Source organism: Erpetoichthys calabaricus, chromosome 4 (genome assembly GCF_900747795.2).
Source record: "Erpetoichthys calabaricus chromosome 4, fErpCal1.3, whole genome shotgun sequence".
Taxonomy (NCBI): domain Eukaryota; kingdom Metazoa; phylum Chordata; class Cladistia; order Polypteriformes; family Polypteridae; genus Erpetoichthys; species Erpetoichthys calabaricus.
Window position 1 is genome coordinate 128,586,918 of NC_041397.2, and position 72,089 is coordinate 128,659,006.

Genomic DNA, 72,089 nt, shown 5'->3' on the forward strand with positions numbered 1-72,089 from the left:
CAAGTGTTTATATTTTGAGTCCATTTAATTAAATATGACAAGGCACATATAAAGTTCCTTTGTTTTCTAAACAGTGGTGGTTTGGCACAATCCAGGGATGAGTCCTGCTTAGATGCTGCCAGCACAGGCTCCAGATGTTCATGAGCCTACAACCAGATTAGGCAAGTTTATACAATGGAGGGTGGTCTGAATTCTTATTATTCTGGTTCTGGATGGCATGCTAGGAGGATTCCTTTGAGATAACTGCAAAAATCTGTACTTGTCAGTAATAAAAGAGAGAGAAAAAACGTAGTTAATGGCCATTAGTTTATTTAACATAAAAATTTTACAGGAATTTTGCAGCACATCCTAAACATGGCCAAAACACAAGTTTAAAGTTGATCAATTTGGCATCCCCCCAGTATGAGTTTTAAGAGACCATCGGAACAGACTCACCCATGTGATGTACACATCCATTGCTTACAGTTACTTCAAGGACAAAGAAATGAGCCCAGTGGTATCTTAATGGACTCTATGATCAAACTGGGATGAATAATATCAGAGTGTAAGGAGGCGAACACAAGTCCATATTAGCCTCATGGCTATTTATATATATATATATATATATATATATATATTGCAATATATACAAAGTTTTGAATTCTTAAATTAAAATTAGACAATTACACTATTTTGTTTGTGAACAAACATTTACAACACCAGAGGAATTGTCCACTTCTCTCACAAAGCTTCAGAAACAAACTGGACAAACTAAACTGCACCTGTCTTTTTCAGTGCAAAAAGCATTAAAAAATAAAGATTTTTGAAGGGAAAAAACAAAAATAGTTACATCACCTCATGTAAGAACCACCAAAACACTTAAAAATAATCTAACAAGATGCCTCCCCGAAACCTCACCATGGAATTATTCAAAACCCGTACTTAAGGTGGGACCTTTTATTTAGACCAAAAGTACTCAAGAAAACTTGCACCTGTAGCAAAGTAATTCAATCACAATAATCTTAATTCAAATGAATACTGCAGCCCCCAGATTTGCCTCTTTAATAACGGAAACTCGTGTTCATTTTTTTGCACTATAAAAATTATGGCTTTTGTCTTTTTTGAAACACCTGTGTAGTTTTTATGTTTTTGAATGAGTCAACATTAAAAGAATTGAAAACATTTTTTTCTTAAATACAGTAAATTAAGAATTTCCTGGATTCCAGGGAACTTAAAATTTTATTTTCCAGCTCTATATTCTGAACCCAAGAAATACAGAGGATCTGCACTGTTCTTGGAAGACACATTACTGCACTCCCCCCCACCCAGACTTAAGCACATGAGAAACAAAACAGGAATAAAAGGCCCCACCGTACTGCCAACGTAACTGACAAGACCGCCTTATTTTGTTGTATGTGGAAATGTGAAGAATGCTGAAAGCTAATCCATGCGGATCTTCTGATTGGTCATCCGGTAAATTATGCTGTCATAACCAGGATCCATATTCCACAGGTTATAAGAGATGACTATGACAGCCAGAGCAAGAGCAATCATGATCCAGAGGATGATGTTAAAGATGACTGAATACTCAAAATTGTAACTGTAGGCAAGGTTATACGGGCTTCCGGGGTTACTCTGAAATAAAAATGTAAGATGGGTTATATTCTTAAATTTACACATTATTACAAATACCCCAAAACAGCTTTAACTTTTACAACTTAAGCAAAGAGCAAGAAAACTCAAACAATAAACACCACAATCAAATTCCAGTTCCTCAATCACTACATACACTGTCCGATGCAAATGAACCCACCAAATGTCCTCCAGAAATACCATAAAGCTGGTCAGACTTAATGTGAAAACACTTAAAATCTGACTTCCAGACAGCAAACTAGATTCACCTGTATTTATCTATACAACGTGCAAATCACACTACTGTTCTTTCCATGTTTCTTCATTTTGAGAGCTGGAAGGTTAAGTGATTTGCTCAGGGCTCCATAAGTCAGTGGCAAAGACTGAATTGGCAATCTTGTGACTTACCATCTGACAATATGGCCTCAGGGCTGCATGGCTATAACTAAAAATTCAGTGAGAGAAGTTCTAAGAAAATGCCATGTTAGAAATATTAACAATAACTTCACAGAGAAGAGGATATTCATGCAGACAAGGTTTCCTTAACTGAATTTGGCCTCAGTGTTCAGCAAACTACAGGATATCCTCCATTTCTTCACTCAGATCAGTTGCACAGGTTTTTGATCAGCCACATGAAATGGAAGCTGGTTCTCACGGTTACTGAGCATGCTTGTTGATTTTGGAAGTCTATCATGTATAGACTTCAAAGCAGCTTAAAATTATGAAAATATTAGACAGACTTGAGTGTATTAAATATTAGAGATGGGTTTACCACTGCTGTCTTAGATATCAGTTTTGGGCACTGTCCACTCCATGACTGGTCAGAAGAGGCATGGTGGCTGGCAAGCACATAGCTTAATCTTTTCAAAGGGAATGTACAGCCTGGTGACAAGCAGAAAGGCAGTACATTTTAAAATGCTAAGTGCAACCAATTCTTTAGTTTAGAACTTGTACTTTTAATTTCCTCCCTCATTGTACAACTCAATAGTTAATGTTTACATATTTAAAAAAAAACCTCATTTGGTTAAAGTTGCTCTCAAAGTAGTAATGGGAACACCTTATTTTTAATTAATTGGTTCAGAAAACAAAAACAAATGCACTAAAGTAATCTAAAAATAAGATTGTGGCCATAACACACATTTTTGAATTCATAGAGAAGTAAAACCAGCATCATTAGCATTTTCTGAGACTGCAGCAAGCCAAAGCACCAATCCGCTTAAATGAACTCCATTAACAGCCAGAATTTGCTTCTAAGAAAATGCAGCTGCTGTGCCCCTCCAAGACCTGGACTGCCACTCTTTGCTGCCGGACTTCGAATGTTATATTCTACCCACAGATAAATCAGCAACTGAACTTTTACATCTGGAGTACTCACGATCTGTACTGATTCCAGAATTGACCGTGTTTTTCTAACAAAAGGCGTTTCAAATGTCTTCACAGTCAGAACCTCCACCACCGAATTGTTATTGTAAATGCTGAAGATGTTATCTGCAAACTGATCAAAGAACAAAGCAATTACATTATAAGAAAAATAATAATTAAATCTCAAGAAGAAACTGAACAATAAATTGTTTACATACTCAAATGACAAGACCATCACTTGCATTCTTCATATAAAAAATACCCCATAAACCCATTCAATTTTTCAGCCCCAAATATTTAACTATGCTTTTGCCCCGATGAGACTATGTTAATAGTCCTCTCAACCCCCAGAAAAACAGCAAAATGACCAAGGGTAAAAAAATAAACAAACAAAAAACAAACAAAAAAAAATAATAAGCAAACACCAAGAAGACCTCACCACTTAAAATAACAACTGGGTCCCTGCCTAGGACTATGTGTTGCCCACTGCCAGCCCTCTATGGCCTTGCTCTCTGACTATTAGGAGGGATGGGTGTTACCTGGTGAATGCCATGTTTTCTGCTACTGTCCTGGCACCTAACTCACACTCTAGCATCAGAGTACTCCTGTCTTTAGCCATTCCAGGCATCCCATACATATAAATGGCATATCATCCTCTAGTGGTAGCCTTTATTCTGTATGATCTCTGCTGGTATACGTTTCCTACTATGATGCTGTTCCTGTCCTGTGTCACCAGTCTGCCATGTAAAAAATGTAAATGCACAACAATGAAGTGTGAAAATGCACATGTTCTTTCTGAAATGTATATTAATTCTGAATTACTGAAGCAACCTGAAGAGAAACGTCAATGAACCAAAAAAAAACCTGTTTTAAGAGATAAATATGCTCAAAGTGCTAGTGTAATAAATGTGCCAAAAACAACCCTAGGTTGGGTATTAACACTGCCACACACATGCGTCGGTGGACTCCCTCACAGGCTCTGTTGCGGTATGTAATAACCTGCCGGGGCAATGAGGGGGCATTGCCACTAATTCTGTCTTCTCTTTCTTCCCTCAGAGTGCTGAGAACCTGCCCGGTGAGGGAAAGTAGCACCACCCCTTCTGATCCCGTCGACATAAATCCCAGACGTCCTAGCAGAAGCTGCAGGACAGAACTCAGTTGAAACCAAACCACCCTAAACCTTTTTGTAAGCCTAAGAAGAGGAAAGTGCCAAGAAGCGCTGTTTACGTTATCTTTTTTCCATTTTTGTTTGACAACCTGGTTAACATTTCACTGCCTTTGAGTCTGTCATTACCGCACCTGACCACGAAACGTATATACGTATGCAGTCAAACGTTATACTGTATATAATAAAACACCAAGGTCTGTGTGTCCAGTCTCTCAGATCAATCTGACTGCTTAGTTTGGCTTTGGTGATGCGAAGAAACAGGAAGTGAGAGTGTGAGATACAAAGAGGATGTGTAAAGGCATAGGAGGCACACTGAAAGTCGACTTTAAAGATGGAAAGTATAAAACCAGACAGGAAGTGGAGGCACCTCGAAAATAATGACAGAGTTAGAGAAGCAGGTTTTATAGGAACGTGCTTGAGAAAGGAAGCACCGGTGAAAAGAGATTCACACATGTGAATACCAAGGAAAGATGCTGAAAGTATATATAGGGTAACAGATAACAAACGGTTTTGAATTCTTCTGTTACCTGTCCTCGATAGGTACTGTGGCTAGTTATTAATAAAACACAAAAATACACATCTACAACACATACCTTTTGCAGTTGACTAGCAAGTATCTGAGTAGCTTCCTTAAACTGATCCGATTCAGGGCCATAATGCTTGGCAATCTCCTCCAAACCAGCCATTTCCAGGAAATATAGATCTGGGGAATGATCCTTTGCCAAATGCTTATGCCGGGACAGCTAAAAAAACAAATCAAAAATGCAAATGATTACAACTGTTATCTACTGTAGAGGAGTAAGGCCTTCAGTGTAATAGCTTGTTTTTTTATTAGAAAAGAAAATGAAAACAATGTATTTAGTGTTTACTCAGTTTAGTGTGTGTTAATTTATATCTAATGTGTAAATAATTAAAACAATTATTAGCTCAACTCCAGTATTTAATGACGTCACCCTGCAAAATAGACATACATAATGCAAATACACCTTACTGCTTTATTTACTTAAGAAACATTTATTTAATAGAAACTCAGCGAGTACAAAAATATACAAAACTCTTTTAGTTCCACCAATAGTGTTGCATTCTTTCAGCTGGGAAACAGCATCTAAACACTTCTTATAATATCAATCAGTCTCTAATGTATGATATGAGAATTTACATTGTTTTTTCTAAAATGTCTCCCACTCCAAAGTTGTTCCTAACATTGTTATTTTTGCCATAAAAGTTTGTTTGGCTTGGCTTTCAATAACCACCAAAATTCAGTGCCATAAACTGCTTGCCTCTTTCTAGATTTGCTCTAGTTCTGACACAAAATGTTTCAAAGTCTTCATGTAAAAATCTAATATGCAACATAGGCACTTGTTTATTGTATTTTTTTTTTAAATCTGTTATTTATTAATTCATGAAATTACCTAACACCAATAGGCGCCATGTGAAAAAGCAATCTCTTACTTACACTTTTTTTTTTTTTAGCCATATTTAAATGCAGTGATGGCCACCAAATACTTATTATAAATTCAGTCATACTCTTTCTCAATGTCAGTGTTTCACATAACTACAGAAATTTTTGATGGCTCTTGTTGTAAAACTGTTTAATTCGTAAATGGTGGTTGGTACTTCAGCATGAACTGCTTAATTGAGTTCTTTCCACAACATCTCTATTGTGGTGATTATAGTATGGACTTTGACCAATAAGATGCATTAACTAAGATACTTACAATGTATGGCTCCTTAAGCCTTTCCTCCATCTTTCCATTATCCAACCTGCTAGATCTTAACACAGGGTCACGGGGGTCTGCTGGAGCCAATCCAAGCCAACACAGGGCGCAAGGCAGGAACAAATCCCGGGCAGGGCGCCAGCCCACCGCAGGGCACACACACACACACCCACACACCAAGTGGCATCTTTCTTCCAAATGTAGAGAACTTCTCTAATGTTCTCCTCATTCCAGCTATGACTGTCCAGATGTAATCTGTCTGGATCTATGTACACATGTTTGTTAAGACTAATCACAAACTTGACCACTATTCTTCTCCTTGTTGGGTGAGCCATTACGGTGACTTCTTTATCTTGACCTTGATTAGGCTCCTCGAGTTACCTGACCAACTGGTTACTCAAGCATGACTCCAGTGTGGATTATAACATCCCTTTTCAGGGGAAGTTTTTTCTTTTGTTGTTTTTGAACCAACATGAGTGTCAAATATTTGGACTGCTTTGTCCGACCAATCCACTCAAAAGTTTATATGGGTGACCTGATGGGTCAAGGGACAATAAACCTCTAATGAACATTGAAGCCTGCAAGCCCTTACACCACAGCAAAGTATAGATTTTAAAAATAGCAGTTATTTTCTTTTAGACTTTGAAATTTCTCTCTTATAAAAATAGTTCTTGAACAGACTATGGATCTCCATGGCCTTGCATATTATAAAGAAGGCTGAAAAGCTCGACTAATGAGAATTTCCAAGTGAAATCTCATTGAAGGACATAAAATAGGATAAAATATTTGCAAGATAAAAACGGGGACACACAATGATAAATATCAAAAAAATAATACAATGTCAGCATTACTGTGTGTACAGCAACCTCTACGAAATTATGCCTTTAAAATCAAATGCCACATGAAATCAACCACAAAAAAAAGCTGAGATTTAAGTCTTTACAGATTGTCACACATGCGTGTTGGAGGATCTCCTCACAGGCTGAATTGAGGTATATGACAACCAGCTGGGGGTGAGAGGAGACACTGTTGCAAACATTCGGTTCTTCTGTACCTGCAGCACTGAGAAACCTCCCAGTGAGGTCACTTAGCTCCACCCCTTCTGGTTTCCACACTATAAGAAGCCCAACTGCCCAGAAGGAGGTGTCATTTCCCAGCAACAACCCTTGCTTTTTGATAGCCCAAGACAGCTTATTGTTTTTTGTCATTGTGCTCAAGTAGCCACTTGCTTTGCTGCCTAAAGACATGATTTTTTTGTTTGGACATTCATATTAAACATGACGGCCCAGCTGGTGTCCCAACTTTTCATTCTTGCACCTGGCCACAAGATATATAAAAACAACACAGTAAAAATAAAGCATAAGCAGTGCAGTGATCTTGACAAAATTCTATAACTCAGACTGATTTTGACTATACTATTAAAAATAGCAGCCTTCCTCCATTTATAGTGTTCCACAACATGAGCTGAATTTGCTCAGTTGATAGACCCTGGCCTACAATACACAAAATCTACCAGGCTTACCAGAGTGGTCATATCATGTAGAACCTGGAGTTCAGACAGAAACAGCAGATCCACCTGGAAAGGGAGCAAAGAACATGCTTATTTGTCTGTTAAATTAAAAAAAACAGAAAGGCAACGGCACTGGCCTTCACTGGTGTTGCTGTTAATAACCAATGGACCAGTTGCTCACCTCACTATTTCGGCTCAATGAGTTTGGCATGAGAGAGTTGAACACAGAATTCTCTTGGAAAATTCGATTTCTGATCTGTCGTAATGTCACAGGCAAGTCTTCAAACACAGTATTGGCTTTCCCCACCATATAAATCCTCTGCAAAAAAAAAAGTACACAATTTATTTTATTCAATGCACGATATTCCAATGTGATACACTAAAATAACAACAAACTGCCAAAAAAAAAAAAAAAAAACTATTCTAGTTTTTGAATTCCATACTTTTAAAATGCATTTAGAATCGGGCAGATGACTTGTTCAGGAGTGATTATGCTGGACTTACCAAGGAAACCATGTGATTATCATCTTTACAACCTTGCTATGTAATGAGCACAGTAAAATGGAAAGAATCATTTACAGTTAGCAATGATTGGATAGAAAACCCAAATCATAGCTACTACGATGACTTCATATTAAAAATAACATAACGTTACTAAGTTCACTTAATCCAGTCCAGGGTTGTGTGTGGTTGAAGCCCTCCCTGGAAGCATCAACCGTGACACTAGCCTACCACAGGACTTGCAGGTAACCTAACATACATATCTGTGGGATGTGAAGGAACACAAGTTGCTGGGGGTTTGGGGAGACACATGCAGAATGTGCAAACTCCACAATAACAATGACTAGATACATAATTTAAACCCCAACAGCCAGATCTGTGAGGTATCAGTACTAATCACTGAGCCACCATCCAGCTCTCTGATTAGAAATGTGAAGCTCAAGTACATACTAAACAATTCTATTTATGGAATATCAAAAAGCACACCTCTTCACTTGGAGTCAGCTGTAACACAACAGGGGTGTCTTCAGAGAACATAGAATGCACAGTGTTTGCGACTCCATCAAGAGAAATGGGAACAGCCTGTAGAGCAGAGAAGGTAGTTATTAATCACAACTGAATATACTCAAGCCCTTCCGAATACATTTTTATTTTTTATAACTTAATTTGCATGTATTTAGTACCTCTACCTTTAACTTGTCAATTAAGCCTCTATTTCAACTTGGACATTTATTTATTTATTTGATGCAGTCAACTCAGTTAATCATTGAATTACCAATTAAAAATAAAAAATAAAAAAATGTATTGAATTAGGTATAACAGACTGTTATGCCTGTTGACATTATTGGGTGAGCTCAGAAGTGATGGACAATGGAACAAGAAATGAAAATGCTTATGAGAGTACATTACAATCTGTCTGGTAAATAAACAAAACATACACTCTAATTATGGTGCGGAAGATTATAAGTTGCTGTTGTAGTTCCATAATGTTTTTTCAGTATGTTACTGTGAACTGTAGGAATTCTTTGCGTTACTATATGAAGGATACTAGTACATAAAAAATAAGAATATTTTAATTAAGTTACACATACTTAATTTACTTAAATTTCCCTCTGGATCAATAAGGTATGTATGTGTGTGTGTGTGTATCTATCTATCTATGATATCCAATAATTTAAGTGTAAGTCAGCAGCAGACTTCACTATGCTTATTGTGTATCACTAAAATGATTTGGCACACTTCAGGAGATTTTAACTCTATATATAAACGAAAGCACCCATCAAGAAATGAAACCCATACAATTAATTCATGACCAAATGTGTTAAGCAGAGAAGAGAAAAAAACAATTGTTATTGCCAGGAAAACAAAAATAAAAAGTACAGCAAGAAACTGGTTACAATTTCTTTTACTGCCTGAAAATTGATTGGTTGGATTGTTTTGCTTAAAGGGAAATTTGCATGTCTAACATGAGGAGGCTTCATGCTTATTGCTTGAATTTACCCTTTGATTCTAAAAGAGCTTCAAGGGTTATATGACCACTAAAGAATTGCCTCGCTGCCCAAAAAAATATTTCAGATGTTCTTTATACTTTAATTTTCCACTAGGACAATTATGTTTTTTCCAAATGGTGGCATTAAGCTTGTTAACTTAAGGTATTTGCTCATATATTTGTCAAGGACACAATTTGAACATTGACTTTCTTTTTTATTTATAATATAACATATAGATATTCAGTAAACAATTTTCACTAATATTTTAGAGAATAAGACTGGTAATTGTGGTTAATCTGCTATAGGACAGGACTATACACCCTGTAATCCATTTAATCTAGTTCAGCATCATGGGGGCTAGTATTTATACCAGCAATATCAGGTGCAAAGCAGGAAACAAAAGGTGGCAGCCCATCAGAGGGCCCACACATGCACATATCCCCACTTGACAGAACAGGACTTATTAATTAATTCAAGACATGTCTTAGTAAGGTGGGTGGAAAACCAGAGTACCGAGAAAAAAACTGCATGCAGACACAGAAAGAATGTGCAAATTCTACCAAGTAAGAGGCACTGAATGAAGCTTTATGTAGCACTAATGCTGGTAGATGTATGATGTATGTGTGGGAGACATGGTGCTGGGTAAAAAAAGCCAACTGAAGTGTTCACACCCTCAGAACTACAGATGCTGGCCTACTGGCCCCAGATAGTGTTGTCTTATCTACATATTGTTACTTTCATACATCTGCATATGAACTAAACAAATACAAACGGCATAGGTTATGCACTTGATTTCTATAGTTATCTTTATATTTAAAACCTATGACTACAGTGCAATGTTAGTTTTGTACAATGAATACATGTTATATTCACAGTAGACACTGTGGGTTATGAAGTAACTCAATGCCTATTAAAAAGAATGGCAGCGAATTGCACCACGGGGTTGATGAAGAGGTGCACATACATGTGTGATTAAAAACTAAAGCTCCATGAACTCAAGCATGACACAGATATAGGAAACAGATTCTTACATTCTCAATAGGATATGAAGCTTCAGACTGGGCCAGCTCAAGTTCACTCACTCCCCTGACCACAATGACAATATTGGAACGAGGCCGATGGAACAGGCTTCCAACCTGCAAACCAGGCCATCCCAGGTCCTGCAGAAAAATAAAAAAAATATTTTTGTGAACCTGAATTTGATATAAAGTGCAAAATGCAGAAAAGCCAAAGAAAATTTAAAGGGATAGCGCTTCTAAGAAGCCTGTAATACATGGGACTTTTAGGGTACATTGGGGGAAGAGTTATGCAGCACATTTCTGTTTTATTTATGGACATAGTTAGTGCTTTTGTCGAGAACTAATACATCATATGCATCAGGCTTAGGAGAAAACATAAAAGAGATGTCAATGACAAAAGTTTAATTACAGTATTAACCTCCAATTCATTTTTGTTATGTCACTTGCAAGTCAAAGAGCATAGTGAAGAAGAGTGGAGAACTGGAAAGTCAGTGCGATCAAAGCTGCCAAGATTCCCCATTTAACAGCAGAAGTGGTGTCCACACATAAATCCATAGATGATACGGCACTCCTAGGACACAATAATAGTCTACTAATAAAAGCCCAGATGACACAAATTTAGAGACAGTTGATAAGTAGAGGAAATGACAGTGATCCTCTAAGGAAATGGCAGTGATCCTCTATGGCCCAACATGATAGTGATGATAGTGTAGATCCATAAGGGAAAGTGGGAGTATTTATGTACATTTTTTAGTGACACAATCTTATCATTTAACCAGAACACACTATCCACCTGAGGACTCCAATTCCCATAAACCACAGGATTGGACGGGATATCCCACCTCCATAAAGAAACTGGGAAAAACAGTACTGATAGTGTTGTTAGAAGCAGGCAGTTTCCTGAAGACATTCACTTGCCCAGCCTAGAAGACTTCCCAGAGGTAGCTGAGGCACACCTTAAGAATGTTGCCTTGACAAGGACAGATTTATCTACACTGAAGTGGGCTAGGCAGCAATGTCCAAAAGCTTAAGGAGCCTATGAAGCCACTAACGGATTACTTGAAAAAGTCCAGTTCCTCAAGGCTACCACATGTCAGATGGAAGCACAAAGTAAAGCTCCTTTACATGCCTTGGCAACTTATCTACAGGGTCTTGCATGAAACCCTGTGACAAAGGTAGGTGTAACGGTAGAGATAATAGAGATCTTTACCATACAGCACTCAAGGACACAATATGAAGGAATACATGCATATCCACCAATGAAGTTAAAGCAAAGTCAGTTCAGACATCTGACGTTGGAATGCATGAAGAATGTTGAGTTCAGGGTGAATGGGTTACTGGTTTACATGCAAAGGCCTAAGTAACCTATGCTTATACAATGGTAGAAAATGGCTCCAAGTCTTCTCAAAAAGTCCACAAATCTGTCATTGTACAAAACAAGTAGGAATTTGAAGAGGGGCAGGGACGAGAACTGATCTGGTATGGAGGTAAAATAATGCCAGTCTGTTGAGGAAGATGAAGCCAGACAAGGAGCACTTTGGTTTAATACTCTGATAAGACACCCCTAATGGAGTACTAGAAGGCCCAGTGGGGAACACTTTTGTTATTTTCTTTATCATTGGTATTGTGGCCACCTTGTTAAATTACATGAATAAAACCCCTTGCTGCCCATTACCTGGACTATACTGGTATCTTTCCAGGTATGGGGTCTGCTCCAGAGTGCCCAATCTATGGTATAAGAATATTCAAAAATGGTGGGACAGTTGGGAAAATGGTAATAAAACTGCTAATGCTAAATTTACTTTGATAAATTCTTAAACAAAAACAGTATAAAGACAATGTCCTTCATGTTTAACCTCATCAACTTTTTTTAAAGATATGTTTTATCATGGAATTGATGCCTGCAACACATTCCAAAACAGGTGAGGCAATTATGTTATGGTATACAGGTGCTGGTCATAAAATTAGAATATCATGACAAAGTTGATTTATTTCAGTAATTCCATTCAAAAAGTGAAACTTGTATATTAGATTCATTCATTACACACAGACTGATGTATTTCAAATGTTTATTTCTTTTAATTTTGATGATTATAACTGACAACTAATGAAAGTCTCAAATTCAGTATCTCGGAAAATTAGAATATTGTGAAAAGGTTCAATATTGAAGACACCTGGTGCCACACTCTAATCAGCTAATTAACTCAAAACACCTGCAAAAGCCTTTAAATGGTCTCTCAGTCTAGTTCTGTAGGCTACACAATCATGGGGAAGACTGCTGACTTGACAGTTGTCCAAAAGACCACCATTGACACCTTGCACAAGGAGGGCAAGACACAAAAGGTCATTGCTAAAGAGGCTGGCTGTTCACAGAGCTCTGTGTCCAAGCACATTAATAGAGAGGCGAAGGGAAGGACAAGATGTGGTAGAAAAAGTTTACAAGCAATAGGGATAACCGCACCCTGGAGAGGATTGTGAAACAAAACCCATTCAAAAATGTGGGGGAGATTCACAAAGAGTGGACTGCAGCTGGAGTCAGTGCTTCAAGAACCACCACGCATAGATGTATGCAAGACATGGGTTTCAGCTGTCTTATTCCTTGTGTGAAGCCACCCTTGAACAAGAGACAGCGTCAGAAGCGTCTCGCCTTTGGATTGCTTCTGAGTGGTCCAAAGTTATGTTCTCTGAGGTCCCAGAGTCTGGAGGAAGAGAGGAGAGGCACAGAATCCACACTGCGTGAGGTCCAGTGTAGTTTCCACAGTCAGTGATGGTTTGGGGTGCCATGTCATCTGCTGGTGTTGGTCCATTGTGTTTTCTGAGGTCCAAGGTCAACGCAGCCGTCTACCAGGAAGTTTTAGAGCACTTCATGCTTCCTGCTGCTGACGAACTTTATGGAGATGCACATTTCATTTTCCAACAGGACCTGGCACCTGTACACAGTGCCAAAGCTACCAGTACCTGGTTTAAGGTCCATGGTATCCCTGTTCTTGATTGGCCAGCAAACTTGCCTGACCTTAACCCCATAGAAAATATATGGGGTATTGTGAAGAGGAAGATGCAACACGCCAGACCCAACAATTCAGAAGAGCTGAAGGCCACTATCAGAGCATCATGGGCTCTCATAACACCTGAGCAGTGCCACAGACTGATCGACTCCATGCCACGCCGCATTGCTGCAGTAATCCAGGCCAAAGGAGCCCCAACTAAATATTGAGTGCTGTACATGCTCATACTTTTCATGTTCATACCTTTCAGTTGGCCAACATTTCTAAAAATCCTTTTTTTTTGCATTGGTCTAAATTTATATTCTAATTTTCTGAGATACTGAATTTGGGACTTTCATTAGTTGTCAGTTATAATCATCAACATTAAAAGAAATAAACATTTGAAATACATCAGTCTGTGTGTAATGAATGAATCTAATATACAAGTTTCACTTTTTGAATGGAATTACTGAAATAAATCAGCTTTGTCATGATATTCTAATTTTATGACCAGAACCTGTATTAGCAGCATCCAAAAATGGCCTAGTCCTTCAAGAGTATGGATGGGCCAAGGTTTGCCAATTTGCTAACAGATGTTTCACTGAATAATCAAGCACTTTAAACAATGTTTCCCAAAGTCAAATTGGTAGGATTTTGGGCATTTCACCCTGTACGGTGCACAATATAATTAAAAGATTCAAGGAATCAGGTCAAATTTCAGTGCATCAAGGGAGAGACCGAAAACCACTTTTAAATGTGCATGATCTCCATTTCCTCAGACGTCAATGGCTTAAAAACGGTTGTGCAGCTGTAATGGATATAATGACACAGGCATGGGAATGCTTTGGAAACCTTTGTGTGTCAACAATATTTACTGCTGCATTCACCAATGCAAGTTAAGGCTTTGCTGTGCAAAACAGAAGCCAGAAATACCCCCCCCCCCCCAAAAAAAAAGAAACCGTGTTCTCTGGGCCAAACAGGAAAAGGACCATCCAAGCTGTTCCCAGTGTTTTTTCCAAAAGCCACTGTCCTGTCTGTGATGGTATGGTGGTGTGTCGGTGCCCATGGCATAGATAATCTGTTTATCTGTGAGGACACCACAGAAAGACATGCACTGTACACATTTTTCAGCAACAGATGCTGCCATCCAGATGCCATCTTTTTCAGGTCCAGCAGGTCTATGCCAAACCACATTCTGCCTGGATTACAACTACACGACTACATAAACAGAAAGTGCGGGTAATAGATTAGCCTGCCCACAGTCCTGATCTGTCTTTGATTGATAATATGAGGTACATTATGAAGTGCAAAATACAACAGCGAAGTACAATTAACCAACTGAAGACCTTCATAATGGATGAATGAGGGAATACATATGATTGCTAAATGTAACCAACTTTTGTTTTCAGTATCCTATCACCCATGAAGTGTTTTGAAAAGAAATGGTGATGTTACACCATGGTAAACACTGGACTGTGCGAAGTTTTTTGGAGTGTATCGCAGTCAGATTTGACATAAGTGTATATTTTCAAAAAACAATTACATTCAAAAGGTAAAACTTTAAATAATGTGATGTAGTGTTTTTAATATAGTACAAGGTGAACCAAATTTATAAATCACTCCTTTATGTTTAAATTAAGTGTTATGTTTGCTTGGCTGTTTTGTGATTATTTAAAGTTTGTGGAAAGCTGTAAATTAAAATATACAAGGGACGTTCAAAATGTTTCCGCATTTTTTTTTTTTTTTTTTTTTAAACTCTAGTTATTAAGAATTTCAAAAACAAATGACATCACTTTTCTACATAGTCACCTTCCTTTGTGATGCAATTTTCCCAGCGTCATACCAACTTTTTAATGCCATCAGCAAAAAAATGTTTTTGGTTGAGCGTGTAGCCACTGATGCACTGCTACTTTCACATCAGGGTTCTCTTTCTTCAATCCTCGTGGTCATGGCTGTAGCTGGATGTCCAGAGCGCTCTGCATCCGTCGCACTAGTAAGGTCATTTTCGAACATTTCAATCCACTCATAAACGACTCTACATGAGAGAACTTTATCCCCATACTGACCATATATGCGGAGACAATTTTGTGCTCCAGGCACACCTTCTGCTCACAAAAAGCTTGTGACAGAACACTGTTCTTCCTTGGTGCAATTTATAAAAGTTTTGCAGCCATCTTCACCACAGGGTGACAACTCTTATAGTAAACTGCAAGGGCAGCTGCCTTGCCAGACAGAACTAGCCACATGACACGCTCAGACATGACCAATCACTACTCCTCCTGCCTTCATCGCTTCCAATGAAAATATAAAAGTGCGGAAAACTTTTTGAACGACCCTCATAAGTTTAAAATTAGCATGGATCTTATGCTACCTCAAAAGAAAAAGCACATCAATTCATGCTGTTTACAAGAAATAAATTAATCAATCAAACCAGTGGTTAAATGTATACACTTGTTTTCCTGAAAAAAAAAAACAAAACAATGTGCATCACAACCATCAAGTGTGTAGACATGGGCTTCAGAACACACCAACTGCCAAGCAGCCAGAAGGAAGGCAAAACATTTCCAAGGAAATGGAGGAGCAACAATATTTTCATTTTTTACTCAGTATCAGAAAAGATGCCACTAATTGTCAATTTAATATTAAATTAATCTTTATTTCAAATATTGGATTCCCATGTGTTCCAATTAAAGTGCTTCAGTAATTCTTTATATTTTGAAATCCTACATCCACTTCTTATCAAAAGCAATTTAAACCTTGCCTACAGGAGTGGTAATATAATCCTCCCTGGGGAGATTTTTTGCCAGAAAGAACCTGTAATCAATTTCTTTATTTTATGGATGTACAACAAAATCAGGCAACATAAAGTGTGGGGTACAGGTATAATATTTGTCAGATGATGGGCATGTTTGGGATGGAGACATATGGTCTAGATCTTGACAACAGAAACTCATATGACATGGAACATTACTGCAATGAACAGGAACTAGAGGTTATTCAGAAGGCTGAAAAGAAGGGGCTTAATATAGTTTGACCTTACCTAAAATATAACATTGGCTTGTGAACGACACATCTTGAGTGAGAGTAATTTCTCTATTGCTTTGAAGCCGAGATAGTCATCTTCAAATAAGTTTGTGTTTGGATGTGTGTACAATGTATTTGAAGATCACATAAATTACATCATTGAAAACAGTTTTGCAAGAGTACAGTTGGCAGGAAACTGAAGTATTGTTTCTTATAGAAAGGTTACTCAGTAGAGATCTGTGCAGAGCGGATTTTATCTTGCACCTATGTTATACAAAAAAGCTGTTTTCCTGGGCAGGAGATAAAGTGGTACATATGTTCACATGCAGACCCATACCATTCTACTTCTGTTTTACTTTACTGAAAATTGAAGGGGAAACCCGTAATATGGCAGAGGTTACAATAGATGTAATGGGTGTAAAATGGGACCATACCTTGGACAGGTGTCAGTTGATTGCAAGGCACACTCATACAAACTTGTATAATCACAAATACAAAGACAAACATGCACAAATAAATGATTTGGTCTTATAGAGTATTTCACCTTGGTACCATCAGAAAAGCTTACCTGGTCATTTTCATGTATGGAGAGCCTTTGGACATAGACTTGCCCTTGTAGCACAAATGCTATTTTCCATCATGCTGTATTAATCCAATATATTTTATTTATTATTAAAATTTTAAAACTTTGACCTAAATGGTTACGACCTGTTCAACCAGGTATGTTAGCTCTATGTAGTAGGTCTTCTATGCAATGTCAGGAGGACCATCTCCTGGTCTGAACAAATGGCCCTGGTAGTTCAATGACATGGCAGCAGATGAAGTGAAAGACTTTTGATAGGACATGAAGAATGGCTTTTTGAAAGTTCACTAAGACTCTGTCAAAACATTTAATGACTCAGGAAGGGTAACTGGGATGTTAACAAGAAGGAAAATGTCCTGAATATAAATGGTAATTATATACCGATTGAGTAGGTACATATACACATGGTGTGCATTTGCTTTTCAGTGGTTGTAGCACTGAATGCACCTGCTAGGTTTGGATATTTCTTATGGTGTTCAGAAATCTCAACAATGAATGCTCATGGCACTGGATATTCTTCAAGTTGCATAACATAAAGCTGACTTAGCAGACTAGGTGGTGATCCTCATTTTAAAGACAGAAAACCAGATGGTGTGATGCAGTTACAAAGGAAATACTCTCTTCAGCTTTCCAAAAAAACTTATGATGCTGAATTCCGATTATACAGATACTGGGACCAGTGGAAGTCATGCCTGCGTTTTAGACATCAAATTTGATTTAGGTAAACATCAATTCTGAAGTAAAGTACAATGCAAAACACTACAGAGGCTAAATAAGGACATACATGAACAAGCACATGACAGAACTGCAGGTTTTGTTAACCAGTCCTAGGTAACTTGGCTAAATTATTTCAATTAAGAGCACAAGCTGATCTCTTAATAGCTGCAATAACTTTACAGATGGCCTCGGTTACAATCAAAAGTTCCAAAGTATATTTTTGTCACATAAGGACTACATTTTAAAGTATGCCTATTTTTAAGTACTGTGCCACCATACTGTCAAATTAAACACTACTGTATTGCCCCCCCATGAGCTAAAAAAGTTATTAAACATTAAACATTCTGCAACTTTGTAAAGTATGTACATAGTTTAAAAAGATTCATTTAAATAAGTGATATTACATACTTCTTCCACAGAGAAGCCCAGTGTTAATGCAACCAGGTCTGGTATCCTTTCTCCTGAGATTGGCCACTTGCCATCCCGAAAGTGGACATATGGAGGGGCTTTGAGTACAATGAGGCTGTCTCCAAGCACACCTGAAACGTAAGGAGAAGGTTCAGATAAGGAGGCAAGTGCTTTACGTACTATCACCACTTCATGTAAACACTGCATATTGAACTTACAAATGTATAATTATTTTGTCAGACAAGAGATGCAACTTTGAAGATAAAATATGACACACAATTTACAACTCTTAAATCCACCATAAATACTATACTACTTGCATTGCAACATCAGCTGAACGGAAACAGTTAAAAAAATACAAGCATACAATATAAATGTCATCTATTCTTCAAAATCCCCTAAAAACAATTAAGAACAAACATATTCATCAGGTTGAAGATTAAAATGCTAAATGTTGACAACTTTTGGACCTGCTTTAACCATTAGAAGGGTGAGAGGAATAAGTGCATTTCAACAAACCAAACGTCTACTGACATGTTTTAGAAGTTTCAAGGTTCTCTTTGCAACAGTTCATTCCATTTGTATTTTGTATATAAAATCAGCATATATGTATAACAAGTTATATATAAAAGGAAAAAAACACACACACACACACAACACTTGCACTGCAGAAACTTGTACAGCAGTTTTTTTTGTTAACTTTTTAAACCATAAGATTTCATACAATTACCAGCTTCTAGTACGTTATATGGGACTCATTTAAACAATGAGCATACCTTACAGGCAAATGTATGAAAGAAATTTACGAATTTCACAATTCTACAACAGAAAGCTTGAGATGGGCAGTGCTATATACTACAACATATGCTGTTTAAATCCACTTCCTGTTTTGAAATTTCCACATGATTGATCAAATGGTGAAAGACACCACATTTACAATGTATGTATCCTCATAAGTGTGTGGTTTACTGACTAACATTTTGTCTACTATATATAACATATGTACAAATAAATTAATTCATTCCACTGGAAATATATGACAACAGCTTTGTGGCTTGCTTATTCACAGAAGGCTGATATGACACATTTAACCCTTAGATTGCAGCTGACAAAGGATTGTGCACATTTTTAATGGCTGCAATACGAAAATAAAATTTTCTATCTTTCTGCGTGCAAAACACAATAACTAAAACTCTGTCCATTGATGGGGACTTGTACTGGCCTAGAATCATTTAAAGAACCTCCTCAAAGATGTCTGAATTGCTTTACTAAGCTAACATATCCTTTCATGTGTTACAATTCAATCTAGAATTACAGCTTGCCATGGTTTTGTGCCTGTGTTCACAATTAATCTGTAAAGCTACACAGCTTGAACATTAAGTACATTTTCTGCTGATGCCTTTATGAGCTTGATCAACAATGCTGAATTATTGTTTAGTGCAAGAAATAGGTTTCACTTCATAAAACCACCCTGGCTGAGGTGTTTACATCTACATGCCCGCTGCTCTTCCATGCCACTAGATGCTCACAGGCATATAGTAGGCAGTAATTTGACTTTGCCCTACTGTCACCTCACAATGCCAGTTGTACCAACAACGTATCAAGTATTAGAAACCAAATCATTCATTTCTATGATGTTCAGAGTTCTGCTTGATGTTATCACTGTACATTTTGATTGCAAAAATGTGACAGTGGAAGAATACCAGTAGGGGCTGTTGCAGGAAAGGTCTCAGACATATCTGGGAGGCCTACAAGGTAAGGACTAGCCATCATGCAAAAGCACCAATATCAAATCTTTCCTCAAACGACTGAATTATCAGTTAGTGTACCTTAGACCATGGGCCAATGACGTACGGAGTAGCATTCCATTCACAGTGCCCATACAACACCTAATACTGATCACTAACCAATGTCAGCTAAATCTGGACTGGTACCAGGAATGAACAGCATTTACCTGGGTGATTGCAATCAAATTATTTTAGAGATGAGTCCTGCTTCTTTGAAGAGGCTGATGACCTCAAAATTTAAAGGATGGGTTTGGTATTTTTTCAAGTCAAAGTTACTTTTTCAAAAACACGGTATGTATGCATTTGCCACATGAGTTTGAGTTCTAAAGTTAAGTGTATTCTATAAATTTAAAAAAATATCTTGCCTTCCCTGGAGTTTTACAATACCTGTAACAATATAATGGTCCAGGGAATAGCCAAAGTATTCCAAATAGCATGGCTGCTTTAGCGTTGTTACTCTCACTGCACCTTCTTTTTCTTCTTTCAGCTGCTCCCATTAGGGGTTGCCACAGCGGATCATCTTTTTCCATATTACTCTCACTGCACCACTCGGAGTATTTATATCACTATATCTGAGTGGGGAATCACAGATCTACAGCAGAGAATTATCGGTATACAGCATCAAGCACACAATGCCTCAGCCATGCTGCCTATTTGAACTGCTCTCACTCGGCAAACGCTTCAAAGCCCTTCCTGTACGGACCTCGTGGTTCAGAAACAGTTTCATCCCAAGAACTATAAACACACTCAATCAGTCCATCAAGAACTATTTGTACTTATTAGTACAATTACCTCACTGTAAACTTGCGATGCAGTTATAATATTGCACAACCTGAACCACTTTATAAAGCACGTATTTACATATGATGATGATATCATTTTTAAGATGAAATGCAGCAAAATATGTTTATTATACAGATAAAATGTTAACATCATTTAAATAATCTATATTGTTAATAATTAAACATGTGAGGACACGGTGCCGCAGCACTAGCTAGTTCAGGGACTGTTCCTGCATTGCGTTTATTCTTGCTGGTGCTGACGCAACACTGGAAGGATAGATGGATAGAATAATTAAACATGTACTATGAAGATATTTCGATGTTCCTTAAATGTTTTGAAGAATCGGCATTCTAAGCTTACAGATGGCTTAACGTCTATTACAGAGCCGATTGTATGGCGATTGGGTATTTGGAGAAAAAAAAAGTAAGGACAGGAATTGGGAGTTAGTACGTTTGAAAGAGACAATACTGCTACAATAAATTATTTCATTGAAGGTCTCGCATGGCGCAGTGAGCATCTTGCATGAGACATAAACAATCACTGCACCATCATGTTCCCATGTTTAATAACATGCTTTAACTCCTATCATCATGAAAATTATATCACGTATACATCTCAGTATTTTAATTATTCAGAGAGCTGTAATATTACGAATGTAATGGATTCTGCGTCCTGTCGTTGGAAAAGAAAGCCCGGAAACATGTAGTGATTCACACACATAGAACACATAGAAGATCAAATACAAAACAAAGCATTTAACGTGCTACTTTAGTTACGATGGGATTTGAGAAACTAGTAAATTAAACGATTTTAAGATGAAGTTTATAATGTTCTACTTTAATGACAAAATAAACTACTTGATTAAAGTGGAAATTTCGAGATTAAAGTTGACATTTTCTGTGTGCACTGTGTGCCTTTTTTTTTTCTCTGTATCTTAATAACTTTTATATGACACTCAGACGGTGGGCTACAACTCGCCTTTTCACGGCGACTTTGATATGTGACAACTTCTTTTTTATTTCGGGCACTGTGCGACTTTGTGAATGTGAGCTTTCAAGTTTCTCCGACACGATATGTCACTCGATCAACTCCCTTTTGTTGTTTATACCACTGTTTAAACCAACAAATAGTAACTTTTTCCTTGCATCCACTTGGTATTCACTGAAATTCTTCTATTTTCCCTCTTGCTTTTGCCATTGCCTTTTCACAGAAGGCTGAGCTTAAGGGCTATTTATATTGATTTGCATATTCAAAGAGGCATAATTCTGGGAGGAGTTGGGGCGGGACAGAAGGCGCGTGCACGTGCGTTACTTTTCACGCTGACCGGGATTTATGGCACGGAAGAACGTGGAAGTTGGCGTTCTCACAGATTTATGCATCTGGATTTTTTTGTGCGTAAGCACATGTCCGCACGCCATGTTATAGTGCAAATTCTACACACGGTATTATGCATGAGGTCCCAGGTGTGCACTCCCATCTCAGTGTTTGCCTTCTTCTTTAATAATCTTTTAACCAGCCACTGGGGTGTGATTTCCATTTAAAATGCCAAATCACAGTAAACTTTTTGTGCAATGTGATTTGTTTTGTTTTTATTTACTTCTGTAAATATGTACTCACACAAGCAAATAAAACACATATCCTTACAATGAGAAAAACAGTACCAGTAATATGCAATAAAATTATTATTTCCAGATCCCTTTTGTTGTCACAAACATATGACAGAAACAAGGAGGAAATGTTTTCTTGCATCAAAACTTTTGCAGCTTCATTGGTAAGTTTTCAAGCTTTCATTTTCCTTTGCTGCTCCATTAGCCTCTACTATAAAGTGCCAGTGAGGTTAAGAGATTTTTAAACATTTGTAGAAAATGTTTAATTTTAGAACACAATTTTGCATGGCAAACACGTACATACAGTACAACGTGCCTGGGGTGGGGTGTGGTGTGGTCGGGGGGGAAAAGTTTGACTTGAAAAATACCGAACTTTTACTTTTAAACAAGGCAAATGACAAGGAAAAAAGATGCACCAAAAAAACACTGTTGAATTGCATACTGCCATAGAAACAGGTAACATGTTGCTATGAAATTTGCCTGCAACAGAGTGTCACCTCTGGTACTGGGTGTAGGCAGTTTAAACTGCAACAGTGCGTTGGCAAGATCCTGCCACTCATTGTACGACCTTAAGCAGCAAAACGGCCTCATGCCATCTGCCAGTAGGCCGGTACACAAGCATTTAAAGAGGTCTTCAAATTGATCCAGAGGTTTTACATTTGCCTATTTCAGAAAGGCAGATCAGATCAAAAGAACTTTAATTTGAAAGCTAGCCTTCTATCATATTCCAGTAGAATGATGTCCAAGCACAAACCAGGTTTATATCATGTATAGAGTAGTTATAGCTGTTATTTCTTTTAAATAGATTAGACAGACAGAACTTTATTTTATCCATAAGTGGACACTAACTTGGTCCAACAGGAAGACAGGGCATACTGTAACAGTGTAAAACTAGATAGACAGATAGACAGATAGATAGATACCTTAAACAGTTTGCTATTATATACTATATGTGCAAGACATACAGCTTCTACATACATTCAATAAACCAACACTACATAGAATGTAGGGTACCTACAGAAACTCCAATGTATTGGTCTCGCGCATCTAAGATAAAACAAAAAATGGGTGGAAGTAGTAAAGTCTAATGGCTATAGACAAAAAAGAGCTCCAGCAGCACACACAGTGGTGGAATGAGGTTATAGGTGTTCCAGGACAACTTGTCATGGGTCGCAGTAGTCATGATGGCCACCAATTCTGTCATCTTTCACCTTTTCAAAGCCATTTTGTTAGAGTGAGTCTACAGTAATTCCTCTAATGCAGCTGGCCAGTTTATTAATGTACAGTACTGTGGAAAGTAAGCCATTTCAGAAAATTATCTGTAAACTTAGTTATTGGTAGTTAAGTGTTTTTTGCTCCCAAAACTCTACATGACATTAGGATCTTGTAGGACAGTAAGACCTTTGCATAATACCATACAAGTATTCTAGGAAAATGAAAAAAAAAAAACCATATTCTGTTACTTGGGGGCAGCACGGTGGTGCAGTGGGCAGTGCTGCTGCCTTGAGGTAAGGAGGCCATGTTCACTTCCTGGGTCCTCCCTACGTGGAGTTTGCATGTTCTCCCCGTGTCTGCGTGGGTTTCCTCCGGGTGCCCCGGTTTCCTCCCACAGACATGCAGGTTAGGTGCATTGGTGATCCTAAATTGTCCCTAGTGCGTGCTTGGTGTGTGGGTGGGTGTGTATGTGCCCTGTGGTGGGCTGGCACCCTGCCCGGGGTTTGTTTCCTGCCTTGCGCCCTGTGTTGGCTGGGACTGGCTCCAGCAGACCCCCCGTGACCCTGTAATTAGGATATTATGGGTTGGATAATGGATGGATGGATGAATGTTACTTGGGAAACACTTAAACTTTTATCCAAGTGATCGCTCCTAGTAAAGGCATGTGGGTGGGTATTGTAATAGTTTCTTTCCGCACTTGGAATGTTTCTCATCATCTCGCAGACAATTCTGTCTGTGTATGGTCATTGTAGGTACCAGGTGCTTTGTGTTTGTGAAACACTCTCTTTACTAAACAATAATGGCTTTCCTGGCGTTGTTTCTTCAATAGCTTGTGCCATGCTGTATTTCTTGACTGCCTCTTGTCTTTGCCATTGGCATGTGCTGTATATTTGTACTTTAGCTAGCATTTAATATTATACATCAACTTATAGTTTTTTTCTTGGTGGTCTGTATCAGGTCACTGAGCCAGGTTAACATAGATATATTAAAAAAAGTTTACTTTCAGAAGAGGAAACAAAATGAGGAAACATTTCTAAATTTGAATTTCTGAGTTATTCTGCTCATACGGTTACAGAGTGGAATAGAAACTGAATAGGACTGTTACTACAAAGGTGACTAGAATTCATGTTTATTTCTTTGTGCAGCTTTAAGAATGTGTGTGCCAGTTTGTTGTATGTTCATGGAGCTAGGAGAATTTTACATGGGAAAAAGGAGAGGAAAGAAAATTAATACATTAGACGTGCTTGACTGTCAGGATATCTTTTACCTGCACACAACTAGCTTCTTCCTGAATTATTAATGGCACAGTTTGAAAGGTGTCTGTTCTCTGATATTTGGAAGCAAAAAAATATCAAATGATAGGGAAATAGATCCAGGTATTTATAAGAGAAGCACAGTATCCAACCCCCCCCCCCCCCCCCATAATAAAGTATCTGTTATTTTGCTTACTTAAAATCCTAAAGTTTATGTCAAATAATGTTGAATAGGGAAAATAAGCTGCACATGAGCACACCTCCAAGTGATGGGTACAATATTGCTTGAAGTGTCTATCCTGAGCATTGACTTGAAAGCCTCAACGCAATGGTTAGCTTGGTCAGTCAGCTAACTAATGAATATCTGTGTTACACCTTTTCTATACTTTCATTTTTTACAGCGAATTCACCCCACCAGACCACTTAAATGAATTCTGGATTACAAGACTCTGCAGCCTTGAAATATGTATGAGGAAGGAACCAACCCTGGACAGGTCAGGAGAATTCAGGGACACATACTTTCCTAGAAATGTTGCTGTCCCAGACAAGTTGTCTGTCCAAGGGCAACACGTAGATCATATGTAGTCAAAGGCAACCTTTCATGGCTTAAATTGTCAGAAGGACGTCTAGTCTTCACTCACTTCCACTCTGTTTAGAAACAGTAGGTTTGTTTCAGCTGTGTACACTGGGTATATTGCACATACGTCAGTCATAATACTGCTGTCTGCCAAGATCCTAGCTGGTGACACTGTTAGGTAACAATCCTTCTCTAATAAACATGATTCTGGCCGTCTAATCATTTTCACTTTTGAAACAACACATAATGATGGCTAAATAACAACATACATTTACAGACAATTACATTTAAATAAGATCAAATTTTCTTTCTCAGGAGGAAAATTCACCAGGTCATACACATTTAAAAATAAAAAAGAGAAAAATCCCAGACGATGAACCACATACACAAGGTGACCTCTTAAATAAGCAAGCCAGTTATTACAGTGTCAGTCAGACACAGCATCATACCATATATGCATACAATCGCATTAATCCAGGTAAAAACGCATTGCGTATTCAATACTGAGGACAAATGAGACAGCCAAAAAATTTCAGTGACTTTGAATGACGTGTGGCAGGCAGGTTGGCATGAATCACACCAAACTGGGTCAAGGGTCCACAGAAACTGGGTTAACACCTACTGTAAGCAACATCTAGCCATAACAGAGCTTTAGTGACAAACAGGCACTTGATGAAAGGGGGCTGAGGAGACCTGATGTTACTTTTGCAAAGTCAGCTACCCCAAGTGCAGGTGCATTCCTTCACTGCTTCAATGTGTCCCTCTGTACATTAGATATTCTTCTTAATAATGCCCCACTACACAGATTAAGATAGCTCTGGAATGGTTCCCAGAACCTAACAGTGAATTCAGGTTAAGGCAGTGACCAACAAAGTTATCAGATCTCACTCTGGCAAAGTGTCTATGGTACAGAATGAGTAAAGTAAGCTAGTGGGAGTAGAAAGGGTCACAGAAGAGATGGCATAAGCCAACATTCCTGTGAAGCATATACATCCCATGACATTATTATGCTGACAAAGGGGTATATCTAATAAGGCCACCACTTAACAACATCTGCCAACATGTTTATGCAAACAAAAAGCTAGTCACAAATTTTGAAAAAACATGTCTGAAAACTTTATGCTTTTGAATTCTCTTAGTCTTACAAACCTGTGTGTGCACCTCTATATTTTATTAAACAGTCTAACTACTGAGGACCAAAATTCTTTTACATACTGACATTTCTCTGCAGCATTACAAATTTTTAAGTCTTACTACAGAGTTAAATGGAAGTCATAGCTGACAGAATTAGTAGAGTATTGAAGATTTTGTCAGATATGTTTAATATAAATTTAGCAAACAGATGCTGCAAAGACAACTGACAGACCTCCATGTCTCTTTGCTCAGTTAGTGTTTTAAGTACATTTTTAGCTCTTTTTTTTTTTTTTAAATAGCTCAAAAGAAAGGACAGAGTACTAACACTAAAAATGATTTGCTATGCAAATGACTGTAGATATTATATATACACATATATTTTTAAGTCAAAGCTGACAAAAGACTACTAGTCTGTCCACTAGCAGTTGAAAATCAAAGTAGTACTGGAAGAAACATCAACAACTCACCAGCACTGTGGAATATTTTGAAGGAAAATAAAACTTAACAATGTTAGCATATACTATAAATGTATTGTATACATAAGAATTTTATATAACATATAATTTCTCTGCAAATGAGTTTTATGATAAAGCACAAGTAATTTCTGATCTGCTTACTTAAAACAGGGCTGCAGTGAAATCTACTACATGTTAATTATTTTTCTAAAATTTTTTACTATAAAGAACACTGTCACTTCATTAAGCAGTTAGAATGAGTATTGGCAAGTACTACAAAACAGTACAAACGTGCCATTTCTGATTAACATCTGAGGACAATCATGTCAAAAACCTGTTTGAAAACTTGATAGATCCTGAGCATAAACTACATCAGCCTGAGACAGTAGGAAAAACCAGACTGAAGTGACAGGACCCAGACCATGTTTGAGATATAAACAAAACACACCCAGAAAAAGTCAAGCTAAGACGCAATTACCCTTCAAGAAGGACAAATCATCGATACATGGAATAAGTTACCAGGTAGTGTGGCAGACATCAGAACTTGAGAGACCGTCACAAATGTAATCACTTTGGAGAAATTAGCTGAATTAATTTGCTTTGTTGGTCTAAATGGCCTGTTCTCGTCAAGATCTGTTCAAATGTTTAAAAGTCTGAAAGTACATTGACTAAAGACGGAATAAAAGCAAAAATTAAATGGCTTATTATTTTGACTATTCTGTGTGTGTAGGGTGTTTTCTAATTCTTACTGTGCTATTTGGTCAAAAACATTTTGTCAGAGACTCTATAGAACACAATCTAACAAAATATTATTGGTCTTTAAATCTAACTGGAGGACATTTACTGGCAGATATATTTTACTCAAAGTGAAACAACTGTGGCCAACAAAATTTAAAGAAATTGCACCACTGCACCAAACAAATTAGTATTCTAAAATTCAAAATTTCAGATTTTAATGTCACAATGTAAAGAAGCAAATTTACGGTTTTCATTATTTAGATGTTCTTTTAGCTGTGTTGCCATAACATATAACATCATGTTTTTCACAATATGACTGAAATGACACTTTCTCAAAACAGCACAATGCATTTTAATAACAAAACAAAATACTCTGACCAATCCAAATTTAAATCATAAATAGTTTTTAATCACAAAATCCAGACACTATAAACCGCTACTTACCCCATAGTGGTTACATGTTATATGTAAAGCTGGATATCTTTAAATTATTGGAAAAAAATTGAGGAAGCAGTTTCTGAGTTTGTGTGAAATAAACTGCATCACATGACTGAATGTCCTAATCATACCGCACTCATTTTCCTGGTTTTCAGTGCTTCACTCATACAGTAAATGGTCCCTAAAGGCGAACTCGTAACAATTAATTACTTGGTTTACGCGGTCCTATGCCGATCAACATCAACAAAAGGCGGTACTGAAGAGACGGCATCATTTTATTCTCAGATATGTCTTTAACAAAATAATAAAACGAAAAACTACAAGCATGATTTTGTACTGAACGGGTGTTAGCTGCTCGTTACTGCGTCGTATTCTTCCTATAGCACAATCGGTTTCAAACACAACATTTCTTTTGATAATACAGAGAATAAATTTACAAGAAAGTAAGTGTAGTTAAACAAACACTATGGAACGATTTAAATGTCGAGAAGGAGATTTCCATAAAACCATATCTATGGATGGATTAAAGGGCTGCCGATCAGCTGATTAACCATCTGACAGCAGAATGACCGGCCATTCATCTTGGATAGGCAAAATTACCTCTTTCGTCTGATTAAAACCAAACCTTGGGCATAAACATGGTTACATGGAAAACGTTTACCTGCTGATAAAGAGGCCAAAACGAACCAAATCGCTATGACGACGCTAAAGAACATATTCCTCGTTCCACCGCTCTCCATCTTCCCGATTTGTCTTCCCTCTCTCACTTGTCTCTCTGAGGCGAACCTTTTGCTTTGCGTCCTTGAGAGTTCCTGATAGTGGCCAATCAGAACTTTCTAGATGGGCGGTAACAGCATGAAAATAACCTATCGTACGCTAAATATTTACAATTGGCAGCTCGTTTAACCAATAGTCATGACGAATTGCACAAGACACGTGATTTTTCCGGGGCCGTCCTCTCTCAGGACGGAAGTATGCAGGTTGTTCGCGCGGAAATGTCATTCCCTTTAAAAGCTTCAACGAATGTGTTGAGGCGGTTACAGCTTTTACTTTATAATGGTCATTCTTTATTACTAAGTGCAAAAAAATATTTGATGACGCCTCAACTAGATTTATTACTTTGCACGGCACTAAACTGGCATTTGTAATTCTAACTAAAGTAAATGAAGAAAGGAAAATAATCAGGTCTGTTGGTATTTAAGCTGTTTGTTCAGATTACTTATGTCTGAATTAGTTATTTTGAAGGGCCCACTTTACCCCTTGTAGTTAAGGATTAGCAAACTCCTTCGGGTCACCATTCTTAAACATTAGTTTTAGCCAGTCGTTCGATCAGGTATCGCGTTGGACTGCAATTATATGAGGGTCTGTGTTACGAAATAAGAAAGTGCTTTCATGAAAAAAGTGGATTTATCCTGTACTGCAAGACTGTAGATGTTACCTTGTTACTCGAAATCATGCGTCTAATACTCTGTTTAGAGGACGAGTTTATTTTGTGCAAAACAGAGTCACAAGAACAATGGAATTTAAAGTGAAATCTGAAATGCAAGAACCTGCTGCAGTTTGAGTTTATAATAGTCCTCACACAAGGGCTTAAAAGTTTGTATCCACAGTGAGAAAATCTGAAGGTAGATTATTAAGTAAATTAGTATTGTACATAGTACAAAACGGTATTAATTACAAATAAAAATAACAAATTAAATAGGAGTAATTTCCTAAAAAATCTTTCAAACGGATACATATGGAAGGAGCACTTACTTTACAGTTTACGCTTCTGGAGGCAGCTATTAGCAGAAATTGAACTCTTGCTATTTTACACACCTTTTTGTGTGGTTTTTACTTTGGTCTTCAATGACACTGGTTCCCAAATTCAGTCCTGGGGAACACCAGTGACTGCAGGCTTTCATTCCAACCAGTTTCACAATAAGTAAGTTATTGCATCTTTTATTCTTTTATTTTTTTCTGCATTTAGAAAAGTGCAGTAGTATGAGATTTATATTTAATATTACAGTGTCTATAAAAATATTCACTCACTAGGAAGTTTTCCCATTTTATTTTTATAAACATTGAATCAAAGTGGATTTAAAAAAACACCTTAATGTCAACATGAAAACTGATCTCTGTGAAGTGATTTTAAAATTATAAAATTGATCACTTAAGTATTCACCTCCTTAAAATCCGTATTTACCTGATGTAACTTTGGCAGCAATTCCAGCATTGAGTCTATGTGTACATGTCTCTTTTTACCAGATTTGCACATCTGGACGCTGCAGTTTTCCCTCATTCCTCTTTGCAAAACTGCTCATGTTTTGTCAGATTACATGGGGATTGTGACTGAAAAGCCTTTTTCAAGTCCAGCCACAAACTCTCAATTGGACTGAAATCTGGACTCTGACTTGGTCACTCCTGGACATTAACATTGTTGTTTTTTAAATCATTCCCATTTAGCTTTGGCTTTAAGATTGTTGTCTTGCTAGAAAACAAATCTTCTTCCAGAGCACAGGTGTCTTGCAGACTGCATCAGGCTTTCCTCCAGGATTTACTACAGGGTTTTCCTGTATTTTACTGCATTCATTTTGCCCTTTACCTTTACAATTCTTCCAGGGTCTGCTGCAGAGAAGCACCCCCACATGAATGATGCTGCCACCACTATACTTCACAATGGAGATGATGTATTTTTGAAAATGTGCATTGTTTGGTTTATGGCATTTATTCTGAAGGCTTAAAATATTGAATTTTGGTCTTATCAGACCATAGAACCTTCTTCTAGCAGATTTCAAAATCTCCCATATGCCTTTTGGCAAACTCTGTTTAGGATGTCATATGTGTTTTTTCTCTTTGCCTCTCCTCCATAATGCTGTGACTTACCCAGGCAACAACTGTATGCACAGTCTATCCAATCTGAGTCACTGTAGCTTGTAACTCCTTCAGCATTCCATCATAGCTCCCTTGATAGCCTCCATGATCAGTCTTCTTGCATGATTGCTCTGCTTTTGTGGACAGACTGATTAAAGTAGATTTACAACTCTGCCATACTCTTCATTTCCCAAGGACTAATTTAACTGGACTCCAAAGGATGTTGAATGTCTTTGATGTTTTCTTGCCTCCTTGACTTATGCTTTTCAATCACTTTCTCATGGAGTGGATTGGAGTGTTCTTTTTGTCTTCATTGTGTAGGTTAAGCCACAATACCTAATGACTACGGGTTGGGCTTTCCAGATGAGGTACATTTATACCACAATTAATTGAAACCCCTTGACTGCAGATAGGTGATCTCCATTTTAATAATTACATGACTTCTAAAACCAATTGGCTTCACCAGTGAAGATTTAGTTGTATCATATTAAAGGAGACAAAATACTAGTGTGATCAATTATTTCCATCCAAGCTACTTCTGGCATGGGGCTCTGCCAGACGTTCCCAGCAGACCCTCACAACACGTTTGGGCCTACCACGCCTGACCGGCATCCTCCCCCACCATCGAAGCCAACTCACCACCAAGTGGTGATCAGTTGACAGCTCCGCCCCTCTCTTCACCCGAGTGTCCAAGACATGTGGCCGCAAGTCCGACGACACGACCACAAAGTCGATCATCGAACTGAGGCCTAGGGTGTCCTGGTGCCAAGTGCACATATGAACACCCCTATGCTTGAACATGGTGTTCGTTATGGACAATCCGTGACGAGCACAGAAGTCCAATAACAAAACACCGCTCGGGTTCAGATCGGGGGGGGCCATTCCTCCCAATCACGCCCTTCCAGGTCTCACTGTCATTGCCCACGTGAGCATTGAAGTCTCCCAGCATAACGAGGGAGTCCCCAGAAGGTATGCCCTCTAGCACACCCTCCAGGGACTCCAAAAAGGGTGGGTACTCCGAACTGCTGTTCGGTGCATACGCACAAACAACAGTTAGGACCCGTCCCCCCACCTGAAGGCGAAGGGAGGCTACCCTCTCGTCCACCGGGGTAAACCCCAATGTACAGGCTCCAAGTTGGGGGGCAATAAGTATACCCACACCTGCTCGGCGCCTCTCACCGGGGGCAACTCCAGAGTGGTACAGAGTCCAGCCCCTCTCAAGGAGATTGGTTCCAGAGTCCAAGCTATTATTATCAATTATTTCATTTTTTAAAATTATAATTAAATTCAGACCATTTTGCAAAGATCTGTTTTCACTTTGACATTAAAGAGTCTTTTTCTGTTCATCAGTGTCAAGAAAGACAAATGAAATCCACTGTGATTCAGTGTTGTATAACAGTAAAATGTGAAATCTTCTAAGAGGGTGAATACTTTTTATAGGCTACTTTTTATTAACTCTTATTTGTTATTTTCCTATTTATCTTTTCTCCTCCATTAATTATAATCAAATAATTTTGTGACAGGAATATCATACTCCAGGGCAAACAGTGCTGAATGCTGAAAGACAAGAACTACTTCGGTGTCAGGCCTATCAGTATGCTCATTAGTAAATTATGGCCTAGCCAGAATACTGGACAAGCTGATTGAAAATCATAATAAAAATAATTTTTTTTTTTTCATTTTTTATTCTGTGTAATGCAACAAAACATAGAAACAGAGAAAACATAAAAAGCAAAAGTTAGTTGAGATGAAAACCTGCAGTCACTGGGGTCTTGCAGGACTTCCATTTCAAATGGAACATTTCTTTCCAAAAAGGTTCCATGAAACAATTAATTTTTGAACAGTTGATGCTGGTATGAATGATACAATATTGATATCTTTTATTCACAAGTTAGCAATCCAGTAACCAATCTTAAATGGTCAGGCTAAAATGAAACATAGTAAACATAGTCCTATAATATCAAAAGTAATATACTGTACATCCATATTTATATTTTAGGACAAAAAAGGATTTGCTAAGGCCAAGATAAATAATCAGTTTTGCCACCCAGAGCTCATAAAGAAGTGAGGCCTGCTTTACAAGTTCAGACGTCACTGAAGACCACTTCATTTCCCTGTGAATGCACCTCAGCCAGTCTGATACATATATTTTTTTATTATTTGTGAAAAGGTGAAACATCAGCACTATATGCAGTTTTAGTGGTTAATGAGAAGTGATTACTTTTTGGTAGTTTTGCATTCAGTGCCATCCACTAATATTGGCACACTAGGTAATTAAAAGCAATACAGGCTTTAAAAAAGGTCTTTATTGTTTATCCTCATGATCTTCCATTCAACATATTAATAAAAATCTAGTCTTTATTTGAAGTAACAGAATAAAACAAATATTTTTCTATAGTATACACTACCTGTCAAAAGTTTTAGAAATGCACACAGTTTAATGTCTTATTTCATGAAGTCAAGACATAGGACAAATAAACAACGGCAAGTAAAAAAATAATTCTAGGGATCATTAAATGTACAAAATTTTCTTCAGATTTTTGATTCATCAAAGTAGCCACCTTTTGCTGATATAACTGCCAAACTGTGGTAACCCTTTTGATTCAGAATGCCAGTCAGTCAGTACGAGTCAGTAACTCCCCTCCAGCAAAAAAACCTCAGACCATCACACTTCCTCCTCCATGTTTGACAGTTGGTGGCACACACTGAGAAACCCTCCTTCCACCAACTTGATGGTGTACAAACACCCTGCATAGTGAATCACAGATTTTAAACTTTGATTCATCAGTCCATAAGACTTTCTTCTAGTTTGCAGTAATCCACAGCCAGTATTTCAAGGCCTTCTTTTTCCCTTTAAGGAATGTCTTTGTCACTGCCACTCACCTTGTCAAACCTGTAGCACAAAGTCTCCTCTTCATAGTAGAAACTAAGACTTGCTTTTTTTCGACCACTGCTGTGCTTGACGCTGTTGTGCAGCGAGGTGCCTGTCACACAAGCTGGCAACCCTCAGGAACCTGTTTTCTGATTGGGTTGTGACTTGGGTGTGCCAGATCTCCTCCTATCAGAGTTTCTTCCAGTTTCCAATTGCCTTTGAATTGTGCAGGACACTGTACTCACTGACACTGATTTTTTTTTTTTAGCAATTTCTCTAAATGAAAGGCCTACACTTCTATGGATAATAATTCCCTCTCTCATTTCATTTGTTAATTGCCTTTTTCTTGCCATTATCACTGGAATTTACAACTTTCTACAGTGTAATATTGTCCACGTAGTACTTCAGAAGGTATAGCAACACAGTTTATTCCAACTTTGCTTCAAGATAAAGTAATTTTTAAAGTTAAAGTTTTTAAGTAATCAGCAGGAATTGGGACACCTGTGTAAATTGTTTGCTTCAACTTGCAAGGCTTAATTTACTTTAATTGCTGAAGAATATCACTAGGTTGTAACCTATTAGTTGGTCCCTGAAGAAGGCCCATTTGTAATGTTCTAAAATTTCCTTCTTTTTAGTTTTTGCTAACCTAAACTTTAAACTTAAACCTGTGGTAGTTTACTGCTTATCTTTTCACCATTTTAAGTCATTTATTGCATTCAACTGATTAAATCTGAAGAAAAATTGAGGCGTTCTAAAACTTCTGAATAGTGGTGTATGTGTGTGACAATTACAGACCGTGGCACCTCTTCATTTCATACTTTGTGTACACCCCCTTTGTCAAGATAACACCAATGGGTCTTCTCGTATATTGTGTAATAAGGTTGCAAAGCACATAGTAAATAATCTGAGATCATTCTTCCATACAAAATCTCTCTAGATTGTTCCAATTTTGTAGTTGACACTTGTGCACTCTGCGCTTATGTTCATCCCACAGGTTTTCAATGCAGTTTACATCAGGGGGCAAAGAAGATCATGGAAAACCTTAATTTTGTGGTCCTGAACCATTTTATGTTGATTTTGAGATGTGCTTTGTGTCATTATCCATGTTGTCCCCTGTCCATGCCCCAAAATTTAATGTTCCTAGTAGAGGCAGTCAGGTTTTAATTTAATATGTACTGATACTTGATAGAGTCCATGATATGATGTTTCCTATCCATCCATCCATCCATCCATTGTCTCCCGCTTATCCGAGGTCGGGTCGCGGGGGCAGCAGCTTGAGCAGAGATGCCCAGACTTCCCTCTCCCCAGCCACTTCTTCTAGCTCTTCCGGGAGAATCCCAAGGCGTTCCCAGGCCAGTCGAGAGACAGTCCCTCCAGCGTGTCCTGGGTCTTCCCCGGGGCCTCCTCCCGGTTGGACGTGCCCGGAACACCTCACCAGGGAGGCGTCCAGGAGGCATCATGATCAGATGCCCGAGCCACCTCATCTGACTCCTCTCGATGCAGAGGAGCAGCGGCTCTACTCTGAGCCCCTCCCGGATGACTGAGCTTCTCACCCTATCTTTAAGGGAAAGCCCAGACACCCTGCGGAGGAAACTCATTTCAGCCGCTTGTATTCGCGATCTCGTTCTTTCGGTCACTACCCATAGCTCATGACCATAGGTGAGGGTAGGAACATAGATCGACTGGTAAATTGAGAGCTTCGCCTTGCGGCCCAGCTCCTTTTTCACCACGACAGACCGATGCAGAGCCCGCATTACTGCGGATGCCGCACCGATCCGCCTGTCGATCTCACGCTCCATTCTTCCCTCACTCGTGAGCAAGACCCCGAGATACTTGAACTCCTCCACTTGGGGCAGGATCTCGCTACCAACCCTGAGAGGGCACTCCACCCTTTTCCGGCTGAGGACCATGGTCTCGGATTTGGAGGTGCTGATTCTCATCCCAGCCGCTTCACACTCGACTGCGAACCGATCCAGAGAGAGCTGAAGATCACGGCCTGATGAAGCAAACAGGACAACATCATCTGCAAAAAGCAGTGACTCAATCCTGAGCCCACCAAACCGGACCACCTCAACGCCCTGGCTGCGCCTAGAAATTCTGTCCATAAAAGTTATGAACAGAATCGGTGACAAAGGGCAGCCCTGGCGGAGTCCAACTCTCACTGGAAACGGGTTCGACTTACTGCCGGCAATGCGGACCGAGCTCTGGCACCGATCGTACAGGGACTGAACAGCCCTTATCAGGGGGGCCGGTACCCCATACTCTCGGAGTACCCCCCACAGGATTCCCCGAGGGACACGGTCGAATGCCTTTTCCAAGTCCACAAAACACATGTAGACTGGTTGGGCAAACTCCCATGCACCCTCCAGGACCCTGCTAAGGGTAAGGGGCGGAGCTGTCAACTGATCACCACCTGGTGGTGAGTTGGCTTCGATGGTGGGGGAGGATGCCAGTCAGGCCTGGTAGGCCCAAATGTGTTGTGAGGGTCTGCTGGAAACGTCTGGCAGAGCCCCCTGTCAGAAGTAGCTTCAACTCCCACCTCCGGCAGAACTTCGACCACATCCCGAGGGAGGTGGGGGACATTGAGTCCGAATGGGCCATGTTCCGTGCCTCTATTGTTGAGGCAGCTGACCGGTCCACTGTTCCGCGACCAGGACGAAAACCACACTGTTCCTCCTGGATCCGAGGCTCGACTATCCGACGGACCCTCCTCTCCAGGACCCCTGAATAGACTTTTCCAGGGAGGCTGAGGAGTGTGATCCCTCTATAGTTGGAACACACCCTCCGATCCCCCTTCTTAAAGAGGGGGACCACCACCCCGGTCTGCCAATCCAGAGGCACTGTCCCTAATGTCCATGCGATGTTGCAGAGGCGTGTCAGCCAAGACAGTCCTACAACATCCAGAGCCTTGAGGAACTCCGGGCGTATCTCATCCACCCCCGGGGTCCTGCCACCAAGGAGTTTTTTGACCACCTTGGTGACCTCAGTCCCAGAGATGGGGGAGCCCACCTCTGAGTCCCCAGGCTCTGCTTCCTCATTGGAAGGCATGTTAATGGGATTGAGGAGGTCTTCGAAGTACTCCCCCCACCGACCCACAACATCCCGAGTCGAGGTCAGCAGCACACCATCCCCACCATATACAGTGTTGACACTGCACTGCTTCCCCTTCCTGAGACGCCGGATGGTGGACCAGAATCTCCTCGAAGCCGTCCGAAAGTCGTTCTCCATGGCCTCCCCAAACTCCTCCCACGCCCGAGTTTTTGCCTCAGCAACCACCAAAGCCGCATTCCGCTTGGCCTGCCGGTACCTATCAGCTGCCTCCAGGGTCCCACAGGACAAAAGGGTCCCGTAGGACTCCTTCTTCAGCTTGACGGCATCCTTCACCACCGGTGTCCACCAACGGGTTCGGGGATTGCCGCCACGACAGGCACCGACCACCTTACGGCCACAGCTCCGGTCAGCCGCCTCAACAATAGAGGCACGGAACATGGCCCATTCGGACTTGATGTCCCCCACCTCCCTCGGGACATGGTCGAAGTTCTGCCGGAGGTGGGAGTTGAAGCTACTTCTGACAGGGGGCTCTGCCAGATGTTCCCAGCAGACCCTCACAACACGTTTGGGCCTACCACGCCTGACCGGCATCCTCCCCCACCATCGAAGCCAACTCACCACCAGGTGGTGATCAGTTGACAGCTCCGCCCCTCTCTTCACCCGAGTGTCCAAGACATGTGGCCGCAAGTCCGACGACACGACCACAAAGTCGATCATCGAACTGAGGCCTAGGGTGTCCTGGTGCCAAGTGCACATATGAACACCCCTATGCTTGAACATGGTGTTCGTTATGGACAATCCGTGACGAGCACAGAAGTCCAATAACAAAACACCGCTCGGGTTTAGATCGGGGGGGCCATTCCTCCCAATCACGCCCTTCCAGGTCTCACTGTCATTGCCCACGTGAGCATTGAAGTCTCCCAGCAGAATGAGGGAGTCCCCAGAAGGTATGCCCTCTAGCACCCCCTCCAGGGACTCCAAAAAGGGTGGGTACTCCGAACTGCTGTTCGGTGCATACGCACAAACAACAGTTAGGACCCGTCCCCCCACCCGAAGGCGAAGGGAGGCTACCCTCTCGTCCACCGGGGTAAACCCCAATGTACAGGCTCCAAGTCGGGGGGCAATAAGTATACCCACACCCGCTCGGCGCCTCTCACCGGGGGCAACTCCAGAGTGGTACAGAGTCCAGCCCCTCTCAAGGAGATTGGTTCCAGAGTCCAAGCTGTGCGTCGAGGTGAGTCCGACTATATCTAGCCGGAACCTCTCAACTTCGCACACTAGCTCAGGCTCCTTCCCCTTCAGAGAGGTGACATTCCACGTCCCAAGAGCCAGCTTCTGTAGCCGAGGATCGGACCGCCAAGGTCCCCGCCTTCGGCCACCACCCAACTCACACTGCACCCGACCTCCTTGGCCCCTCCCATAGGTGGTGAGCCCATGGGAAGGGGGACCCACGTTGCCTCTTCGGGCTGTGCCCGGCCGAGCCCCATGGGTGCAGGCCCGGCCACCAGGTGCTCGCCATCGAGCCCCACCTCCAGGCCTGGCTCCAGAGTGGGGCCCCGGTGACCCGCGTCCGGGCAAGGGAAAACGGCGTCCAAAGTTTTCATTCATCATAGAAGGTTTGAACCGCTCTTTGTCTCATCCCTCACCTAGGACCAGTTTGCCTTGGGTGGCCCTACCAGGGGCATAAAGCCCCGGACAACAGAGCTCCTAGGATCATTGGGACACGCAAACCCCTCCACCACGATAAGGTGGCGGTTAAAGGAGGGGTCCTTTCAATTATTTTACTTTAATTAAAGGTTAGATTTTTGTTAAATTTTTTAATGAAAGATCAAGTGGACAAACAAAAATGTTTTGCTTTTATTTATCAAGGGGAGCATTATTAGTAGAGGACACTGTAGCGGTATTATTTCTTTATAATATGAGCATGTATAACACAAAGGCACAGAATTGATTCATGTACAGTGTTTCCCTTCTTTTTCTTCTATAACCATGTCTGTCATAAGTATCCACCCACCAATCAACTTTAAATGCAAGATCTCTTTACTTTTTCTGTTTTGTCTTTCCCTTGCCTAATGTGATCTTACTCTCAAACTGCACCAAACTAAATCTTCATATATACGTTCTTTATCCAAAGCATCAAACTGAGCTCCAAGTCCCTTTGAAAGCTGTAGTGTGCAAACATGCAGTACACGCACACATTATCAAATCCATTTAACCAATTTAAAATCTCAGGGGAGCTAGATAGAGCAAGGCAGGATGCAAAACTGGAAAGGGTGAGGTCCCATCACAAGGCCTACATATATGCACACCAATACTTTCTGAGACTGGAGCCAGATTAGAGTCACCAGTTCACTGACCACACACGTCTTTGGTGATTTGTTGATGGGTTTTATTTCAGCTAACCTTTTAATTAGAAGCTAATGAATCCTTTCAACTGAAATTCTTGCTTCCTTCAGCGTTCTGATTTTTAGTGTCTCAGTATATAATTTTAAAATCGAGTTCGGCCTGGTATCTTGTAATTCAAGCATATGCTGTGGTTTCCGAATTGTAGCTCACAGAAATGGATTTTCTCTCTTCAGTATGCCTGTTAAAACTTTTCCCCCTTTATCTCAGGCCAGATTCTGCAGTTCTTTGGCAGTTCAGCTAATTACTATTACCCCGTGCTGTTTCACTTGTCAGTGCATTCTGATTAGAAGCTAACGCTGTAATATAGCATCATTTGTGCCTGTCTTTTCTTTGTGAATTGACAGCCCTTCCAGAACATTTTCAGGAGGATTGAGATAGTCATTTCTCATCACCCAGTTCTTTGAAACAAAATACATCCCTTTATGTCAGAATTTATTAAAGCATCAAACCTTTTAATGGAATTGAATAGAAATGCAAAGCTGTTCACATTTTAACACCTCAAGAAACTCAGAAACCAAAGGAGTAACAGGTCTTAAATCTGCTAAATCCAAATCAGGATCACTGGGGGTCAAAGCCTATCTCAACAGCATCAGGCACAAGGCCAGAATCGTCCTTAGACAAAGCATCTTGTCGTAACCTGTAAATCCTTTTGGATGTGGGAGGAAATTGGAGTACCCAGAGGAAAATGCACATAGACAGTAAAAGCGAGGAGGGGAGAATGAGCAAATTGCACACAGCCAATGTTTTCGGTTCAGGGTTCAAACCTGGACATTGGATGCAGAAGTGTTAAGCACCTAGAGCAGGGGCTGCATAGAGTGGATGCCTAAAGTGGCTCAGGGCCCTGCCCCTTCCTCATGTGTCTTTACTCCTGATACCACCTAATTCATCTCCTTCTTGTTGAAACAGAAATATCAGCTATAAGCAATGTGCCTTGTTGAAGATAGTTAGGCTACTGCAAAGTTTTACATATGGAAGGAAGTATGGTCTCTGATGATTATTGCTGTTAATTTCACAAAAAAGTATAATAAATATATGTGTACTTGCCATATTTGTTTGTATTACCTTATGGCATAGAAGGTAGCTGCTTTCTCTGCACATAATCCTCACTATGCTTATAACTGCAGCTTTTCTAGATGGCTTGTTGGAGTTAGCAGTTGATCCTCATTTGCAGAAAGTATTAGAATTTCCATCCATCCATCCATCCATCCATCCATCCATCCATCCATCCATCCATCCATCCATCCATCAACCAGCTATATCCTAACTACAGGGTCACGGCGTTCTGCTGGAGTCAATCCCATCCAACACAGGGCGCAAGGCAGGAAACAAACCCCGGGCATGGCACCAGCCCACCACAGGACACACATACACCCCCACACACCAAGCACACACTAGGGACAATTTTGAAACATCAATGCACCAAACCTGCATGTCTTTGGACTGTGGGAGGAAACCGGAGCACCCAGAGGAAACCCACGCAGACATGGGGAGAACATGCAAACTGGCGCAGTGGGTAGCGCTGCTGCCTTGCAGTAAGTAGACCTGGGTTCGCTTCCCAGGTCCTCCCTGTGAGGCAGCAGTGCTACCCACTGCGCCACTGCTGTATAATAAAAAACTAATATCTGTGTTTGTGTGGCTAGTCCCTATTAGAAATCTGATAGGTCAGTTTGTCTTTGGTGTCATTGACCAGTTTGGTGATGTGATCGAAAGAGGAAGTGTGAGTGTGTGATACATGAGAAGGAGTAAAGGTGAAGGAAGCATGCTGAGAGTTGTCAACAAAGATGGGAAGTATAAAACAACATCAACAACAAAATTTAGTTATATAGCACATTTTCATATAAAGAGTGTAGCTAAAAGTACTTTACAAGATGTCAAAAAGAAAGTTACAATCTTATAAAATAAATATATATCAAGTAGAAGAGTAGCATCCTTATATACAATGTCATATGAGAAGAAGGCTTAACAGGAATGCACTCGAGAAAGGATTTGTTGGGCAACAATGATTCAAACACATTAAATGATACCAAGGAATGGTATAGAAGGTACAAATAGGTCAAGAGATATCAAATATTTTAAAATGTATTCAATAACCTAACTGGTAATGTGGCTAATTCAGAATAAAACGTGACTAACTGCAAATTTTTCCTGAACTAATTATATTTTAAATATTATTTATTGACATGAAGTATTAGGTCAGCAATAAATCATGATTCAATAAATTCAGATAACTCCAAATTGTCCCACTGAAAGGCATCAATTGAAAAGGCACTCAAATGAAATCTCCCACTAGGAAGCTTGTCCATCCTTCCATCCATTTTCTTAACCCGTCTATAAAAAGGGTGTGCCCTTCATAGGCCACTACTGTCAATGGCAGCATTAGCTCCTTTTGATGATATTGCATATTGCAGGATATGCAAGGAGCGTGTTTTCAGCGATCATGATGGTCTTTTGGCTCATGATGATGACTGGCTTATTACCTTATTTAGACTTCCTAAAGCCGTCTTTATGGAGTTGTGTCCAGAATTGGTCTCTACATTACTAAGACCATCATGCAGAAATCGTGCAATCTCTGTTCCGTTATAAGTTTTAACAACCGTAGACTATTTGGGGATGGATGCTTTTCAGCATGGTCTGGAATCTTGCAGTCATCCTTGAGCTGCATCGTGCCATCTGTATGGGATATATGCTACACAGGTACAGTATATCCAATTTCCTTATGTTTAGTGTGAGCAGACCCAGATCAAAATCAACAATTGGTGCAATTGAGCGCTCATAATATGATGTATTTAAATTGTGGCAAAATAAGCTCTTTCTTGTTTCAACAAGTCACAAATTGTATGCATAACATAACATTTGTGTGCAACTTAATTAACTGGTTTGAAAGCTGGACAGTTTTATTTGCTTCATCAGAGACAGATATCACATTTTTGCTTTTTACATATTTTGTCACTGTGGTATGTGTGACGTGTGACAGAGACTTGAATAGACTGCCACGCAACAGTTTGTACAGGCAAGCATGAGAACAGGGCACTCATCCACTACCACTTTATTCACTTGTTCATACTCTGAGGATCTGTCCTTTGCTGACAGGAGATGATATCAGATGTGTAAAAGAGGAAAATACTCTAGACAAAATACATACGTTGAAATATCCTCTCTCAAACTAAATGTGAAACATCCATCCATCCATTTTCCAACCCGCTGAATCCAAACACAGGGTCACGGAATAAACTAATATATGTATAGTAAGTGAAATTTCACTTGACCTCCAGTTCATCTGGATGTGGGAGGAAATTGGAGCAAACCCACCCAGGCCTACATGCTAACTCCATACAGGAAGCACCAGATAACACCCCCCCGATCCCCCCCCCCCCAAAACACCACCCCCCACTGCTAACCAGTGACATGCGGTGAGGTTCATGGCTGGTGAGGCACTGACTCCTTCAGAGTCAGATTTATAAATATATGAACCCAAAAGAGTAGCTTATTCACTATTCAATTGGCAGCATGCACACTGACTACTGGTTATGTTTCATATCTCATCAGCATTCTTTACACACACATAGGTAAGGTACATATTTGGCTAAGAAAGAACGTTACATTTATAGCAGCGAGAGAGAGCAAAGAGAGTGCATTTGCTCTGCACCCTCCATGTGTTCTAAATTTGCTGTTGCAATTCCACAATTCATACTCATTTAATACAAATTAAAGTATAGAGTGGTGTACAAAAACCAGATTTCAATTTTGACCTTAATTGAAATATTTAGTTGTTTTTAAAAGCTTTTAATTCTGATGCTTTAATCAATTTTAATACAAATTGTTCAACAAAAGGATAACAAGATAAACAAAAGAATATTTTATTTAAGGTCAAAATTAAGTTTTTAAATATTGGATTGTTTTTTTCTTAGTGTGGTCCCATTTTTTTATACAATTGAAAACTGTTTATGGTCTTACCTTTATTTGTAAATGAAGTCCATGTGCCTATCGTTCTCCACGAAAATTTCTGTCACTTTCTTGTAAAAATCCTCCTTATTTTCCTTTAGTTTTAAAAGTCTCTCCACCTCAATGGAGATTATCGCCAAGAAGAACAGCAGCAGCAAGCACCTGTTGGGCTCACATCTGCTCCCTTTGGAACAATACTGTCTGCCTCACCTTGTGCCTTTTCACTGCAGTTTTATGTCCGATCAGCAAGACTGAATATGACACACACATTCATAATAATAATAATAATAATAAATTTTATTTATATTGCACTTTATATTTTAGCAATCCCAAAGTGCTACAGAGTAAAAATAGAATAAAAAATTAAAAAAAACAGAAGAATCTATAAAATACATTAACAAAATGACTTTCTAAAAAGATGAGTTTTTAGGTTTCGCTTAAAGGCCTCGGTCGACTGTGGGGCTCTCAGGTAATCAGGGAGGGCATTCCACAGTCTCAGCTCCACAGATGAAAACGCCCTGTCACCCATGCTGCTGAGCTTAGTTCTTTAAAGATATTAGCCAGACTGTGGAAAGTGAGGGTGTATAATAAACGTGTCTGCAAATATTATATTGGCGACATACAGAGGGACAGCAACAGGCATGTGCCAATTGCTTGCATCAACCCAGTGTGTGAGGGATAGCGCACCCTGAGGTGAGGCTTGGCTAGTTGTTGCTGAACCTCGTGTTTCTCCTCAGTATTTGAACAAGAAATGTGCAAATTCAGCAATTTTGATTATAAAAATGATCAAAATTATTGGAATCATACAGACAACAAATTTATAGCACGGACCATTGGACAAATTTATTTTATGTTATCGTTATTGGATTTTTTACTTTTCATGATGACAGGTGAGGCTCTGCCTCAGCTGCCTCCTCTGACCATACGTCCCTGCTGCTAACTATGAGACAGCAGTGCCACTGTGTCATTATGATCTAATTTATTGATTATTACCATTAGAACATTACAACAATCTAGACGAGAACAGGCCATTCAGCCCAACAAAGCTCGCCAGTCCTATCCACTTAATTCTTCTAAAAAAAGCATTAAGATTAGTTTTGAAAGTCCATAAAGTCTTAGTGTCTGACACGCTACTTGGTAGCTTATTCTAAGTGTCTATGGTTCTCTGTGTAAAGAAAGACTTCCTAAAGTAAGTGCAAAATTTACCCTTAAGAAGTTTCCAACTGTGTCCCTGTGTTCTTGATGAACTCACTTTAAAATAACCATCTCGATCCACTGTACTAATTCCTTCATAATCCATATTACTAAACAAGAATGGTAAACCGGATATGGACGCAGGGACCAGTCCGTGGACTAAAAAGACATAGTGCGCAAGTGCCACACAAAGCCCTCCCCCTACCCCCCCCCCCCCAGAGTGAAACAGGAGAGACTACGCACGTGCGCAGGCGCCACACAAAGCCCCCCCCCCCCCCGCACCAGAGCAAAACGACTACGAACCGTCAGAGTAGGAAACAAAGTAAAACGTCATAAAGAGGTTAAAGAACAGGGATACACATGTAGAGCATGTTACGGAACAAAGCCCCCCTCCCCAGAGTAAAACGAGAGAGACTACGAACTGTCTTACATGCCGCAAGCAGGATAAAGCGAGGTCAGAAATAAAACACAGAGTAGGAAACAAAGTAAAACTTTATAAAGGGATTAAAGAACGGGGATGAACACATGGAGAGCGGGTTACAGATGATGAAAACTGGAATGCAACAGCTTCAAAAAAACCTAGGCACGAAACACATGCACACCGAGATACAGAATATAAAGGCAGAAACAACGACAGTTAAACGTCCACACCACACATCCTACAACGCGCGTCTCAAACTGCGTAGGCAAAGCAGGCACGGATTCAACACGACACAGCTCGAGTGACCGAGATACAAACACGTGCCTGCCTGGATATAATTAATGAACGCAGGCGCTTACAACGTGCGTCTGAAATGCCGCAGACCAGGCAGGTACTGCTCCAAAAAGAAAGAGCTCGACTAAACGAGATACGATGTGAAACGGGAAACACTACAGAGTCCGCAGTGCTCCACAATGCACTGCATAATAGTTCAGAAAGAGCTTCGTTTTTAACAGTGGGGAGACCCAGAGTGACACGGGCGAACGCTCCGTATTAAACATACGTCATCCTCACACATCCAAACTAGACAGCATAGGTGAATCACATTACAGTGATGCATTATTAACAGTTCGATAAACATCACAGTATCGCAAACAAATGAAAATTATTACTCGAAAAAGGGAAAATATATTCACCACGGACCAGGTGTCATTGAAACAAAAGCAGAATAAAGCAAGATCAGAAATGAAAGACAGAGTAGAAAGCAAAGTAAAACGTCATAAACAGGTTAAACGAGGGGGCCAAACACATGGACAGCAGGTTACAGATAATGAAGACCGGAATTCAAAAGCTTCAAAAACAAAAGCTCGACTGACCGAGATACAAACTGAAACGGGAAACACTACGGGGTCCGCAGTAGTCCACAATGCACCGCATAATAGTACGGACGGAGCTCCGTATTAACAGTGGGGGGGCCCCAGAGTGACACGGGCGAATGCTCCGTATTAAACGTGCGTCATCCTCACACGTGGCCGCCCAGCGGGCACGGGTTCAAAACGCCGGGGGTAGGCGAGCGAAGCAAGCAGGGGGCGGAGCCCCCTTGTTTTAAACACTTCAATCATGTCATTGCTTAATCTTGGTTTTTTTTTTTTTTAATTTTATTGTAATCATTCATACAAATCAATCAATTTTTAAAAAAAAATAGGATTGAAAACAAGTCGACCCCCACCCCTGAGAGAGAGAGAGAGCATGGCCAACGGGGTAAAACTTAAGGCTTGTAAACATACCTAAATTGATGAGTTTAATAGGCCAGTAGAGATGAATGGAGAGGAAAAAGAAATACGTAGATAATTACTTCCTCTGTGCTTTAAGAGCTTATTCTAAAATTTTATTGATTATCCTGCCAGGTTTTAAAAAAATTCTGTACAGATCCTTTAACTGAATATTTAATTTTTTCCAATTTCAAATAGTATAAAACATCGATTATCCACTGACTTAAAAGAGGAGAGTTAGGATTCTTCCAGTTTAGCAAAATAAGTCTGCATGCCAGAAGTGTAGTGAATGCAATCACAGTTTTTTTTGTCCTTCTCCAATTTAAACCCATCTGGAAGAACACCAAACACAGCTGTTAATGGGTTAGGAGGGATTGTGACCCCAAGGCTGTCTGAAAGGCACTTAAAAATTTTGTTCCAAAATGATGTTAATTTGGCGCTGGTCCAAAACATGTGACCCAGTGAGGCTGGGACTTGATTGCAGTGTTTGCAGGTTGGATCTTGCTCTGGAAACATTTTGGACAGTTTTAGGTGAGACAGATGTGCTCGATATATAATTTTGAGTTGAATAATTGCATTCTTTGCGCATATGGAGCTCAAGTGAAGTCTCTGCATTGCTACTTTCCACTCCCTTTCTAATATATTGATTAAGAGATCTTTTTCCCATTATCCTCTTGGATCTTTGAAAGGGAGGGACTGTAAAATAATTTTATATATTGCAGAAATGGCGTCTAAGTCCTTGAAATTGAGCAATATTTTTTCCAGCATGGACGAGGGTGCAAAATGAGGAAAATCGGGCAGGTTCTGTTTAACAAAGTTCCTAGTTTGAAGATAGTGAAAGAAATGTGTAGCTGGAAAGTTAAATTTGGAATGTAATTGTTCGTAGGATGCAAAGATGTTGTCTATATAAAGATCTCTGAGCAATTTAATCCCAAATTCTTTCCAGATATTAAAAACTGCATATGTTTGCGAGAGTTGAAAGAGGTGGTTCTCTTGCAGAGGTGCCACAGATAAAAGCTTCTCCAACTTAAAATGCTTTCTACATTGGTTCCATATTCTGAGTGAGTGAAGCACAATTGGGTTATTAGTATATTGCCGATACCTTACATTTATTGGGGCACAAAGCAGGGAATATAAAGAAGTACTGCAGGATTTTACTTCTATTCCAGACCAGGCCTGTGTATGTCCAGGTTTTTATAGCTTGTATGTTTGCTGCCCAGTAATAAAACTGAAAGTTAGGTAGAGCCATGCCACCTTCTGCTTTAGGTCTTTGTAGGGTTGCTCTTTGGATACGTGGATGTTTTGAGGTTATTGTTGAATCTAACTGCTTAAAAAATGATTTATTGATGTATATTGGAATGTTTTGAAATAAAAAAGAAGCTTAGGAAGAATATTCATCTTAACAACATTAATTCTTCCAGCTAGAGTGAGATGAAGGGTTGACCATCTATGCAAATCTTGCTTAATTTTTTCCATACAGACGGCGAAATTTTGTTGATAAAGAGCTTTGTGTTTACTTGTGATGTTTACCCCTAGGTATTTAAACTGATCTGCAATAATAAAAGGAAAGGTGTCCAATATGATATTGTATGCTTGAGAATTCACTGGAAAGAGTACACTTTTATTCAGATTAATTCTGAGACCAGAGATCTTTTGAAATTCTGTAAGTGCTGTTAAGACTGCAGGCACAGAATTTTGTGGGTCTGATATATACAGTACCATATCATCTGCATATAGAGAATTTGTCTGTTCCTGTCCTTCTCTGATAATCCCATTTACCGCTTAATCTTGTTTTGCTTAAACTGAAAAGGCTCAACTCTTTTAATCTTTCTTCATAATTCATCCTAAGTAGCCCTGGAATCAGCCTAGTCGCTCTTCTCTGGACCTTTTCTAGCACTGCTATGTCCTTTTTGTAGCCTGGAGATCAAAACTGGACACAGTACTCCAGATGAGGCCTCACCAGTGCATTATAAAGCTTGAGCATAACCTCCTTGGACTTGTACTCCACACATCGTGCTATATAACCTAACATTCTGTTTGCCTTCTTAAAGGCTTCTGAATACTGTCTGGGAATTGATAGCGTAGAGTCCTAAATCCTTCTCATAAGATGTACTTGGGATTTTCAGACCTACCATTTTGTATTCAAACCTAATATTTTTACTTCCTATGTGTAATACTTTACATTTACTGACATTAAATTTCATCTGCCACATATCTGCCCAAGCCTGTATGCTGTCCAAGTCCTTCTGCATGATTTAAAGGATTCCGAATTATCTGCCAATCCACCTATCTTGGTATCATCTGCAAACTTAACCAGCTCCTATCTAAATCATTTATATATATATTAAAAATAGCAGTTGCCCTAGCACTGACCCCTATGGAACACCAATCTTAACATTGGCCAATTCTGAAGAGGTTCCTCGCGCCATAACATTCTGCTTCCTGTGTCTGAGCCAATTCTGCACCCATCTACAAACATCACCCAGAACTCCCACTTCTTTTACTTTGATGCCCAGCCTCTCATGTGGCACCTTATCAATTGCTTTCTGAAAGTCTAGATAAATAATATATGCTCCACTTTGATCATATCAAATGGTTACATGTTGGTAAAATACATCCTTCCTCTTCTGAACTCATACTGACAGTTCAGAAAAACTGTACTTGGCATGTGCTGCTCAATCCTTAATAATTCCTTCCATTAATTTTCCTGTGAAATATGTTAAGCTTACAGGCCTATATTGGATTGGATCTGCTCGGTCACCCTTTTTATATAACGGGATAATATTCGCCATTTTCCAGTCCTTTGGAATCTCCCCAGTGTGCAGTGACATCCTAAAAATATGTGTCAAGGGTTTATATACTGTATGTACTCGCTAGCCTCTTTAAAATCCTGAGGATAAATATTATCTGTTCCTGGTGATTTGTTTTATTTCAGCCTATTTAATCTGAGTAATACGTTTCCCTCTATGATTTCTAAATCACTCAGAACTTCCTTAGTAATCCCGTTTACCACTGAGAGGTTATCCACTTCCTTACTTGTGAAGGCCTCAGCAAAATGCAAGTTTAGAGTGTCTGCTGTTTCATTGTTTGTATCTTCTAATTCCCCTTTACTACTCCTGATGCCCTTCACCCCCTCCTTGACTGTTCTTTTACTACTAAAATAATGAAAGAATCTCTTAGGGTCGTCTTTCACCTTATCTGCAATGTTCCTTTCCAACTGTCTTTTAGCCTCCCTAATATCCTTCTTAATTGTTGCCCACATGTTCTCATACACCCTACAATTCACTTTGGAGTTATTAGTTTTAATACACCTTATACAGCTGTTTTTCCTTTGCAGCTTCTTTTTTTAAATCTTTATTAACCAACTGCAGAGTTTATTTAAATTTCCTATTAATTCCAAATTTAGGTATGTACCCATCCTGTATTACATGTAAATAATTTTTAAACCTGTTCCACAGCTCCTTGACTGTCTCCACCCTTAAAAGCTTAATACAATCTATCCTCTTTAGACTTTGCTGCATCTGCTCAAAATTTGCACTACCAAAGTTAAATAAACAAAGTTAAACTTAACAATTGTAGTATTTGCAATTACTGTTTGCATTGGATGGTCTATAACACACTCCTAAAATAAGGGCTCTTTCCCTAATGCTTTCCAGATGAAGCCACATGTCCTCACTAAGATGGGGCTCATCGTCCAACTGAAGAGGACTTGCATTTAAATTCTGTTTGACATAAACAGCAACACCACCTTTTCTGTTCTGTTTGTCTGTCCTAAAAAATGTGTATTCCTCTATGTTATAATCAGTCCCAGCTTTTTTATTTAGCCAGGTTTACATTATTGCTATAATATCATAATTATGCTCTGCTACATACAACTCCAACTCACTTGCCGTATTTTTGATACTTCTAGCATTATTCCTGTTACATTTAAACTTTGGGTTAGAATTGACATTACCATTCATTTTAGTTTTTACACTAGTGTCTATTTCCTTCATGTATAGTTCTAAACCTGGTCTGTCCTAAACTCCCTGCCCCTCCATTCCCTAGTTTAAACAATCCTGGACTAACCTACTCATATGCCTCCCCAATACATTGGTGCTTCTAAGATGTACCTGTCACGGTGGAAAAGGTCCCATCTCTTCCAAAAGGAGTCCCAATGCCTCATTAACCTATACCCTTCTACCCTGCACCAAAATTTTGTCCAGGCGTTAAGCCTTCTCATCTCCTCAGTCTTACCTGGACTGGCACGTGGCACAGGTAGAACTTCAGAGAAGACTACTTTGGCAGTTCTGCTCTTCAACTCTTTGAATTTGGATTGCAGAATTGACTGACTACCCTTATATATGTGACTTGTTCCAACATGAACAATGACAACTGGATCCACTCCCATTCTGGCCAAGAACCTATAGACCTTGTCTCATCCCAGAATCATCAGAGACACCATCCAGCTCTGTTGCAGCCTTAAAAAATTGAGAAAAACTACTTATTTTAGTAACATTGTGAATCTGCCTTGCCACCAACTTAAACTCCACATATGTCAGTAATTCCTCAAATTCACATTCACTTTGTGTCCTCTGTTTGTAGTAAAGACATCACTTAGGAATGTTGCCAAATTTATATTGAATACATCATGAATATTTAAAATAGGTCAGACAGACGGACTTCGTATTTGCACCCAACACACGTTTATTTACACGTTTATTTACACTATTTACAACACTTGTCATTGCACAAACCCAGTGCCTCCAGCACCAATCCCCTAAAGTCCAGGCCTCTCTCTTCAGTGCCTGCCTTCTTCAGGCCACCTCCATTCCTCTCCAACACGACTCTTGTCTACCTCTGCCCGACTCCAGTGACTGCCTGAAGGGAGGCGGCCCCCTTTATGCACACCCGGATGGGCTCCAGGTGCTTCCCGACACTCCTCTGCTGACACTCCCCTGTGTGGTGGAAGTGCCGGCTGCGCACCCAGAAGGACTCAGAGTGTCCCAGTTCTTCTTCCCCCCCCAGCACTTCCGGGTGTGGCAGAAGTGCTGAGGTCCAGGGCTCTCTAGGCACCAGGGTGCCCCCTGGCGGTGACCACAGGCCCCTACAGGGTTGGGCTTCCAAGCCCTGCACCCGTGGTCCCCAACACAACCAGGGCGGTCGCCCCCTCGTGGTCTGGAGGAGGCGCAAGCCTTCCTCCGGTCCTCTTGGGTGTCTCGGCTGGGTACCACCCCCAGCGGCCTGCCACAACACATAGTTTGAAGTGTTGCCACCTGGTATGGCAAGCGATGTACGTACTGTTTTATAAATCCATTTTTGTAAGTATGCTGTTTTTGCCTTTTGAGTATCATTATTATTATTTATTTTGCAGACACCTTTATCCTAGGTGACTTACAAAGCAAGGTATAATACATGCAGAATGAAGATGCAGGCACCAAAGCTACAGAAAACAATAAAAAGCAAGCACAAGAGAGCAGAACTACCGCACAACTAAACTTACAATTAGACTAAGGCAAGAATAAGTATCCTAAACTCTTTGTCAGTACAACAGCAGCTGTCTTGTAAGATAAAAGCTAAGCAGATCCAAAATATTTAATGAAAAGATATGTTTATAAAAGACACCTAAACAGAATTAAATTGGATGCAGTAAAAATGGATATTGAGAGATCATTCCACATCTTTGGAGCAAGAATAGAGAAACATTTGTCCCATCCTGGCACAACTGGCAAAAGGAGGAATGGTCAGCAGATAGACAGAGGCAGAATGAAGGGAATTATGGAGAGACCAATGACTGGAGACATTGAGGAGTAGAACCAATACTGTAAGAGAACTGTTGGTCAATTCAAGAGTTTTGAACTGGATCCTTGCAGCAAAATGATGTCAGTGGATAGACCAAAGCAGAACCAGAGGGCAAGTACAAGATGTCTGGATTTGAAAGGTTAAGTTTAAGTTGATGAGATGGCTGAGAGGCAGCTGGAGATCTAGGCTGAAACCTGTGGGTTGTAAGAGGGAAATGAAAGAAGATCTGTGTTTCATCAGCATAGAGATGGTAGGAGAGGCCATGAGAAGAAATGGCAGAATGCATCTGCTAAAGAACGAATGTAGAGAGAAAACAGAAGAGGACCTAACACTGATCCTTGAGGCACACCTGTAAAAATATTCTGTGTAAGAGACAAGGAGTTAGACCAGGAGACACAAAAGGATTGGACTGAGAGGCGGGAATTGAACCACTCTAAAGCAGGACCGCTAATTCCAAGTTTCCCAAGAGAAGAGATAAGCAGGGACTAGATAACGGTATCGAAAGCTAATGAAAGGTCAAGGAGGATAAGGACAGAGCAGAGAGAAGCAGCTTGAGCAGATCTAAGAGCATTAGTGACAGGAATCCAGATTAAAGTGAATCTAGTAGTTTGTTGTCCAAGTGAAATGAGGAATTGTTTGTGGACTATGTGTTCTAGAGTCTTGGACAGGAATGACCGAAGGAAGACAGGATGGTAATTCTCAATGGCAGTGAGTGTAAGCAAAAGCAAAATTGTATCATTAAATCTAACCAAGATTACATACACGAGGCCCCTGGGCCTAAATGGCAACCCATACAAAAAAAATCCTAGGACATGTCATGCCCTAGGTGAACATGCTCCAAGTTAGTTCATCCCATCTGGTAATACTTGTAGAGACAAACCAGATTATGGTGATAATACAATATGTCTTTGACCTGACATCTTTTTTAGCTTCTGCTTGTACATCTATTTTGGTTTAGCAATCTGTGGAAACAAATTTTGACTGGTCAATTTATCAGGTCCATGTGCCCTTCCAGCATAAATGACAGTCTAGTCAGTGCCAGTATTATGTGCAGGCAGTGTTGTTTAAAGAAAGCAGGCTGATACTAAAGAGTAAGGATTTAAATGTCTTTGAACATACCATTGTAGTGTATGTGAGATGCACTCACACAAGTGTATTACAGATAGGAACCTTGATGTGGTTTTCACACCATAGAGAGGTGTACCAAGAATGGGCCATCACTTCCAAAACATATAGAAAATGGCTGTCATTTGATAGGAGACTAAAGACTGACAAAAGCAGCCAATGGAAACCAGCAAAACTTGGGCAAAGAAATATGTAGATGGGCTATGGTAAACTACTGGGTGAATATAGAGCTGATCCCAAAAGATGCAGATTAAACCAAACAATTTAGTTTTTAGTTTAATTTAGTGGAGGCGTTCTTACCTTATCACAGATAGCATATAGCAATTGACAACCCCAACACTCATGTTTGTGAAAAACTAGAAAATGAACTTACGGTGAAGTAAGATCTATTCCAGTTCAGTGTCATTGGTGCCAAGGCCGACCCAGCATATGGCGGAAGACAGGAAGCCATTCCAGATAGCAGAATGCAGATCTACTGACAACTAATTTGTAAAAGCTATGGAACACATGTGCCAGTACCCCCCTCCCATACTTTTGACATCTTGCTGAGACCACATTCTAAGGGCAGATGGTGGATCAGCTTGTTGTTAGGCAGATGTACCTAATGAAGTGTTCACGGCATAAGACACTCAAGGCTATTAGCTAGGGCAGCAAATCTATAGGGCTTGGGCCTGCCATGCCAGCTAAAATTACAGTAATTAGTTTGTTATTCAGGAAGCACAGGGTTGATACATTAACAGGATGGGTCATACGCATTACCTAGTTGTGATCTGTGCTTCAGCAATCATAAACATTAAATCTAAAATGGCTCTGGTACATGGTTTGTAGGTGACAAAAGTGATGATTGGCTGAAGAAACCTGGCACAATTTTTTAAGGTTTCAATGAATATTCCTAGTATGTTGATGTAGTAACACAATAGATGGTGTTGCTGCCTTCCTCTGCTTAGAGTTTGATTCAGCTCCCTGTTGAGGTGCAATGCTTTTAGGTTTCCATTGCTTTCTTCTAGGTGTTCTAACTTGTTCTCAAAGTCCTTAGCTTTAAAAACTAGAGCATATGCTTAAACTTTCTGTGACCCTGCAAATATACTGTATAATCTGAGAAAATGGATGGTATCTCTCAGTTTCAGTATCCATTTCATTGCTTTGGACTTGTGATAGCCAACAACATTCAAGCCTTACAGGTGTGTGATGTAGACAGGAAGGGCCCACTGTGCTTGAATCATTGTTTAGGCCCCACTAGTCATACTGAGGAAAGCACAGAAAAACTAGCATGTGATGTCAAAGTGTAGGAGTCACCCAGATCTTAAAAACATCTGCAAAGAACAGGAAGCATTGAATATATGGACAGCAAAAAAAACTTCCGCCACACCCGGAGATGCTGGCGGACGGATTACCAGGGACACCTGGAGTGCATCCAGGTGCTCATGCGGCACTTCCACCACACCAGGAAGTGCCGCAGGAATCTCATCTGGAGGCTCCTGAAGCACGTCTGGGTGGACATAAAAGGGTCTGCCTCCCTCCATTCGTAAACTGGAGTTGGGTGGAAGTGGACAGAGCTCGGAGGAGAGGAGTGGAGGCGGTGAAGAGAGGCATTATTGCAAGAGGCCTGGACTAAAGGTGATTGGTGCAGGGGCACTGGGTTGTGCGGTATTGTAAATAGTTGGAGTAATGTACAATAAACGTGTGTGTGGTTTGAAACCATCGGTGTCTGCCTGTCTGTGTCCGGGCTGCTTTGCATGTTCTCCCTGTGTCTGCGTGGGTTTCCTCCGGGTGCTCCAGTTTCCTCCCACAGTCCAAAGACATGCAGGTTAGGTGCATTGGCGATTCAAAATTGTCCCTAGTGTGTGCTTGGTGTGTGGGTGTGTGTGTGTGCGTGCCCTGCGGTGGGCTAGCACCCTGCCTGGGGTTTGTTTCCTGCCTTGCGCCCTGTGTTGGCTGGGATTGGGTCCAGCAGACCCCCGTGACCCTGTAGATAGGATATAGCAGCTTGGATAATGGATGGATGGATGGATATATATATATTTTGAGAAGCTCTGTCCTTTGGTCTGACTCAAATGGATGCTCAACTTTAACCTTCTGGACCTGTCCCAGAAGGGAAGGAGTTAATTGCCCACACTGGGCGTCTTCTTGGAGCAGTGGAGGTACAAACAGGTGAAAATGTTAGTGACGATGTCCTCTCTTGTTCCAGAGTGATATTACATACTTCAGCTGAACCCGGAAGTCGACCCTCCGATGAGCATGTGTGACTGCATATATTTACATATCATATGTAATATATATACTGTTCATATACAGCATTGTGTAAAAGTGTTAGTGAAAAAATGTCACAAATAATGTCATGAACAGTTTTTACTAATGAATAAACTTCACAGAAGTTGAAGTAATAAAACAATATTTGGTGTGACCACCTGTAAGGGATGGCTGGCAGTTTATCCCGGCCGGGACGCCCCAGTAACGGAAGGATGGGGGAGGGCAGCTTATCAGGGACACTGCCTCTCCCAGGACGATTGATGGCAGCTTCCCTGGACTGCAGTGGTGCCCCAGGGCACTATGGGACTTGGAGTTGGGCAACTGCTGGGTACTGTGGGTGCCGCCAGGAGAAGCTGCAGGGAGACTGGGTAGTCCCTACTGTGTACATAGCCTGGAAGTACTCCAAAGTCACGGGGACGGAAGCACAGACGTACTTCCGGGCTGAAGAAAAATACAGTTCTCCATCTCACCCGGAAGTGCTGACAAGTCACGTGGACTGAAGGACAGAAGCACTTCCGAGTCAAGGACTATATAAAGGATTGGTGGAGACCTAGCAAGTGAGCTGGATTTTGGAGGTAGTTGACGGAGCTTGCTGGGAGGTGTGGAGAAGAAGAGTATTGAATTATCATGTTTGTTGTGGTGGAGGTGCTTTGGAGCATGGGAAAGAAGAAATAATTAAAAGAATAATTCTTAGTGCTTTTAACTTGTGTCCAGAGTGTCTGTCTGAAGGGTTTAAGGGGCAACAGCGACCCCTAACATCCATACACCTTTTGCCTTGAAAACAGCAACAATTCTCTTATGTCCAATTGCATGCAGTTTCTGAAGGTACTCACTTGGCAGGTTGTTCCAGGCCTCTTGGAGAACTTGTCATGGTATCATTGCAGACTTTGGCTGTCTTACTTACTTCTAGAGGTGTAAAATAATTAACTACTTTGTTACTTAACTTAAGTACATTTTTCAAGTATTTGTTCTTTACTTGAGTAAATTTAGAGCTATTTTGCATTTTTCCCACTACATTTTTAGGTCAAGTACTACTGTTTTACTAGAGTACATTTTCCAGCAAGCCCTCGTTACTTGTTACACTCACCAAACTACTGTAAATTCATAAAAGAGACCTATCAGGTGTGTGGTCAACTTAAGTTATAGTTAAGCATTACTTGGGAACAGCCAATAGAATACTGTATATCATCCAAAAATGCAAGTGCAATAGTGTGCTTTGGACTGCTCATTTGGTAGGTCATTCTCTTTTTGCTCACTTGTGAGACATATAGAAACTGAATGTGCACTTTCTCCACAGTCATATTTGAAATCTGTGTTCAAATTTGTAAAATGCAAAGGTGATACTTATATAATGCAATGTTTTCTGTGCTAGTCATCAGTCATTTGCCTTGAAATTTAAAGAAGTATGTTGTGGTGTTTTTGTCACTCTTCTTAAGATATCTTATATGGAGCCCCAGAAGTCCCAAAAAGCAGTATCATCTTAATGTTGTGCAAACAAGATTTTATGGGCATGAGTAATATCTTGAGACTACAAGTTATGTATTATCTAAACAATATCCTGATGTTGTAAGCAAAACATGTTGCAGAGGATTTGTATGAGCCTAATTACTGAACCACTAGAGTGAACCTGGATGTAAAAGTCACTGGTTAAGTGGAGAAGAAAGAGACGGGGTTCAGGCGAGATCTTGTGACCCTTGAGGTGTGAAGTGAGTGCCCCTGTCCTGAAGTGACACCAAGGTCTTGCTGTCCCTTGTTATTTGAGTGCTAATAAAAGGGTTGTCAGCTTTCCTTCGAGCAAAAATAAATATTTGTGTTGCTGTGTTATGGAATTTGAGCTTGAAAGAAAACTAATGGAACTTTATACTGCTGGCCAGAATCTATTAGAGCTGCGATGACTAAGGAAACTGTAGGTGACTTATTAAGTGAATATTCTAGTTTGTGTGCATGGTTAAACCTTGAGCAGCGATATACTGGAGAGTTGTTGCACATCTGTTATTTTGTCTTCCACTGAATTGTAAAGTGTGAGACTTGTATTTTCTCTGTAGTGTCCTTAATTTATGCAATTTAGGATAGAACATTTAAATTTAACAGAATGGCCCCATGTCCAAAACATTTGTCAGTTGAACATTTTATTATGTTCTAGTGAAGTTGAATTATTGTAGTGTAATATTAATTCAAGCAGGTTTAGTGATTATACTGTATGAGTGGGCAAATATTATTCTGTGGAATTTAAATTGTCTACTGGAATGCATTAAAAAATTATATTATGAGACAACTGGTATGCATCTGGTTATGCTGGTAATTTAATACTATCTATCTATCTATCTATCTATCTATCTATCTATCTATCTATCTATCTATCTATCTATCTATCTATCTATCTATCTATCTATCTATCTATCTAACTAACTAACTAACTAACTAACTGTGGTTAATTTCATAGCTTACATGATTGCCCAAACAGGTTATTTAAAAATAAAATTGGTACCAAATAGAGCAAAGGAAACCACCAGTTCTTAAGGGAATTCTTAAGTTAAGTTAATTCAAGTTAAACAATTCAAAAAACTATTTAATGTAAAAATTGCCCTTCTAAAATCCATCTTTACTTTAGTGAAGTATGATAATCCCCTCCTTGATGGAATTACATTATGGATAAGAATCTGCCTGCACTCTCAGCAGTTATGGACCATCACGTTTTAACAGAAAACAACTTTTTGTGAAAATGGAGAACCAAACCTGCAGGTTACCTCCACCATGCTTCACTGTTGCTTGCAGACATTCATCCATGTACTGTTCTCCAGCCTTTGGTCTGACAAACTACCTTCAGCTTGAGCCAAAAACTTCAAAATTTGACTCATCAGTTCAGAGCACCTACTTCCAGCCGTTCTTGTGTTCTGTGTGTACAGTAGGTGAGTTGGTTGGTGCTATTTCACTCTTTGCTCACAACTCTTTCATGAAAACAACTTCTAACAACACTTTCCTGTAGATTGGTGTCCCAGGGTCCATTGGTTTCTGTCAGGTCTGAGCTGAGACCAGTGCTAGACATTTTCTGATTTCAAAAGGGAAGTAAGCTTAATGTGTATCTTGTTTGCTACACCCAGTTTCTGCTGCCAACCACTATATTTCTGGTCCTGAATCTTGCTTGTTTTTGCATTTACAGAAAAACTGGGACAGCACATCTGGAAACTCCTGCTTGCAATGAAATTTTGACTAGGGGTAGACCTTGATAATGAAAAATGATCACCTTGTGTGTTGTTGCTATGCTCATGTTCACCATGGTGTAAGATTTGCAGGTTAAACTGCCAAATCTACTGCAACCTCATCCTTGTTAGCACAGTTTTCCCTTGCCCAGTTTTATTCCTTCCAGATAGTTGTTTCTATTTAACTTAATTACTTTAATTCAACCAACACATTATGTCATTGATCATAGTTGCTTAATCACACAACTATAATTTGTTGTTCGCTAGTTGTTTTGTTATATAGTTGCTGGTCAAATGTCTGTCTCTGCTTGCACTGCAACTGACTAAGATGCCTGCATGGTTATACTTCCTTCATGACTGATTTGCCCTAGGTATGTTCTTTCTCTACATACACAGTCTGTCTCAATCAATCTAGCCTAGACTTATGCCCAACGTGGTCATCCCATGTCTGCCTCATGGCCTATTGACAAGGTATTGTGAATTGTAGCACACAAAAATAGTGAAAAGGGGTGAACAGACATCAGAATAAATGAAGCCAGGATTTCACTGGTTAACCTCAGAAACAGGCCTCACTCCAGGCAACCTAATCCCAAACTCAACAGGAAAGCTTCAAGGTCTTCACAGGCACAAAAATGGGAATTAGGCTTCACAGTTTAAAAAAATACTTTACTATTCAAAATACCCACCAAGCAAGAGGAAACCATAAACTTCTAGACTGAGAAGACAAGGAAAATTAAACATTGTTATTAGTGAGGAATTTATTCAAACTGACAAAAAGAAATTTCAAATTCATAAACCATAAAGACAGAAGCAAGAAATCCAATGACCAAACAATCCATCAGCAATACTCACAAATACTGATACTCCAAGTCTCGATGATACTCTGAAAGATACGTCTCCTCCAACTGAATGACATTTAATCCATCTCAGAAATGACACTATGGTGGTCCCACTTCTTGAGATTTCAACCACAAAGCACAAGGAATGCAAAATGTAAGGCTCATATACACAACACAAAACAATTAAACAATGTTTGTATGCAAGAAGAAAAAGAGAAACATAATCAAAGGAACAAAACCTGGCACAAAATGGCTGGCGCACATCTAACATGGCCTCTCAATTGCCTACATTGAACATGGTCACTCCCTTTCTGCCCAGACATTAGATACTTAACTAGGGGGCTCCGCCCCCTGCTCACTTCGCTCGCCAACCCCTGGCGTTGGGGCATGACAAAGAGTGAGATGTATGAATTAGATATAGAATAGTGTGCAGGTTTGGATGATGCCTATAGAAATAACAAATAGAGTGTTTGGCATAGAGTAATGTTTTATTGGAATATTTCTTTGTATACAACATTAGTAGTAAAGATGGTGTCTTGTCCTTGAATGAGTCTTCCTTGGCATGGATTATTTATAATTTTAACTTTAACGTCAGATGAACATCGAACACGTGAGAAGGCAACATAAAGTTGTCCATGTCCAAAAACGGGTTCAGAGAGGTAGATGCCAACCTTGTCCATGGTTTGTCCTTGTGATTTGTTGATGGTCATGGCAAATGCAGGTTTAATGGGGAACTGTCGGCGTTTCAATGTAAAAGGTAATTCTAGGTCAGAACTCGTAAGGTCAATTCTAGGAATGAGAACAGTATTGTTAGCATGTGATCCTGTAAGAACTGTTGCTTGAATAACATTGTGTGTCATGGTGTTGACGACTAACCGTGTGCCATTGCATAAACCCTGTTTAGTGTTAAGGTTTCTTAATAGCATGATTATTGTTCCGTTTTTAAGGGTAAGGTTGTGTTGTGGTATTCCGGCCGGGTTAATAGTCTTCAAATATTCTAAGGGGAAATTCTGATTTAATTGATTCGCCTCCGTTTTGCGAAAAGTCCGTTTCAGTCTACGTCGTGCATTGTTTGTATCGAGCCTTGTCCGTTTTTGTATGTCGGTCAGTTGAGCTTTCTGCTTTTGGAGTCTTGCTTGCTTGTTTTCTGGCAGTTCATATGCGCGTTGTACACGTCTGCGTTCATTTATTCTGTCTCTTCGCTCCCTTTTTCCTCCCACAGTCCAAAGACATGCAGGTTAGGTGGATTGGCGATTCTAAATTGGCCCTAGTGTGTGCTTGGTGTGTGGGTGTGTTTGTGTGTGTCCTGCGGTGGGTTGGCACCCTGCCCAGGATTGGTTCCTGCCTTGTGCCCTGTGTTGGCTGGGATTGGCTCCAGCAGACCCCCGTGACCCTGTGTTCGGATTCAGCGGGTTGGAAAATGGATGGATGGATGGATGTCTTCCCCAGACTGCTAGATGGCAACCCTGCAGGAATTGCGGCAGCACCACAAATTACCACAGGGCACCATGGGATTTGGAATTCTTTGGCTCAGCCCTGTTGGGTTCTGTGGGTGCCAGTAGTGGTTGCTGCAGGGTCTGGGGAATCTTACTTTGTTGGGCTCTCACCTTACAAGGAAGTGCTTCCGAGCTAGAGTTTTGGAACACTGGAAGCACTTCTGGGTGTAAGGTAAAAGGAGGTACCTGCCACAACTTGAGGAACCAGAGTCTGGAGGAAGGAGGATGAAACTTGTAGAGAGAAGCAGAGTGGGTAGTGATGGGGAGAGAGAGAAACACAAAGACAAAGAAGACAAAGACTTGCAGAGTGCTGTATTCCTTGGTGCTTTGTAACTTGAGGCTGTACTGAAGAGTTTCACACAATAAAAACTCTTGTTGACTCATGTTTGTGTTTGGGATGCTGGAGCACCCCCTGGTGGCCACAATATGCAGTGGTTGTGCAAGGTATGACACGGGATCCAAAATAAATGGCGAGGCACTAACTAGGTCACTTCATTTAATTAACAAAGGAGAGTGCAACAAAACAAAACAAAGGGTTGCTATGCTTTTTTAAATGTCCCAGGTCTGAAGTAGAACTCCACAATGATACACCACCTGCAGTGAGTGCTACGGATATATAGACCTCTGACTGGAAGGAACGGAGTCAGATCACTTATTGAGCGTCTTCTCCTGGCTGTGGGAACAAAAAGAGATGATACTGTTAGTGATATCACCCCTTCTCATCCTGAGTGGGACTGCTTACCCAAGATGAGTTATGAGGGTGATCTACAGACACACATATGTGACAACAGGCAGTTTTGTTTTGTACTTGTGCTTCTCTTTGGTTTACTCAGCTGACAGTTTGATTGACCCTTAATGGCGACACATAGGCAATAAATGCCTTACCCTTGCTAAATTAACGATGTGCCACTATACACCTCTTTTGATTTAAAAGGTAACAGCACAGGAAAAAAGTCCATCCTTATGAAAACTTGATAAAAAATAATCACAATCTAGTAACTGTAATTGTTAAGCTGTTATTATTGTAAACGTTCACTTTCAGCATTGGAAAATAATGACGACAAGAGGTTTACATTAGTAGAATCAAATCTAATGTAAATATATCCCAACTACAGGGTCACGGGGGTCTGCTGGAGCCAATCCCAGCCAACACAGGGCGCAGGGCAGGAAACAAACCCCGGGCAGGGTGTACACACACACTAGGGACAATTTAGAATCGCCAATGCACCTAACCTGCATGTCTTTGGACAGTGGGAGGAAACCCACGCAGACACAGGGAGAACATGCAGACTCCATGCAGGGAGGACCTGGGAAGCGATCCTGGGTCTCCTAACTACGAAGCAGCAGCGCTACCCACTGCACCACTGTGCTGCCAGTCTCTCTATAATTCATTTCCAAATTATGCAGATAATACAGAGCAGTTGCTACTTTTCATTCATTATGCACAAAGCTTTTCCTAATAACCAAATTAATCCAGTAGTAATTATAGTGTATAAAATACTTTGTCAGAGACTGGATAATATTTGTAAAGAACGCCTCGTAACAGCACAAATTTTGGAGTAAAACACAAGGTCTATATAATACATATTGTGAAATGTCATATGAGATCTGGAAGAAACCCATAAAGATATCTCTACAACACACTGAAGGAATACAGCATGAAAGAAACTGGCAGCATCTTTCAATGCACAACTTTCCGAACCTGTGGCCAAGCAGCATAAAACACAATATAAATAGTTCCATGCATCACTTGTCTTTTTCTATGACATTGAGTTAAATATATTTGATTTAGTATCGCACTAAACTTCATGCCCAATATAAATATAAAATATGGTTCCTATATTATCTAATGGCATGTCAGTGCTTTTTCATATCAGTAACAGCCTGTCTGATGTGTGCTTAATTCATTTTGTATCATTGCCCACTAAAGCCGCAAAACATGCTCATGAGGTGGTCTAAGTGAGTTGCAAATTTGTTCCCTTTCTCCATCTCCTAGAGCACACTGCAACTACACATAGTCTTTATTCTTAGTCTGCTGCTAGTCCATAGCTCAGGTGCACTCTACAATACTGCTAAACCAAAAAAATAGTTTTGTTACGGTAAATACGCACTTAGATCAAATCAGCAAAGGATCATAACTGGGTTATAGCGCACTGCAACTGACTCTGTGTCTCCCGAGGTTGTTCTGTTAAGCTTAGCACTGTATGATATGCTTATCAACATAAATTTAGCAATTTATTAAATATTGAGACAAATTAATTCAGCAAGGAGAAGGAATAATGCAATCCCTCAAGCATTTGTCTCAGGAAATTTATCTTTGTGGATGCTTCCTCTGTTTTCTATCCATAGCTGCTGGATACACATATGAAGCAAAGACTGGTGGGATAGAGTTGTTTTGAAAGAGTTTACCAACAATGTATGGACATGTGCAGGCTAATGGAGCGCAATGGACATGCACAGACTCTGAAACCCTTAACTGCAATCCGGTTTAGAGTTTACATGGTCACATTACCACTACTCGCAAGGTCATCTGTGTGTATTAACCTGGTGTCTCAGAGACAGATATTTCAGTTTCTCTAACCAGAATAAGGGTATACAGTACATGGCATTTTTGAAACTGAGTTTCTGTGAATTAAGGCTCATGTAAATGCACAGATGTAGAAATGTAGTGAAGGGGAACTCCACACTGACAATGAGGAAGAATTCTTGGTTAATTGTTAGGCCTCCAGTAGTAGCTGTGCAGATTTTTAAACACTCTGCATATGCATCTTGTTACTGGGACATCTGCTTTTGTTCCACATATAAAAGATATGAGTGTTAGGTTAGCTGACAACTAGCAATCACCCATTGTGTGAGTGTGTGTGTGAATCTACCATACAAAGCACAGGTTTTCTGTCCTATGTTGGTTCCTACTTTGTGCTCAGTATTGCAAGGTTAGGTTGCTGCTCCTGCTAACACTGTACTGGAATAAGCAGGTTTGAAAAATGAATGAATGAATGAATGATTTTTCATCCTTTTGTTGGAAGAATTATGACCTTTAAATTGGGGAAGACAAATGTATGTGATTTGTTTTGTATGTTACAGAGAAGACAGGCAATTAACCCATACTAATTAGATCAGAGGTCTAGCTTCTTGTTATTCATTCTGGCCAAGTTTGTTATCTGTCCATTATTACATTGCAAGTGATAGCTTTTAATGTTTTGTTTCAGTGATCTTTTTATAAGTGTAAACTTAACATCTTGAGATAAATCCACAATTAAAGCATTCTTTTTATTTAAACATTTCCTCTTACCATTATTGCAAGAGAGATAAACCTCACAATACAGATGACGGGTAAAATTCCACACTGATGTGTAAAGACTTTCATTTACTGTTTCTCTGTTTTTCTTACAGCGGGCAGATATAAAGAAGAAGGTGTCAGACAGTTTGTGGCCTAATTATGCAGGTCTGGAGGTCAAGCAGGACCTTAGCCAAACTGTGATCATGCTGCATCAGATGGCAGGGGATCTCATTGTGGCACAGGGCCTTGCATCTCAGAGCTGGCAAGCCAGGTTCATCAAGGGCTGGAAGTCGGTTAATTAGAGGCTTCTCTGCTTCTTGGCTGTAACTGAAAATCTCACCTTTATAGGAAAATAAAAGCTGAGGGACCATGCATAATTCTTATTGTGAGATTTGAAACCAAATTCCAGTAATACACATTTTAGCATTTCTTTAAGTGACCAGATGAATTTTAAAGATACAGGCCTCTATAGACAAACTGTCCTAATTATATCATTATCAAGTAGTTGCTGTACTGGACTGAGACGTTGTATATTTTTGTCCTCAAAAGTATTCAAATAAGACAACATATTGGCTTTAGGGTTCCACCAGAGATTTGTAAGGTTGTCCTTCATGATTAGCTGAGTGGACCATCTATACAGGAGGACCATGGAGTAAAACTGCTCTGCTGGAATAATAGGATCTAGCTAAAAGAAAGATTGGGTCCCAGGTGAGGATTCCTCTGAAGTGTCTTCTATTAGAGATGTACCCCTTTAGAAGGAGACCCAGGAGACATTGGGCTGATACATCACAGCTGACTGTAGAATGTTTGGTGATAACAAAAGAAGAGCTGTTATGTTTTGGTAGGAAATCTTGCCTGCCTTGTTCAGCTTGCTGCCATGACTTTCAGCAAGATGAACAGTGTATAAAATGGATAGACTACATGTTATGGAGGCAGAGGAGGGAGTGGGCTTGTACACCAATCCACAGTAAAGGCTAAAAAGCTCTGTTTCTGCTAGGTTAATTATGAGATTCTCTAAGAATTATTACTTCGATGGTTCTAACTCATAAAATCTTCACATCTTTCATCTTCATAGTCTAGCTCAATGTGATCCAGTCTGTTTATATCCGTACCCTGTTTATGAAAGAACAAAGACTGTACTGTAGAGTTTCCCTCAGAGTGAATTACACACAAGGAAATGCAACATAAAGAGCTGGCTAACTCTGATGTCATGGAGATATCAGATCTGTTTTTCTTAGCTTACAGGCATCCTCCTGACTAAACACCTGTATATTCTTTAGGTCCAAGTAGATGAACAGATGGCTCCCCATTTAGACTGTCCTTCAGCTATTGCCCTGTCATATTTGACAGCCCCCACCACCCAGAGTCTAAAACACAGGCCAAGTGCTTGTCAGTTACTCCTTTTACTTGAACTCACATGAACTTAAATGTAGGAAAAGGAGGTGTCCCAATATTTGAGGCCATACCCTAATGGCCTTGCAATTTTCCTGAGACTTAGACAAAAAGAAGCTGCTATACAGCAGAAAACTGGTCCAGACACAAGGAGAATGTGTAAACTCTACAGAGATAGTGGCTAGGCCAGCTTTAAAAACCTGATCTGTAGAGTAGAGAGGCAGCAGTGTTATCTGCTGCTCCTGCTATCCTACATTTAATTACTTTGAAATGTTTCATTCTGAATAGTGTCATGCAAACGGGGTGCTGCTCGAGGCATATCAATTAGTCAGCCAACCATCAATACATCTAACCGCCTTGTTATTTTTGTATAAATGATCATAAAGTTCAATTTATAATAATCAATTTGATGTTATAAGATTATTCTAGCAAGTCATAGTTTCACAATAAAAGAATGCTTGGCATTAGCACTAAATGGGATAAAAATATTGATTAGTTATACTCAGAAGAAACCTTTAAAAATATTGTTTATTGTAACCACCATAGTGATCCGCTTGAGAATTTAATCTAGATCCATAAAGCTGTGATTATACTTGTCTTCACCTATGGTGTACTTCTAACTAGAGATGACTTTATTCAGTAGATAAAGCTTAATATTTGATAAAAAGAAGTCTTTCACTAGTTATTTTAAAGTGCTAGACTCTTTCTGACCTAAAACTTTGATTAGGAAGTCCTTTTAAACAGACTAAACACACCTAAAGTGGCATCAAGCCCTTTTTCGCTTTACTGCCTTTTCTTTAAGAGTTGGGGTTCTTTTGTCATTTTACACTCTCTTTGCAGCTCAGGGTTTTTCTCCTTCCTTTAGGTGCCAGAAGTGAACTGACAACTCATTGTATCATTCTCCTAAGGCCTGGCTGAGTGTAAAATATTCAGAAGAAGCGATCCATATTCTGTTAATGCCCTTCAAGGGCTGTTATACCTTTTGTACTTATCCATGGACCTAACTGGATGTGGCTTCCTGTTGAAAGTTCTGATTCTTTTCTGAGAAGACAGAAATTAATACTCAGAGGCATCTAGAATTCTTGGATGGCACGGTGGCGCAGTGGTAGCGCTTCTGTCTCACAGTTAGGAGACCTGGGTTCGCATCCCGGGTCCTCCCTGCGTGGAGTTTGCATGTTCTCCCCGTGTCTGCATGGGTTTCCTCCGGGTGCTCTGGTTTTCTCCCACAGTCCAAAGACATGTAGGTTAGGTGCATTGGTGATTCTAAATTGTCCCTAGTGTGTGCTTGGTGTGTGTGTGTATGCGCCCTGCGGTGGGCTAGCACCCTGCCCGGGGTTTGTTTCCTGCCTTGCGCACTGGGATTAGCTCCAGCAGACCCCTATGACCCTGTAGTTATGATATAGCAGGTTGGATAATGGATGGATGGATCTAGAATTCTTCACACTTTGTTTCCTGGGAAAGCATTTTGAACTGTGACATAAATATACAGTCTATTATATATACACCAGCATTCAAAATCACCCAGAAATTTAAATGTTTCATGAAAAGATGACTCTGGGAGAATGTCAAGAATAAAGCCATATCTAAAACTGGCAAATAAAAAGAAAAATTTAAAATAGGTAAAAGTTTGGAATCACCCAAAAATCTGCCATCCAGTGCCTGTGTTTTTGTCTGGTTTAGCTTCTTCTTTTCCCTATTGTAGATGGCACTGATATTTGGTGTTTACAGTTTAAGCCAGCAGCCAAATGATTACCTGTGAAGTGTCAATCTCTCAAACTACAGACTCTGATGTAGTTGTTTCTTTGAACAGTAGTGGATCTGGGCCTTACCTTTGTCACGCACATGCGCATGGGAGGCAGCTAAAGGGCTTGAGTAAGGGCAATTCCGAGTCAAACCGGGATGTGGCAGAGTGCACTGATTCTTTTTCTTCTTGGCCTGCAGACCATCCATGGGAGATTCCACCTGGCCCTGTTGACGTCACTTCCGGGTCCGAGCTTATGGAAGAAGACCTTGTTGGCTCCGGCACCTTTGATGTCATGTCCGGGCTAGAGCCTATGGTTGAAGACCCTCATGAGCCCATCCCCTCTGACTTCACTTCCTGTCTTCCCCTTTAAAAGCCTCCACCTTTTCCTTATTCCCTCAGTTCTGTTTTGGACTCAGTTTTGTGCACATCAGTGCTGTAAACATTTTTGCGATTTTGCAGTCAGGATACCAAATATATGGGTGTCTGCCCCAAACCTTGCTATGACTCTGTGTGGAGTTTCTGACACCTTTCTTTTTCTATCCTGGTTAGATCCAGTTTGTCCTCTTCTCTCAACACAGTAGTAGATAACTTTGCATGAAATCTTCAGTTTCTTGGGCAATCTGCCACAATAACCTTAATTTCATAAAACAACAATAGACTGTACAGGTGGTTGTGTTTCTGCCTTACAGTAAGGAGAGCAGGATTCTCGTCACGGGTCCTCTCTGTGTGGAGTCTGAGCAGGGTCACAGGAGCTTGTCCCAGCGAGCATAGGACACGAGGCAGGAATAATTCCTTGACAGGCCATTGCACGGTGAACTCACACACACACACGGGACAATTTAGCATTGCCAATCCACCTAACCTGCATATCTTTGGGATGAAACCGGAGCACCCTGAGGAAGCCTATGTGCAAACTCCACATAGTTAGGACTCACAATGTGAACCCTGGCTACCACTGTGCCACTGTTACACCCTGCTAGTGTATGTGTATATATATTCTATACTATATATTACATATATAAACACTATATGTACAGTAAAAAAAGAAAAATATATATAGTGCTTTTGGAGTGTATATCATTAATCTTATGGAGGCCGGTTTCTCTGGAACACAGGTGAAGGATTCAGAGATGGCAGCTCACTTGTTTATCTTTTTTCTTTTTAGACAGAAAGGTCACATCTTTGATGAAGAACAGTGACCCTGCTTAACTTCCTTGACGTTAACTATGAGACCTTTGGACATGGAGTTCTGTGTAAATATGGTTAACCCCGGCTGTCTCTCAGGTTAAGCTGTTATAATCTAATATACGGCATTAAATGTGAAAAACACTTGGGACAGTATTCTTCTGCCATCTATTTGATAGAATAACACTATGCTGCAAAGAAATCAAAAATATTTCTATGTGATTTGTTGTTAACTCATTCATACTTGTGAGTGGGACTTCAACCAAAAACACAATGCTTTGTAAACAAAAAGCTGTAAATCCAGTTTTAGAACAAACTTAAATTGAACCATTATTTGAATCAAGTACAGTGACAACAATGTGAATTGGTTATTAGACGTTGTCATGGATAGTGAAACTGGTGCATTTGACACTGTATGCCTGGTTCATCATGGTGTTAGTAGGTGCGTGGCAAAAAAAGGCGAAATGATTGTGATCAAGTAGAAGGACAAGAAAGATGTTAGCCCCTTGAACACTATTCACAATGCAGCAACTGTCATTCGTGTCAGGAGAAATGTGGAAGTCATTAAGCCTTGTACTGTAGTAGCCTACAATAACACCAGGGGGTCAGGCACTGACATTCTACTTTCTCATACGAAAGTAGCAGAAAAATATTGTGAGAAAAATTATCAAAGCAATGCATTTCTACTGTCCCGACTGCACCATTGTGGTGTGCGTTGGTAACTGTTTCAAAACATATCACACAAAAGACATCTAATAGATCTGCATCAGTACAACAGTGAACACTAAACATACCTTTTCAACTATATATTGTTGTTTTGGTATTTACATGTTTCTGTTACATGTTAAAATTTTTTTCTTATTAAAAAAATGTAGCAGGTAAACATAATAATAAGGATGCTAAGTCAAACCTATAGTACCTTCCTCCTCTCATGCTCTAGAATTTAGAGTCAGCTGTTTGTTTGACAGTCAAGCTGAAGACAACATTAGTGTGGTCCGGAACCATTTTTGTTTTTGAATGTCTGCTTTACTACAATAAATGGGTTATCAGGTTAAACTGCGGGTTAAACTTCAACCCTTTTTTATATTTTGGATTCTTTTCTTCTGCTGTATATAAGTGTTGCAGTTTGCACAGAACATGTTGATGCTCCCAATTGATTGTCTGATTAATGAAGTGTGATGAAGAGGACCTTGTTAGGGACAGACAGGTGAAGTCACTGATCATCTTCTGGGATAATGGCACCTGGTGTGTGGAAGAAGTAGACAGACATGTGATCCTACTGTGCTCTCTTAAATTTAGTCCCAGCTGACTGGCCACATTTTAACAATATAGAGTATGTATGAAATGATGGGTGAAGAATTTTTTCTTTTGGAGATTCACAAGGCTTCAGCTCTTCCCTCATTCCTGTATATATGGTACAGTAAAGACAATGAGATTTAACAAAGACAAAATGGTCTAAGGAGAGTACAGTATGGCTAAGAAAACAGTACCGTTTATAAGTAGAGATATGGAGGAGAAGAGCAAAAAATAGTTTATGCATAAAAAATTAAATATAACATTCATTGTTGAAGAGTTAGGTGTCTATTAATATACACACAGGCTGGATGTTAAGGGCAATGAGCACTCCGGCGTCATTTTGACTTCCAAATTTAGGGGTCACTGTGCTGAAGCAAGGCAGACTTGATGAAAGCTGTCTTGCACCCACCTGGCAAGAGAAAAATGAAAGACGCCAGGGCTGCATTAGCGAAGGATTAGCTAAACGGCATCACGACAGCACAATGCTGTGCTCTGCTGGAGTCCAGACCATAAATGCAATTACTCACACTGACAGAGAGACTGAAGGAGAGGCTGTAAAATGTCACCTTCCGTTGATGAGACTGGACAGTGATCTACAGCTTCCCAAGAAAGGAACAGCATTCTGCCAAAGCGTTCAAAGACTGACAACATCTGTTAGAAAGGGGGAATAAAAAGAAAAACAAAAAAACTCAGGATTTGTGGGGGTGAACTAGAGCCTTCAGAATTACTTTAAATTCTGTATACAAAAGTTCTAATAAAAATAAGGTTTATGTAATCTTGTACTATTTATAATTAAAATCTAATTTGCCATTATTGCAAAATATTAGTAATACAGGAAAAAGAAATGTGTTAAAAGTCTCTAGTTATTAAGGAAAATATGGATAAGTAAAAAGGGGAATGACATGAGTGGGACCTTGTAAAGCTGTTTTAGCTAATGCATTGATCCATGCCTCATGACTATTTTTACTCTAGCTAATCAAAATAGATGACATCTGCTGTTTGCCAATCCAACATGGTTTTACTTTGTAGCAGGGAAAAGAGTCCTATGTTTATAAAGTTTACAAATCAAATTGTAACTTGCTCAAATTGAGATGGAATAATGATCTAAATGAACGTGATAGAGGTCAGATTTTCCATTCTGTGAGATAACATCAGGTAATACAGTACAGTACAGATACAGTAGGTAATTTCAGTGGCATCTTATCCATTTTAAGCAAAAGACGTCTACTGAATCATTTTCTCGCAAACCCTAAAACATCAGAGTAAAAAAAAATTAAAAATCATACTCTGACTGCAATAATGAATAATTTAAATGCTTACTTTCTATAAGAATTTGTTTGAGGCTCTGCCCCTAGTCACTGCTTTTGTCTGCAGTTTTCATCTGATCTCGTCTATCAGTATCTGTTAATATGAAACATTAATCAGACCAGTCACATGATGGGAGGAGCATAGGATATGAAAGAGGGCACTTGATTAAGGCTCTTCTCTCAAACACAGTGCTTCCTGCTACTGTGCAAGCTTTTTTCCAAGCTCCTTTGTTATCTTTTTTTCTTGAAATTTTGACCTTGTGTCTGTTTCTATACTCAGCCTTTCTTTAACAATGTGGATATCTTTGCTTGTATCTCTTTTCCCTGCTTGTATATGACAATCTGCCGGCCTGCTCTTATGAAATAGCCACACAAAACACAGCACAAGAGGTACAGGTCTTGAAATGCCCAAAAAGAGATCAGTACTCCTCTGATGTGGAACTCTACGGCAAGCCTCACCTCAGGCAATCAGACCCCAAACTAAAAAGACATACTTCAGCTTCTCAGGCTTTGAAAGTTTAAAAATATCACAAAATTAGGTGAGAGGATTTTCATAAACTTCTGGTCTTCTGGGTAAAAAAATTAAACAATGTGAAGAGTTATTTTGATGAAGAATAAATATTTTATTTTATGAAGATACTATATTTGCCTTAATACTAGTCAGATTTTGACTGTTTTACCCCTCTAGTGGGCATTATTGGAAATGCAACTTTTTGGCACATAGGTGTTTTGGAGGTCCTAGTCCACGACAGCTAATAGTTAAGTAGCCCCAATGTCTCAAGAAGATGCTTTATTAGTCAAGTTTCTTTATTTCAAATACATGAGCTGGAAATTTCATCCAGATCCCAAAGACTATTTGTGTAAGGAAATGCTTACTAACTTCAGTCTTAAATGCACTTCCAATTAATTTCCACTGTCACTGAGTATACAGTTCACTGAGTATGGAATTCAGGGTGGAGGAGCTGTGGTATTGTATGAAGAAATCAGGAGGGGCAGAGAAGTACATAAGAGTTGTACAGGATATGTATGAGGGAAGTATGATAGTGGTGAGGTCTGCGGTAAGAGTGACAGATACATTCAACGTGAAGGTGGGATTACATCA

At 39.9% G+C, this 72,089-nt stretch overlaps 1 protein-coding gene across 1 annotated transcript; it reads right to left on the reverse strand.

Moving 5' to 3' along the window:
- Positions 1-289: 289 nt before the first annotated feature.
- Positions 290-28,905, reverse strand: atp6ap2 (ATPase H+ transporting accessory protein 2). Its single transcript, XM_028799783.2, has 9 exons — positions 28,744-28,905; positions 18,096-18,226; positions 10,392-10,520; positions 8,357-8,452; positions 7,551-7,688; positions 7,382-7,435; positions 4,735-4,884; positions 2,987-3,106; positions 290-1,614 (listed from the first exon to the last, which is right to left on the reverse strand). Exons 1-9 carry the CDS (start codon positions 28,820-28,822, stop codon positions 1,420-1,422), a joined length of 1,092 nt encoding a protein of 363 aa, XP_028655616.2. The 5' UTR covers positions 28,823-28,905; the 3' UTR covers positions 290-1,419.
- Positions 28,906-72,089: the final 43,184 nt, after the last annotated feature.

Coding starts and splice junctions, on each gene's coding strand:
- atp6ap2 (XM_028799783.2), bottom strand. CDS start 28,822: ATGGAGAGCGGTGGAACGAGGAATATGTTCTTTAGCGTCGTCATAGCG. Junction 8,453..10,391: donor CTTCATATCCTATTGAGAAT/GTAAGAATCTGT, acceptor TCTGCTCTACAG/GCTGTTCCCATTTCTCTTGA. Junction 7,689..8,356: donor AGCTGACTCCAAGTGAAGAG/GTGTGCTTTTTG, acceptor TTTTTTTTGCAG/AGGATTTATATGGTGGGGAA.